The sequence below is a fragment of the Periplaneta americana genome, unplaced genomic scaffold (genome assembly GCF_040183065.1).
Source record: "Periplaneta americana isolate PAMFEO1 unplaced genomic scaffold, P.americana_PAMFEO1_priV1 scaffold_85, whole genome shotgun sequence".
NCBI lineage: Eukaryota > Metazoa > Arthropoda > Insecta > Blattodea > Blattidae > Periplaneta > Periplaneta americana.
Window position 1 is genome coordinate 428,838 of NW_027185566.1, and position 60,948 is coordinate 489,785.

Below are 60,948 nucleotides of genomic sequence, written 5' to 3' on the forward strand. Positions count from 1 at the left end.
TTATCATCAAACCTTTGTTGATTTTGAAGCATGAATTGTTCCATTGCTTGTGTTTTGTCTTGCACAACACTGTCAAAATTTTCCAATGTGTTTGTTTTGAAATTTTGTATAATTTGGATATTTTGGTTAAAGCGTTCCATAAGATCGTGTATTTTATCGGAACTTTCTCCCATCCATTGCTGGATAAAGTCGGAATTCTGTACGGTGATGTCCACCATTTTTCGATTACTTTCGTCCTGTAGATAAGACAATCCAGAGGCGAGTTCCCTCTCGAGCAACTGTAAAGTTTCTTTTAGTTTTTCTTCCAAGTGATGTTGCTTTTCTACCAGAGAGTCTTCAATATACTTGGAATTATTGTCGATCTGTGTTTGAACAGTTTGTGTTTTTTGTATTAGGTCAGAGAGATTTTGGTTAATTTCTGTGATCACATATTGGTCTTTTTTTACATCTTCTACTTTGTGGTTGAGTTCTCGAATAGTATGGTTTAAGTCTAAAGTTTTGGATTCTAAAATACTAAGATTATCTTGAGCATCTTGTAGAGTGTTAAATTGTGTTTGTACTTTTTCTAGATTGTTTTCCAGTAATCCATTAATAGAGTTGGCTTTACTCAGAGATGTTTCCGTTTGAGAAATTACTTTTTCTAAGGCTTCTTTTTTTGCTTCTACCTTACTTATAGCTTCTTTAAGCTGTGCATCCAGGTAAGATCTGACATAGGCAGTATTTTGCCCCTTTTTACTTTGATTTTTTGATACAACTAATACCAGTAGAACTCCCAGTAAAACGAGTATAGATATTAAAATTTCTACCGACATACTTCCCTTCCCTTACCCAAAACAACATGTTTCAAAAATATACCGAAACAACACACTAAAAAATTTTCTCTCAAAAAATACCTATTTAAGTGTACTCACATACAAATTAAATATACTATTGTTTTTCAAAAAATCCAATTTGGAGTAATTTTTCTAAACGCTTGTCTATCAGTTTGGTTTCTGATAATTTAGACAGCTCATCCAAATATTTAACAATGGCTACCTTTACATTATTTGCTACCATTTGAGGGTTTCGGTGAGCAGCTCCGATAGGTTCATCAATGACTTCATCAACAAGTTTGAGTTTGAGCAAATCTGCAGAAGTGATTTTTAGAGAATGGGCGGCACTTGCAGCCAGACTACTATCACGAAACAAAATAGCGGCGGCTCCTTCTGGAGAGATAACAGAATAGACAGCGTATTTTAACATGAGGTTAATATTGCCTACTCCCAGAGCTATGGCTCCACCACTTCCTCCTTCTCCTATACATATAGTAATGACGGGTACTCTGAGCTCACTCATTTTTTCTAAGTTAAAAGCAATGGCGGCTCCTTGTCCTTTTTCTTCTGCAACAATACCAGGGTCCGCTCCTGGTGTATCTATAAATGTGATAAGAGGTAAACCAAATTTATCTGCAATCCCCATAATTCTGTGAGCTTTTCTATAACCGTTAGGTGTAGGCATACCCCTATTATATTTTTTTAGGGCCTCATCTAGGGTTTTTCCTCGCTGTTGTCCAATTATCATGACTTTTTTACCTTGTATAGAGGCAAAACCACCTATAATGGATTTATCGTCGGCTTCTAGTTTATCTCCATGAATTTCTATAAATTCTTCAAATATCATGTCTTTATAATCCAAAAATTGAGGTCTTTCTAAATATCTAGCTATTTGGACAATATCCCAAGGCTTTAAGGAGGAATAAACATTTTCTAATTCTTTTTTGATTTGTAAAGAAAGATCTTGATACTGCGAGTTTTCTTCTGGATCTAAGCCTTTAGTGATAAGTTTTTGCTGTATTTCTTGACGCTGAGTTTCTAGGTCTATCACTTTCTTTTCTATAGAGAGTTTCATAATTCATCCTTTCTTTATATAGCATAAAACATGCTTAAATAAAATATGAATTTTTATCAAAAAAAAGAAAGTTTTTTTCTTATATTCTGGTTTTTGAATATATTTATATGAATTCAAAAGGATGCTCTATGTCGTTTAACACAAAAAAATGGTTACTGTTTTCGGTGAGTTTTACTATTACTGTGTGTTTGTTTTTTTTGTTTCAAATTTTTTTTTCGAGCCGAGCCAGTTATTTTCGAATAGATCTTAAAGGATCTCATAAACAAGTTTACAATAATGTCTTTTTCTATTCCAAAAGTGAGGATTCTATAAAAATTGAACGAGACACACGTGAGATTTTTACAGGTCTCCATAAAACTTTTTATGAAGAAAAAATATTGGATATAGTGAATCAATTACACTCAGATGAAACTATTTTTATAACTTCTTCCGAGTTTGAATTTTTGCGGACAGTTCTAAGTTTTTTTCAGGAAGAAAATTCTCTTCCTCGCTATACCCAACAAGAAAACTGTAATGCGGGTACAATTACGTTTATTGGCTGTATCCCATTTTTTAAACAGCTCTTGGAAGTGAGAGCTATAGATACAAAAACGGGTGAGAAGCATTTTACTCTGACCAAAAAGAAGAATTTTCAGTTTTCTCAAGAAGATTTTGATATTGTGGTTCAAAGTTATACTACTAAAATTTTGGAAGAATATCTAAAAAAGAACTCCGTAGAGTATTTTGCCGTTCATATTGGTGATATTTTCCTTGTTCAGGAAAAATATGTAAAAAATGGATGGGCAGTACAGTATTCCAAAATTCCTACCGATTTGTACTACATTTACAATCAGATGATTTATACGGGGGATAATTTTCGTACTCCAAATACTTTTGTTGTGCAAGATATTCCTTTTGCATCGGAAAATTTTCCTCTTTTGGAATTTTGGAATCAATACTGGACTAAAACTCATCCAGATAGTAAACCTCAGTTCTCTACTGCTGTAAAACATAGACCTATTGCTAAAAAAAACTTTGTTGAAAAAGACGATGAAGATGAGGAGGATGATTAATCTATTTTTAGCCCATCAATGAGCATAGCATCTCCATAACTAAAAAATCGGTAATCATTTTCCAAAGCATATTGGTAGATTTTTTTTGCATATGTTTCGCCTAAAATACTACAAATTAAAACAAACAGTGTCGATCTAGGTGTGTGAAAATTGGTGATTAAAGCATTAGCAGAACGAATTTGATAACCTGGTTTTATAAATAGATTGGTTTTTCCTCTACCTGGGTTAAATGTTTGTGTACTAGGGTTAAATGCACTTTCTAATGTTCTTAAAACGGTTGTTCCTACGGCAATGATGCGTTGCTGATTTTTTATGGCGATATTGAGTAAATTTCCAGTATGCTCTGGTATATTGTAAAATTCATCGTGCATCGGATGTTCTTCTATACAGTCGGTTTGAATGGGTTGAAAAGTTCCTAAAGAGACAAAGAGTTGTATAGGGACAATGCAAATACCTTTATTTTTTATCTGTGATAGTAGTTTCTTTGTAAAATGTAATCCAGCTGTTGGAGTGGCTCTGGAACCAAGTACTTTTGAAAAAACGGTTTGATAACTTTTCTCATCCAATCTGTCGTATTTTCTTTTTTTTAAGATATAGGGGGGAAGTGGATATTCCCCTTGTTGCTCTAGATCTTGTGGAGTTACAGAACTATTAAATTGGATGTAAATGAGACCTTGTTCGTCCTTATCTATAATTTTTGCCCATATTTCAGGGGTCAAAGTAAGGATATCTCCTATTTTTAACCGTTTACTCTTTTGTATTTTACAAATATGAATATCCTGTTGTTGTTGAACTATTAAAACTTCAAAAGTACGATTTTTTTTATTTTTTAAAAAGAAGCGAGATTTTTGGACTCGAGTATCATTAATTACAAGAATATCACGGGTAGTCAATAAGTCTAAAATATGATAAAAAAGGTAGTTTTTGTGAGTTTTATCAATATTTTGAATATATAGCATTTTAGAATGATCTCTTTTTTTGTTTGGATAAAGGGCAATCTTTTCATCAGGAATAACGAAGTCATAATTTGTGGTAGGATGTTTTTCATGCATAAATTTCCTCGCATAAAATATAAAAATTTATGTTAATTTAGTAAAATAATTGTTATCTTTAAATATAGTGAGAACTTTGGGAGTATTTGATGGAAGGTAAAAAGAGATCGGGATTTGTAGAGTGGGTTGTTTATGGACTTGCGGTAGTGTCGTTGGCTACTTTGATTTACCTATTTACAACACGAAATAACACCACTATTCTTTTGGAAGATTCTTCAACACAGTCTGTGCCAGGTGTCGTTATTGCTAAATCTTTTTCTAAAGAGCCAAAGGATAGTTCAACTCTAAATGTTCAAGCCAGTATTGCAAAAGAAGATTCTAAAACTCCTCAAGAGCTTTATGCAGGCTCAGTACCAATAAAAGAAATCCCTAAAACTTCTAAAAACTCTAGAGTAGTTCCAAAACAGCAGGGTGGTAACCATAAGAAAGTTTCTCGTACTCATAAAAAAAGCCAACAACAAGTGAGAATCCACAAAAGACGGAACAAAAAGAGGAATCTTTCTAAGCAAGAAGATCCTAATTATGTCTGTGTACCTCTAAAAGTATATCAAAAATTAACAAATACAAGAGGACTAAATAAGTACAAAAAACCTGTTAGAGTTGCGTATAAAAACTATAACTGGACGGTATTGAATCGTTTTCCGGAAAAACCAAGAAAAATACTGTACAAAATTGGAACTTATAAGGTTCGATCTGGGGATAATGTTTATACTATTGCCAAAAAATTTAATGTGAAGCCTATTAACATTATGGCAATTAACAAAAAAATGAGAAATCCCGATGTTCTTTTTGTAGGTCGTGTTCTTTTTATTCCTAATCATTAAAGCGAGTTTGGGAGACAAATATGAAGCGGTTATGGACTAGAATTTTATTTTTTCTTCTTCCCTTTAGTATTGTGTTTGCCCAAAATAATCCAGCAGCTATTTTTGACACGAATGGACTCAATCAATCTCAAAAGACAAGACAAAAAAAACAAGCACAAAAAAGATTTCAACTGAAATATTCCAGTGCTTATTATTATCAACTGGCCAATAAATTAAAAGAACAAGGTCAATTAAGACAAGCGGTTCAAAACTATGAGTATGCCATTTTATTAAATAATGAATGTGCAAATTGTTATAGATCTCTTGGAGAGATCTATTATTTTTTAAAACAGTACACAGAGTCTATTTCTTATCTTCAAACATCTCTTAGGTATAAGTTCGATTTTGAATTTGACAGAATTAAAGCTCAATACTTATTAGTCAGTGATTTCTTTAGGACAAATCAAAATTCAGAAGCGATAAAAATACTGAATCAACTATCGGGTGAGTATCAATCCAATATAGATAGACAAGCTATTAATGGACTGAATATGAGGTATGAATATTATGCACCAGCGTTCTTTTTACTCTCTTTGTATCATCGTAATCAAGGAGACGTGCAAGATAATATTATTATCTTACAAAAAGCTCTTCAGTTAGGGTTTAAAAAAGAGTACACAGACTATTTTTTTTATGAGTACTATCAATCCAAAGGACAAGATAGTATTGCTTGGGAATATTTAAAACAAGCAAAAGAAATTGACCCAAAAATAGAACAAAATATAAAAGTAGCTCCTTTTTTAAAAAATTATGATATCTATATGGATGTTATAAAATCCTAATTATTCTTGTTTTATTTGGTTTTTTTTCCCTTTTGGGTTAGAATTTAAGTTGTTAAAAAAGAGGTGTTTTTATGAAAAAATACTTATGCATAGTATGCGGCTGGGTATATGATCCAGCTTTGGGAGATCCAGATTCTGGGATCAAAGCTGGAACAGCTTTTGAAGATCTTCCAGAAGACTGGCTATGTCCTGTCTGCGGTGTTGACAAGACACAATTTCAAGTTATTGAAGACTAATAACAGAAATCGAAAGAGAGGGGTTTTGCTCCTCTCTTTTATTCCCTTTTTGGAGCATCAAATTCTACCAGTGTTGACAATTCCTGCTTTTAAAGAGTTTTTTGATATGTTGAGCTCCCCTTCATTAATTAATAGAGTTCCATCGGCTTGCATCTGAATTGGAAAATCACTCAGAGCTAAGAACGATTTTGTCTTGGCTGTATTATTGAATAAGTCATAAAATGCTTCTTTTGTGGCAATAACGGGGTTTTCTGCTAAAACACTAGAGATAATGTTAGCAACTAAGAGAACACTGGAGAAATAAAATTGAGATACCATTAATCCTTCTCCAGAAGTTTGATAGAACCGTTTGAAAGCTTCTATATTAATTCTTGTTTTAGGATTATCTTCTACTTTAGTTTCCACGGGAAAATATGCCAAGTAATAAATAGAACTCATTCCTTTTAATTTTTCAAATACAGTGGGATCTCCCCCTTCATCTCCTGCTAACATAGGAATAGATAATCCGAGCTCTTCCGTAAGAGACATAACAGTCCGTATATCATTGGCATAACCAGGGAAAAAGACAGCATCGTATTGTCCTGTTTTTAATGCATCTCTAATTTCATCCAACATAGTAGCCTGAGTTTCAGGGAAATTACCAATAATTTCGGTAACATCAATACTATTATTATGAACTTGATTTTTATTTAAAAAAGCTTGAGCATATTCTCCAGAATAGATGATAGAGGAGTCCTCTATGAGCAGAATCTTTTTTAAATTCATAGATCTTGCTAAATCCCATGTTTTAATACCAAAAAGGCTGTTAGATGGAGTGAGCTGATATAAGTTAGGATACCCCTGAGTAAATAGACTCTTAGAAGTAATAGGAAAAAATACAGGTACTCGACTTTGCAGACTAGCAGGAGAAACAGCTAAATTAATTCCAGTACTTTTAGAAGCTATCCATGCTGCTACCTGGGAACTATTATCTGAAAAAAGTGCCACATTTTTTTGCATTCCTTGAGGAGTGATATCATCAAATGTGATCGTTTTAACTTTGATTCTAAACGGGAATATCTTAGAACTATTAATAAAATCTACACCCGCATTAAAAGCCAAATCGGCATCTGTTTCTTTATTACCTTCTGAACGACGGGTATTATCGGCATATTTCATATACCCAATGGTTACTTCTTGCCTATTTTCACTAATAAAACCTAGTTTACTACTTTGACATGCGACACTAACCCATACTACGCAAATGGCAGTCAGAAAAAATCTCATAAACACTCCTTTTTATATCAGATATTCTTTTAATTTCTTTCTATACACTGTCGGATTATTTTACTTATCTTTTAGCATTAAAAATACTTGATTTTTATGGTTTTTTTGTGTATTTTTTTAGTCTTTGGAGGATTTATGACAGAAAACGAACTTCAGTTTTTATCTAATAGTACAAGAATTTCTTTGTCCAAGCAAAATGCACAGGAGCTTCTTACTCAAATGAACGAGATGTTCACTTTTATCAAGAGAATAGACCATATTGACTTGAGTCATGTTAAAGAATTCGAACACCCTCTTTTAACAGAAGCAAGATTAAGAGAAGATGAGGTAAAACCAAGTTATCCTGTCCATGAAATACTAAAAAATGCTCCAGAAGTTTATAATGATAGCATTGTTGTTCCTAAAGTAATTTAGTGAGTTATTTGGTATAGTTAAAAGGATGTTTGAGAATTGGTAGTTTGCGACTGGTGAGAGTTTGTGTTGGGGGTGCAATTTAAGGTTTCAAAGATTTTTGAATATCCTCTACAATTCTTTGAGCTGCTCCCATGGAACCGAACAGTTTTTCCACAATTTGCTTTTGTGTTTCTTTTTTTATGTGTTCTGCACCATTTTGGAAAGCTTCGACGGTATTTTTCATCTCTAAAAAATTATGGACAGGATAGACACCATCTAACATAATCTTTCCTACTTCATTAAAGTCTAGGTGATCCTTTCGTTCTAAAAAAACAACAGGTTTTTCCACAATCTGATATTCCAATAACCAACTAATTCCATCAATAACCAGCAGATCTGATGCTTGAAATAAAGCACCATAATGTCCTCCCTCAAAGATATGAGTATTTTCTAATTTATTCCATTGGTCTATAAAATATTTATACTTTCGTTTAAAAAATCGAGTCTTCGCATGGGCGATTTCATTTTTTAGTGCAGGGTGTGGTGCAAAAACGAATTCAATATTGGAGTTATGTTTTGCCCACTCTAGAAACAGAGTGGCGACAGATGGAAAAAGCCCAAATTTCATCCAATTATTTCCTGTACTGTGGTGAGCACACCAGATAATTCGGAAAGCTTTTTGAGATCTTTCTTGGTGAATAGGCCAAATAGGTTGTGCATTTTTAATTCTATCAAGTTTGGGGTGTCCTGTGACAACATACTGCTCTCCCTGTAGTGGGGAGAGATTTTTAGCTAAATTTTTGATTATGGGATTTGCACAAAAAACTTTCCAGCAAAGTCTGTGGTACATATTGTCTAAAATTAAACTTTGTCCATTTTTATCCAATTGAGAATCTTCTATTAAAGTCATGGCTTCATAGGGGACAAGACAGAGTTTATAATAACATAAATTTGCGTTGCTGAGCTGCGAAGGAACATCATTTTCCCATTGAGATTGCCTAAAAATAATGTCTGGATTTAGGGAATGGATTGTTTTAAGATATGTGTGTGCTTGATTTTTTTTAAACCGAATATGCTTTATATCCATAGCCGTCAATTTTTGGCTGATATACTCTTCTCCGTAAAATTCTTTAGCTCCAGGAAAAAATTTTGGAACAGAAATTACAATAGGTAAAAAATTAGGATTTTTTTCCATGGAAATGTAGACATCGATGATAGAATCAAAAGCTTCCAAATTATGGATAAGAAAAATACAAGTGACTTTTTCAATAGAATTCTTTGCTCTTTCTCGCATAAAAATGGAATCTCTATTTTCTACCATATCGGAGAGACAAAAAATAGCTTTCTTTATATTTTTCAAAAATACTTTCAACTTCACGAAATACCCCACAACACATTTTGTAAGATAAAATATGCACAAATTTTTTAGAAATTTCAAGTCCTATTAAGAGATATTATTTCTCATTAGTTCCTGTTGAATAATCTTCTAGATGATCCGCTTTAATATACCAGCTATCATTAATATTTAGTAAATGGATTTTTTTTATTTTATCTCCTACCAAAATAGTAACTACGGAAGATTTACTACTAGTTTGTATTTCGGAAATAGAATAATCAAAAGAACGTGAAGGAGCAATTGTTTCTTCCCAAACTAAAAAAGCTTTCAAAAAATCCTCATTATTGAGAGATAAAATTTTTTGTATGTCTTTACTATCTCCAGTTAAATCTTGTACTGTCTGCAAATACAATTTTAAATTTTCTTCTAAGGTTTTTCTTCCTGTAGGTTCTATAAGTTGGTAGATTTTCTTAGAATCTTTTTTCTGGAGTGATTCCAACCAAATATCCACAACTTCTCTAGGAGAAATATTACTGTTTATTTGAGTTTGCTGACAATTTAAAACGAAGAATATTAGCAATAAAGAGAGGGTTAATTTTTTCATTGGGATGTAACAATCCTTTTATTTTTTTTTATTTTGCATGAGCCGGATAACATCCTCTTGTTTAGAATTCTTGGCTATAAGATTATTTTCTCCAATAGTTACTTCCAAAACATTTTGGCGTAGATTTTTCATAGTCTCAGATGCCTCTAGTGGATGAGAAAGAAGTTGGAAAACCCTGGTAGCAGATAAGGAATGAGATGGTACAAACTTAGTTTTAAGCACTCTTCCTAAATTATCTAGGGCAGAAGTGAGCTGAGAATCTACAAAGACTTTATTGTACTTCCCTTTTGTAACCTGTAACATATCCAGAGAAGATGGACTTTCTTTACTAGAATTTGTTTCTAGAGAAAGTTGAGAACGATAAGCGGCATAATGATTTATTTTCATAAAAACCTCCAATTCCTTTATGGAATCCACATATGCTTTAGTTTCGACTAAATATAAAATACCTTAACGATTTATTTCTCTTAGTGTTTCAGAAAAAATTTCCTGATATAAATCATGATCTATATCATCATAAAATAGATGTACAATGTATTCTAATGGTTCGGTGGAAGATATACTTACAAATAAAGCTCCTTCTATAGTTGAAGGATTAATAAAAGAGTGTTGTAAAAGCATCTTAATAGGAGTTGTTTTTCCAGCTTCTTTGTAGACATAAAAATTTTCTTTATCTGAATCCATCAATTTGGGTATAGAAAAATTTTGTATAGGAAGCTGATATTCTAAATCTCTAGAAGTCTTACTAACACCTTGAATCTGAAGTGTATTTCCATTCTGGATACATTTGAGTGTATAGGCGATATCTGCAAATTTTTGAACAAGATTTTTCCAACTATTATCTGCGGAGTAAAAAGAACTATCTGGTATTGGCAAATCTTCCAATTTATTGGATAATCTTGGATTTTTTTCTTGTTCTACAACTTCTCCAATTAAAGCTCGTAGTTCTGGTAAGTCTCTTTTAGCTGGTGGAGATTTTGGGATAGTATCTTTTTTTACGACATTGTTATCTGTTGGTATATTTTCTTGAAAGTGAATTTGTTCATCCAAAAAAGCGGTTGTTTTGTGAAGATTATTTTTTCGGAACTTTAGCCCAACAATGAGTATGATAAGACCTGAAAAAAGCAGTAGTGAAATTGTAATAATATCTCTTGCAGATAGAGATCTTTCTTTTACGAGTGGATTATAATATAAATGATAATTTTTGTTTTTTTCTATTGTAGGAATAGATATTCTTTCCGTGTAGATCTTAGCTCCTTGCCAAAACATTTTAAAATTTCTTTCACTGTCCAAATATTCTTCACTTTTTTGCAGGAGAGTTTTATTTAGGATTATGTCTGAAGGCTCCAAGTTGATGTAGATATTTTTGCTGTCTAGAAAAATATTTTTTATCACAGGTAATTGATGACTTGGATAGGTAGAAATAAGATCCTTACGAATGCGTTTTAATATTTTTTGAGCAGACAAACCCAAGTATATTTTATTGTTGCCAGTAGATCTACAAATTAGAAAAATCTTTTCTTCTGGTATTCCGTAAAAAGAATCAATGCAAGGATAAGAAATATTTTCATCCGTTTTTTGATTAGTGAACAGTACACGGTTAGATTGTTTATCTTTAATAGTTAAATAGGAAACTAACGAATTAGGTTTCCGAATGATATTTTCTATAGAATCATGAGGAGATGTTGGTGATGTATTTTCTATGACAGTTGTTGTTGTATCAAAAACATTATTGACCTGCTCTTGGAGAATTGTTTTTATTTCGGTGTACAAAATAAATGTTTCAGAAAGATAGCGTTCTTCTTTAGCTTGATGAAAAAATAAATTACGATCCACAAATTCTAAAGTTCCCAAAGAAAAGAAACAAGCTGAAATAATAAGGATAGAAATATTCCATAAAGCACGTTTAAACATATATTTTATATCCTATTTGCCGAACCCAGTACATTGTTAATTTTATGCAATACCATTTTGTATACTGCTTCTCTTGCTTGTTTTAAGTAAAAGCGAGGATCAAATTCAGTCGGTTTCTCCATGAGAGCCTTACGGATGTAAGCGGTAACGGCGAGACGAATATCTGTATCTATATTAATTTTGCAGATTCCTTTTTGAGATGCCTCACGAAGCATTTCTTCAGGGACACCTTTGGCACTTCCGTCTAACTTTCCTCCGTATTGATTAATGATTTCTACATACTCAGAAAGCACAGTTGAAGCACCATGTAAAACTAGAGGGTAATTTTTTGGAAGAACTTGAGTGATTTTATCGAGTCTCTCCATGTCCAAATAAGGAGTTCCTTTAAATTTGTAAGCTCCATGACTTGTTCCAATAGCAATAGCTAAAGAATCACACTGTGTCTTTTCTACAAATTCTGCGGCTTGGTCTGGATCTGTAAATGTAGCGTCTTTTTCATTCACGCTAATATTATCTTCTATTCCCGCTAGTTTTCCTAACTCAGCTTCTACCACTACTCCACGAGCGTGAGCGTAATCGACAACTTTTCTTGTTAGCTTAATATTATCTTCAAAAGAATGCTTAGAAGCGTCAATCATAACAGAACTAAATCCGTCATCGATACAAGCCTTACAAATCTCAAAATCTTCCCCATGATCTAAATGAAGTACAATAGGAATATCTGGATTTTCTTCTACGGCTGCCTTAATAAGATGTTTTATATAAGCTGCTCCTGCGTACTTTCTTGCACCTAAAGAGACTTGAAGAATTGCGGGAGATTTGGATTCGTTTAAGGCTCTCATAATTCCTTGAATGATCTCCATATTATTAACATTAAAAGCACCAATAGCGTATCGTCCATAGGCTTTTTTGAATAATTCCTTTGAAGAGATAACAGCCATAATTCCTCCGTGATATATCGTTACATTCAAATATAACAAATTTTTTTATTATACAAGCATATCTTCTTCACCAGATCTTGCTATTACAATTTCGCCTTTTTCTTCTAGTTTCTTTATAACTCCTACAATTTTTTGTTGAACTTCTTCCACTTCCTTCATTCTTAAAGGACCCATAAACTCGATATCTTCTTTGAGTGTTTGTGAAGCTCTTTTAGACATATTTTTAAAGATTTTTTCTTGAACTTCAGGGTCTACTGCCTTTAATGCCCTAGCCAATTCTTGAACATCCACTTCACGCAAAAGTCTTTGAATCGATTTATCATCCAGTAAGACAATATCTTCGAAAATAAACATTTTCTTTTTGACTTCCTCGGCTAATTCTGGATCCTGTTCTTCTAAAGATTCCATAATAGATTTTTCTGTGGATCGATCTACATTATTCAGTATTTCTACAATAGAATCTACTCCACCAGCAGCGGTAAAATCTTCATTGGCAATGGTAGAAATCTTGCGTTCTAAAACTCTTTCCACTTCCCGTAAAATTTCGGGTGAAATTCTATCCATAGTGGCAATTCTTCTAGCTACATCTACTCTTTTATCTGAATCAATAGTGGCCAAAATAGTAGCCGCTTTTTTGGCATCTAAATAAGCCAAAACCAACGCAATTGTCTGCGGGTGTTCTTGCTGAATAAAGTTGGCTAAATGAGTAGGATCTGCTTTGCGAATAAAATCAAAAGGACGTACCTGTAAAGAAGAAGTGAGTTTATTGATAATGTCCAAAGCCGCTTGACTTCCTAAGGCTTTTTCTAAAACATCACGAGCATAATCTACCCCACCTGACGTTATAAAATCGTGTGCCATCATAAGTTCTTGGAATTCAACTAGAACTCTCTCTTTATCTGCTGGTTCCACCTTATTAATACGAGCAATTTCAAAAACTAGTTGTTCTATTTCCTCTTCTTTTAAGTACTTAAAAATATGAGCAGAAATATCAGGTCCAACAGAAACCACAAATATTGCGGCTTTTGTTTTTCCTGATAACTTTTTTTTAGTAGTTTGAACCGATCGTTTTTTATCTTCCATTCTTTATATCCTTACTATTCTTCTGAATTTAACCAAGCTCTCAGTAATTTTGCAGTATCTTCCGGTTTATCTTTAGCATAATTGATTGCTTGTTGCTGCATTTCATAAGTTGCTTTATCTTGTAGGTTCAAGCCGACGCCCTCAGAACTTAAAGAAGATAAACGCAAAGCCTCCTGTTCTCTAAGCATTTCTTCTTCTCTAATTCTTGCGCGACGATCCAACTCTCTACGAATAGCACGGTAAACAAAAAGTACTAGAATTAGAGATAATATACCTAACACTCCAAAAACAATAGCTTGTCTTTTTTGTTTTGCAAGAATCAAATTTTTGTCCTCTTGTTCAAATTCTTGGGATCTATCAAATTGAACACTATTGACAGAGACAGCATCTCCTCGGTTAGGATCAAAACCTATTAAGGATTTTACGCTCATTTCTACACTTCTAATAGAATCTTGAGAAATAGGTGTAAAATTTCTTTTAATACCACCATTTTGTAAAACATAATTGCCACTGGTATCTAGCTGTTTTTTCCATTCTCCATCTAAAAAGACAGAAACATTAACTTTACTTATTTTATAGGGTTGTCTGATAATTTCTTTTTCAGCTCGACTAAATTCTTGATTATTGATTACTTCTGTTTTTTCATAAGTATTATAACGATCCATCTTTTCTTTAAGTCCTGGAGGAACTTGATCTTCTATTCCCGCAGGACCTTCTGGGATATATCCTTGACCTTTAAAGGTTTCTTTGGTATTTTTTTGACTCACGGTTAAAGAATCTTTAACAACACTATCATCATAAGGAGTATTGGGGTTATCTGACTTAATAACAATAGGAACAATTAAATTCTCTTTACTTTTTTCCACATCCCAATTGAGTTCCAAATTGACTTTAACATCAAAACGAGATTCGGTAAAAACGGTTGCTAATTGTTTCTTTATCTCTTGATAAATCTTCATTCTTTCTTGTTCTTTAATTTGAAGGTGTTCTTTGGCTAGTTGTACGCCAGCATCTGCTGCGGAAACTTCCAATTGTTTGGTCAGTACATTTCCTTCACTATCCATAATCACAACATTTTCTGGTGAGAGTTGGTCTACTCCACGAGCAATTAAATCTCTCAATCCACGAATTTTATTTTTATTATGAGATATATCACTATCTGGAGTTAATGTGAGAACAATAGAGGCGGTGAGTGGATAAGTACTTCTATCATCTGCAAAATATTTTTCTTCTCCAAAAGAGATAACAACATCTGCATTTGTAATTCCCGTAACACTCTCTAAGTGTTTTTTTATGTTATCCGTAATAGCTCTACGAACATTGATTTTCCTCTCAAAATCTGTAGTAGTAAATGGTTGATTGTCAAAAAGCTCCCAACCTTTAGCTCCAGCAGGAATCAACCCATCAATACCGAGTTGTGTTTTTAGTTTCATTGCTGTTGGAGCATCTTTTACGAAAATTTGATCAGAGGATTTAGAATAAGGGACTTTCATTACATCCAAACTATGGGTAATTTTTTCCATATCTTTACCAGAGATCTTATAATCTACACCATAAAGAGGCTCTAAAGAAGGTCTAGAGGCAGTTTTTCCTACAAAAATGAATAAAACAATAATAGCAGCAAACAAACCCACAATTATCATTTTTTGAACTATGGTTAATTTAGATAAAACAGCTTTAATGTAGGCTGCCAATTTTTGAAATTTTTCTTTCATTCTCCCCTCCCAAGGAAAAAATCTATCTCAAGTTTGTTAATTCATTAAAGGCTGTTATCACCCTTGTACTAATAGATTTTGTAAAAGACAGAGCTAATTCTGCCTCTGTTTGAGCAATGGTAACATCATGTAGATTCACACTTTCTGGTGCCGTAACCATTTGCTGTTGTAAATGTTCTGAATTCACTTCCAAGTTGTTCACTTTGTCGAAAGCACTAATGAGTGCGGATGCAAAACTAGAAGTAGGATCATTTCCCTCTTTTTCTGGGATACTTCCACCAACATTGAAGTGCTTTAAATGAGTTGTATTTAAACCTAAAGAGTGATTATTACTGACCAGCATAGCTGCCTCCCGACTTTTAAAATATATGCATATTCTCTGATTATTTCCAATTTTTTTAACTGTTATTTTTTTGAATGATTGTCATTTAAGTATTTTTTATTTACTTTTTTTATTAAAAACACGAGTTATTTACTTGATTTTTATATATTTTCATAATTTTTATTTATTTCAAAATCTATTCAAGATTTGTCTATAGAAAAATTATATGTTACAAAGTAGTTATAAGCTATTAAATTTATCTTTCTTGAAAAAGGATTGTTTTGTGTTTGTTGATGTTTCTTTTAATTTACCTATGGATCGTGTTTGGACGTATAGTGTACCATTAGAACTGCAGGAACAAATATTTATTGGAGTTAAGGTTAGAGCCTCCTTTTTAAAACAGGATAATAAATTAGGGGTGGTTGTTCGTATCCATAATGAACTCCCTAATTTTGCTACTAAGGCTATCGATAAAGTGCTTACAGATAATATATTACTTCCTCCTTACATTTTTTTTATACGAGACAAAATTGCCGAGTACTATGGCTGTAGCTATAATGAAGCTCTTCACTTATTTGTGTTGGAAGCTAAAGAACCAAAACGGAAAGTACAACAAAAATCCAAGATACAATTTATAGATTGTAAACCAAGAAAATTTGAACTCAATGAAGAACAAAAAAAAGTTGTAGACCGTATAAAAAAAGATTCGCAAGATTTTTCTCAATTTATATCTGGATTAATCCATGGAGTGACAGGGAGTGGGAAAACAGAAGTTTACCAAACATTAATCCAACAGGTCATAAAAAAAGGGAAACAAGCTTTGCTTCTTTTACCAGAAATAGGTTTAACAACTCAGATTCATCAGAGATTTTTACAGGATTTTTCTTATACAGAATTGGCGTTTATTCATAGTAAAATGAGTCTTACTGAAAAAAAATATATGTTTGAAGAAATCAGTAATGGAACAAAAAAAGTAATTATTGGACCTAGAAGTGCACTTTTTAGTCCATTTTGTAGTTTAGGTCTCATTATTATGGATGAAGAACATGATTTTTCTTATAAATCTCAGCAGTCTCCTCGTTACCATACTAAACGAGTGGCATTTATTTTAGCTCAGCATTTGAATATACCATTTATCATGGGGTCTGCTACCCCTAGTATAGAAACTTATTTTGCCGCTCAACAAAAAAAGATTTACCTCTACAGGTTAACATACAGATACCATAAGACTCCTCTGCCTACAGTACAAATTGTGGATATGAATCAGGAAAAAAATTTTTTGAGTCCCCTCCTGATGCAAAAGATAGCCCAAGTTTATAAGAAACATAAACAATCCATCTTATTTATCAATAGACGAGGATTTTCTCCAGTCATTTATTGTCTTTCGTGTGGGTATATTTTTCGTTGTCCATCTTGTTCTATTACTCTCACCTACCATAAACAAAGAGGGATTTTGCTCTGTCATTATTGTGGATTTGAACAAAGAGTCTCAAATATTTGCCCAGAATGCCATAACGCTACATTAAAACCTAAGGGTTTGGGGACACAGCGGATAGAAGAGGAACTTCAAGAATTATTGCACAGTTATAAAATACTGCGTATGGATAAAGATACAACATCTAAAAAAGAAGCCTACGAACAAATTATTACCGATTTTCAAGAAGGAAAAGCTGATATTTTAATTGGAACACAGATGGTAACTAAGGGTTTGGATTTTCCTCTAGTGGAATTGGTTGGTATATTGTTTTGTGACATGTTACTCAATTTGCCAGATTTTAGAGGAAGTGAACATACCTTTACTTTGATTACCCAAGTTGCAGGAAGAGCTGGTAGAAAGACACAAGGTGAAGTTATATTACAAACTCGTTTTTCGGAACATTATGCAATAAAATCTGCCCTAAAACAAGATTATGAAGAATTTTTTTCCAAAGAGATTACCCTCAGGAAAGAGTATGACTACCCCCCTTTTAGTAAATTTATCAGAATTTTAGTTCGTTCTACCAGTTCCCAAAAAGCTCAAACAGTTATACAAAAATTGGCTCAACAAGTTCAATCCATGTTCCCAAATCTTTTTATTTTAGGACCTTCTATCTGTTTAATAGAAAAAATCAATAATCAATTTCGATATCATTTTTTACTGAAAGTGAAAGACCCTATTCCTTTTATAGCAAAAATAAAACCGTTAATCAAAGAATGGAACAACAAGGGCGATTATCATATTGAATGTGATGTAGATCCTATAACCTTACTGTAAGAATCCAAACAAGAATAACTAATAGAATCCATAATAGAATTTTTCTGATGAAAAATAGAACTTGTTTTTGAAATTTGAAGAGTGTTTTTTCAGTTTTTTTGTTCTCTTTTGACAAGTGGTCTTGAATAAACTGGAAGGTGAACAGTAAATTATCTCTTTGATGATCTGCAGGTATAAAAAAAATTTGAGGTAATAAAAATCTCAAAAATAAAATATTAATTTTAGAATTCCTCCAAATTTCCCATTCTTGTTCCAGATACTCTTTCAGATTGTAGTGATTACGATAGTGAGTTAAAATTTGAGTTTGATGGATAAAAAATATCAATTTTTTGGTGGGGTATGTATTGTAAAAATTTGTCATTTGGCTGTATAAAAGAGCACTGTCTAAGATTTGACGTTTATAAAAATAGATACTTAAAGTATGATATAGTTTTAGCCATTGAGGATTAGGTATTTTAACTAGGGGTAGAATATATTCACTGATAAACCAAGCCGTTTTTTGAGTACGAGAAAAAAATCGAACACGAATGAAGAGCAGTACCTCTTTAATAAATAGACTAGAAGGAAATAAGAAAAAAGCTTGGTAAAAAATTTTATTGAGTAGATGAAATTCCTTTTGTTCGAAAAAAAATTTTAAACACACCATATAAACTAGTGGATCTCTAGTTTGAAGGGAAACTTTTTGAATTAGGAGATTTCTTGCTTTTTCTTTTTCGTTCCTGCGTACAAAAAGGTTATATTTTCTAAACCAAGGGCTTGACATAAAAGTCCTAACATATTTATATGTACCAAAGATACTGATTTCTTTAAGAAAATCTATAAAAAGGAGGGAAATTTTATGGAACTAACAGAATCTTTAAAAGAACAACTCAAAGGGGCTCTCGCTGGTGCGAACAATCCTGTTGAAATCACTCTTTATACTGGTGATGAGCCGAGTACGGAGTCTCAAGAGATTTCTGCACTTCTTTCTAGTATTAATAGTGTTATACCTACCGTCAGCATTAAAGAGTTAACAACAGGAACTAGTCTAAAACGGTATCCTGCTATACAAATTTCATCTCCTGGTATTCAATCTAGTTATATTTATTATGGGTTACCTGGGGGATATGAATTTGCTTCTTTGGTGGAGGCTATTCGCACTATTGCTTCGGGAAGTATTGATTTAGCACCTGCATTGGTGGAAAAAATTAAATCTATCTCAAAGCCTATAGATTTAGAAATTTTTGTCACTCCTACTTGCGATAAATGTCCATCTATGGTTGTTGCTGGTTTTAGGGTAGCCAACATAAATCCGTTAATTAAAGTAGAAATTGTTGAAGCAACTTCTTTTAGACCTTATGCTCGAGGTAAAGGAGTTATGGGAGTGCCTAAAACAATTATCAATGATGGGGCTATTGATGGGTTAGATGGCGCTGTCCCTATTGAAACCTTTGTGGATAAACTTATTTCTGCGGTATAATTTTATAAAAAAAGTTGACTTTTTATCCTTACCTAGCTATATTTACCTAGGTAAGGTTTTTATAGTTTGTTTTATTGCTACAAACCTTTCTTTCCTAAAGTTCTTAGGAACCAATTTCCAAGTTTTACCAAATTAATCTAAGGAGCTTAAATTCGATGTCGACCAATCAAGAAGAAAAAAATTCTCATAATGAAGTTGAAAGAAATTCTCATGCTGACGAAGCTATGTCAGCAAGCACAATACCTAAAAAAGTAACTATTCATAAAAATTCTCAGCAAAAAAATAAACAGTACTCCAAAAATTCTTCCCAACATTCAGAAAATGTAAATGGGAATAATCATCAAAATTATTCTTCAGATGTTCAGAATTTTCCTGATATTTCGGTAGAAATAGCCAGTTTTTCTGACAAAACTTTTGAAGAATTAGAAGCCTTTTCTAAAGCAGTTGGCGTAAAATCTCACGGAAAAATGAATTATCAAGATTTAGTTTTGGCTATTGTCAAAGAGCAAATGGAAAAAAAGGGTTTTGAATTCATTATTGGTGTCTTAGAAGTTATGGAAAGTGGTTTTGGATTTTTAAGACAAAGTCAGTGGAACTATGCTAAGAGTCCTGGAGATGTCTATGTTTCTCCCGCTATGATTAAACAATCTCACTTAAAAAAAGGAGATACTATTGCAGGTTTTATTAAAGAACCTAAGAACGGAGAAAAAGCGGATAAATTTAAGGCTCTTACTAAAATTGTTAGTGTTAATTACCGTTGTGAGTTTGGACATAAAAAAAGAGTGAGTTTTGATTCTTTGGTACCTATTTATCCTAATGAAAGATTTAACTTAGAGACCGAAGTAAGTTCTATGTTATCTACCAGAATTTTAAATATGTTTTCTCCCATTGGTAAAGGACAGCGTTCTTTGATTGTTGCTCCTCCAAGAACGGGGAAAACGATTTTACTTCAAAATATTGCAAATGCTATTGTTGCTAATCATCCTGAAATATATCTTATTGTTTTGCTTATTGATGAGAGACCAGAAGAAGTTACCGATATGCAAAGATCTGTTCGTGGAGAAGTTATTAGTTCCACATTTGATGAAGAACCAGATAAGCATTGTCATGTGGCTGAAATTGTTTTAGAAAAAGCCAAAAGACTGGTGGAAGAAGGGTTGGATATTGTTATTCTCTTAGATAGTATTACTCGACTTGCTCGTGCTTATAACCAAAATATTCCTGCTAGTGGAAAGGTTCTTTCTGGAGGTGTGGATGCGAAGGCTCTGATTGGACCTAAAAAGTTTTTTGGGGCTGCTAGAAATATTGAGCATGGTGGTAGTTTAACTATTATTGGAACTTCTCTGATAGAGACGGGAAGCCGAATGGATGAAGTAATCTTTGAAGAATTTAAAGGGACAGGAAATATGGAGGTCAATTTAGACCGAAGCATGGCAGAGAGACGAATTTATCCTGCTATTGATATCTTTAAATCAGGAACAAGAAAAGAGGAATTACTTCTCCCTCCTTCTGAGTTGGAAGTAGCTTGGGCTATTAGAGAACAGCTTTCTTCTAGAAAAGCAGAATCTGGAGAGATTATGCGTTTAATGATAGAAAAACTTAAAGAATTTAAAACCAATAAGGCTTTTTTAAGTTCTTACAAATTTAGTGGTACCAAAAATTTATAATCATGCAACAGGAAAGGATTCCTTTTCATAAATCTCCTTTTTTACAGGAGGAGATTCATGTTATATTAAAAAGTTTAGTTGAAGATGAACTTTTTTCCGATTTTTATCATTCTGAATTTAGGAAGGCATTGATTCAAGCTAAACAGAGTGAAGATAGTTTTATTTTTAGTAGTTTTCTATCTGCATTTTCTGTGGGATTGGATTCTTTGGGAATTAAGCCGGGGGATACCCTTTTAGTGGGTGAATTTATTTCTGAACATTTATGTGAAATTCTTCGTATGAAAAATATTCATATTCAATATTGTTCTTGCCATCCAGATACATTGGGTATTTTACTAGAGGATCTCTCTGAAGAAAATTTACAAAATATCCAGGGAATATACTTAGAATATCCTATTGCTTATGATGGATCTTTAAAAATCTTGGAGACTTTTAAAATTCCCATATTACTTAATGATTCGTCATTTTGGGGTTTTGAGAGCCTTTTACATCGAGATATTGCCCGCCTATCACAAAACTTTAAAAGAAGATTTTTAGTCTGTTCTTCTTTAGAACAAGAAGATTTTATCCATTTAGGAGGTCGTGGAGGAGCTTTACATTTCTATTCTTCTTCAGTTGCTAAACCATTCTTTTATCCAGAATTTATCCCTACCCCTTTGTCTTGTTTAATAGGATTATTACAAATACAAAAAATTTCTATCTATTTAGAAAATTATAAAGCTATTTGGCAAAGTTATAAAAGTACTTTTAAAGTAAAAATATTAAATTTAGATTTTTCATTTAAAACTTTTCTTTTAAAGGAAAGAGATTTTTTAATTCTGATAAATTACTTTAAAAGCAATAATATAGAATTAAAAACTTTACTGGAGAAGTTTTCTATCAATATTTCTTCTAAAAAATCAAATTTTTTAAAATATTTGCTGGACACTACCGTATGTCTTCCTATATATCCTACTTTATCCAAGCAGAATGTTGAAAAAATTATTCATCTACTGAAACAAGTAGTTTGATTTATTATTTTGTATAATTAATTTTTGTCTAATGGATAAGAATAAGTTACCCAATCTTTTCTTTGTAAGAATGCTTTTTCAACAACATTGATATCAGTTGTCGATGCAGAATATTTGGGAGATATAGGGATAAATTTTAATCCCCTTAAGGAAAAATAAATCCCTCGAGTTTGTTTTTGTTGATAATGAATGACTTCTTTTGGTAGTTTTATCTGTATACACTGAAATTTGTTTTGAGTTGAGTCAATGGGAGCAACAAACACTCGAATTAGAAAAGCTTTTTTTATTCTATCTCTTAAGTTCAAGTAGATTTCTAGAGTGCTTGGTTTTAGGTTTTTTATATTTAGGTAGAGTGTATCGTCTTTATTCCACTGCCCAAAAGGGAAGAGAAGATGTTCTTGCCCCTTATTAATAAAACTCAGTGGAGTATATATGGGTTCTTGTGTCTGTACTTCTATGGGTCTAGATACAGCAAAATCATAGAAAAAAATATTTCCTATAGCTAAAGATGTGTCGGTTAATTTAGATAAATTGGCTTTAAATCGATGTCTAATCACTAGTTTTTCTAAGGTTCTCGTTTTTTTGGATAGACCTAAAGGAAGTATGTAAAGAGTATAAGTATTCTTTTTAAATCCCTCCACGGCAAGTTGACGAGTTTTACCAGCTTCTTTAATGATAAAATATAAAATATCTGGACTGTTTCCATCTCCACCTAGTACTATTCCTATGGAACGTGCATAATTTGGAATTTTTTCTCCGATAGGAATTTTCACAGAGGCTTTGGGCTGACTACCAAACCCTAAAGTAATTTGAAGAAACGTCTGATATGATGGTGATAAATATGGATGATAAAAAGGGGCTTCTTGAAATGTTTGATACTGAAAACTTTTTACATAGGAATTAGCTTGAGGGATTTTGTTATCCATAGTTATTTGGGCATAACTAGCATGACAAGCAGTATTTTTTATTTGTAAATCTACATCTTTAGAATCATAAATTCTTGCCATATAGGCATTTTGGTAATAAGGATGTTGAACATTGCTGTAACTGAAGTCTGTAATGCCAAAAACTAAACAAAATAAGTTTAACAATAAAAGTCTATTTTGCCTGAAGAATAGAGACATTTTGTCCTACTGCATTTCTAACAACATTAGAATTATTTATATCCGCTATCCACTTACCATCTACAATAAACATATATTCTTTTCTGCCTGGACGGTCAAAAGTAACATCTACATACCATACATTAGGATCTTCTTCTGTCTGTTTTAACAGATATCCATACAGATTCCAAGAATTGAAGTCCCCTGTCAATAAAACCTCTGATGGCATAGTTTGTCTCCCTGTTCTGTGATAAAAAAAGCGGTAAACAAGAGGATCTATTCGTGTCGGTCCACTTAGATTATCAAGATATTGGTTTTCAATAATAAAATAAGATACCTTACCCACAGTTGGTAATATATCTACATCGGTATTATCTGGGTCATAAGTCATAATCCCATCAGCAATAATACGGTAATAATATTTACCAGGTTTAATACTAGCACCAACTTTGGGAATATCTAAATTGAGTTTGTACAAACCTTCCACATAGGGGTCTTTAGCCATATGATACTGTTTTTTATAATTGTCAAAGCTAAATAACAAAATAACATCATTCACTTTAGGTAATTGAAAAGAAAAATCGTAGGACAATCCATTAAAAACTACTTTTGTGAAAGATAAAGAAGGAGTTATAAGTAGTACTAGTGTTAATATCCATTTTTTCATATTGCATCTCCCTAGATAAAATGTTCGGTATTTTTTTAAATCTTTTAAGGATATTAAAAAACATAACCCCTAAGGCTTTACTTTAAAAGTATTTAATTAAAAGTTATTTATTAGATTGAGAAAATTTAATATAGAATGTTTTAAAGTTTCTCCTCTAAGAGAAACTTCTTCTAGTTGTTCTTCTCGAGTAGCATGTTGTATAAATTGGTCCGGAATTCCTAAGGAAAAAACGGGAACTGTATTAGACATCCCTGCGATTTCCGAACGGATACTTTCTCCTATGCCTCCTATTAAACTATGTTCTTCCAAAGTAATAATAGGCTGTTTTATTTCTACGGCAGCTTTTATAAGAGATACATCCAATGGTTTAGCAAACAACATATTAACAATATTCATAGGTGGAAGCTGTTCTTTTATTATTAAAAGTTCTTGGATAATAGGTCCATAACTCATAATGGTAAACTGAGCTTGTGGTGTTTTTTCTAACCAATACCCTCTTCCTATTTGAATAGGAAAAAGAGGAACAGGATGAGGAGGAGCCTGAGCTTTAGGAATACGGATAACAACAGGAGAATTTTGATGATAACTCCACTCCAATAAAAGTTTAAATTCATCTTGGGAACTGGGAGAACAAAGTATTAATTTTGGAAAGGCTTTTAAATAAGCAATATCATAAATTCCATGATGAGTGGCACCATCTTCCCCTACTAGTCCAGCTCTGTCTAAGATAAAAACGGGAGCTAATTCTTGTAAACAAACATCTTGAAAAACTTGATCCATAGCCCTTTGAAAGAAAGTGGAATAGATAGCGATATAAGGTTTATAAGATTTTTTATAATTGAGAGAGCTGGAAAATGCAACGGCATGAGATTCTGCAATTCCTACATCAAAAAAATGAGAAGGATACTGTTCTGAAAATTTTTTGAGTCCAGTTCCTCCTGTCATTGCAGCTGTGGTAGCGGTGATATTTGTATATTTTTTTTGCAGTATTGGGAGCTCTGCTTCTAAAATTTGTGAATATGTAGGATAAGAAGAATGAATAGATTGTTTTTTGTAGGTTTTAGGTCCAATACCATGAGTTGCTTCTGGAGAAGCCTCGGAACTAGAATACCCTTTTCCTTTTGTAGTGAGAATATGTAAAAGCAGGGGTTTATCTATTTTTGCTTTGCGATTGATAATATTTTCAAATAAAGATTTCATCTCGATTATGTTATGTCCATCAATAGGTCCAATATAGCGAACTCCGAAATTTTCAAAATAATTGTTAAAAACTAAATTTTTAATTCTTACTAACATAGATCCAATAATGCGATTAGGAGTTTCTCCAAAAATTTTCAAAAATTTTTTGACTCTTTTTCGAGAGCGGTTATAAAAAGGATTGCTCATAATTCCTGTTAATAATTTAGAAAAAGCCCCCACTGCTTTAGAAATAGACATTTGATTATCGTTGAGAATGATGATAAACTTCTGTGCTTCTATGTCGTGTATGTGGTTGAGTGCCTCAAAACTAGTTCCATTAGCCATAGAAGCATCACCTACGATTACAATTGTAAAAGAATGATCATTGAGGTGTATTTTTGCTTTATGAAAACCTAAACCTGTAGAAATAGCTGTACCAGCATGTCCAACATGACTAATATCATAAGGACTTTCTTTATATTCTGTAAATCCAGAAATTCCATTTTTTGTTCGTAAGGAACGAAATTCATATAAACGATCTGATAATATTTTGTGTACATAGGCTTGATGACTCACATCAAAGACTAAAGAATCTCTTGGAAAATGAAAGCTTTGATAAAGAGCAATGGTCAGTTCCACAATTCCCAAATTGGAAGAAAGATGTCCACCATTATTTTCTACAACATCAACCAAATACTCTCTGATTAAAGAAGCCAATAGATTTGATTCTTTTGGTTTTAAGTTCTTAATTCGAGTGATATATTCTTTGAGTGTTTGTAGAGAGTTTTCTGGTAATGTCATTTTTTTAACCAGAATTTTTTCCATCTTTTTAGTAAACCACTCCTGAAAGCTCCAAAAAATGTTTTTTTTAACCTAATAGGGCGAGCATTTTTGAGAGCCTGTAAAAAAGAGTCTCTATTCATTTCAAAATGAGGAATTTCTACAACACAATTGAAAATTTCTGCATTGAAGTGTGCATCTGGTCCCCAAAGTTTTAAAAGTTGATGTTTTGTTGCAAAACTGTCAGATTCTTTGTTACCTTGTAGAGATCTCGAGTTAAAAGCTTCAATGATATCAATATCTTTTAGTATACTGATCAGGTCATTTTTATCCCGTATCCGTTCCTTTCTAACGCTGTCAAAAGGGTGAGGTACGTAAACTATTGCACCCTGTTTTTTTATTTGCATTACAGTTTCCTTCAGAGAAAGTCCTTTTGAGATAGGTTCTTTAAGAAAGAGCCCAATGACTTCTCCCTGCTGAGTGGCAATTTCTTCAGATGGAATCAGCAGTAATGGATAGTTTTTTTGACGAATATACTCCATAGCGACTGGATAAGAATCCATATTGTTGTGTTCTGTGATAGCTAAAACACTAATTCCTTGAGCAACACACCGATCTACAAGGTCGGTAACTTTTATAAGGGCATCATAGGAATAGTTTGTATGAAGGTGAAATATTGCTTTCATATTAGAACCTAATATGCCGAGAGGCGGAATCGAACCGCCGACACAAGGATTTTCAGTCCTTTGCTCTACCGACTGAGCTATCTCGGCATTTTTTCAAGATTGAACGAAGAAAATATAGTTAAAAACTGTCCATAAGTCAAATATTTTTCAGTTTTTGTGAGGCTAATGAGATTGTTTTAGGTATACCATTACGTCAGGACTAATATCTTTAATCCAATGGTAGTGAACTTGAGACGTAGTAATATTTTTTGCCACACGATAAAGTTGCATATATCTATCAACTTCTGGATATTCTGTTGGATCGGCATAATAGATAATAACTTCTGGCTGCCATTTTTCAAGTGATTTTAGAAAAAGGGCTTCGTCCATTTCTTTATATTGTAAAATAGGTTTATCTCTCATATCTTGGGTGAGATGAACTCCAGCCAAAGTAGCAATATTCAAGGCGGCTATTTTATTTTGAGCTATGCAAGGAATATCTGGTAGTTTTTTTTGTGTCAACCATTGGATAATAGGTTGTCCCCTAGAAGGGAAATAATTACTCACAATTCTATTGGCAAACGGAAAAATGAGAAAAATAGCCAAAAATCCAGCAAATACATTATGTATTTTGGGTTGCAAACAAAAGAATTGTTTTGTAATATAAGGCATAAATAATACAGGTACACTATAATTAATAGCAGCAATATAGCCAGTAGATTGGTAAAAGTATAGTGTGGAGGTAAGAATAAAATGGGAAAAGCCAACAACAAACATTTTATTTTCCAATTGATTGAGTTTTTTGTAATCCCTTTGAAAAATAAAAAGAAAGGCAAAAAATACAACATAGTAACTCATAGGAATAGTAATGAGTTTACTAAACCACACAGTTATATTAAATTTTCCTCCCCAATGAGATCCTTCTTGGGAATAAAAATACTCAGCCTTATCAAAACCGGAAGCCAAAGAATAGGAGTGTATCTTCCAGTACAGCAAAAGATAAATAAGCGCTAAAAATATATAATAAAGTAAAACTCTATAACGCTTTTTTAGTATTCCAAGCTGAGAAGAAAAAAACCAAGGGAAAATTAACATTATTGCAATGATCTGTTCTTTCCAATAAAAAGAGGCAGCTAAAAATAAAATACTTAAAATTTCAAATAGATATACTTTAGAAGGCTTTTGGTAACTTTGTATCAAAAAAAAGACCGCCCAAAAAAATAAAAAAATACCTCCTAGTTGTGCATTTCTTACTTTCCAAAGAGCAGTAAAGACAAAATAGGAAAAAAAAAGTGCCCCAAAAGATGATAATAATATAGAACCTTTATAAGAAAAATTTTGGACAAAATAAAATATAATAATCGATATAACCAAAATTAATGATAAAAATAGTGTAAATTTCATCCGAGAATCGTGATTTGTAGGCAGATGAAATATACTGTTAAAGGCTCCAAAACTCCAACTATAAAGTATATTAGGGTACGGAAAACTCACCGTTTCCACTTTTTCTGTACTTGTATTGAGTTGAGTATATGTTAAGTATCTATGGTAATTGTAGTTATCATAGGATGCTAGTGTATATTGTGATTCGTCCCACTCTTGATAGTCAAACACCAAACTAAAAATGGGAATGAGAGACAATATAAAAACTATTATTCCACATAGTATCCAATTTTTCTTATTATTCATGCTCTATCCTTGAATATTTGGTAAATAAATCCTCTCTTAAGAAAATCTGCAAATTATTGTTTTCCACATTTTTTACCATAAAAAATGTGTGCCCTAGAGAATCTACAATGGGTTTATCCCAACTGTATTGATCAAAGAAAGAATTCCATTCTATAGAATTTTTATTTTCTCTGCTATATAAGATAATACCAATTTCTTTAGTTGAAATATCTTTCAAAAATTTTTTTGGAGAAAAATTTGACAATAAATATCCTGTTGCAGCCTGTTCCGAAAAAGATAAAAAATTACCTGTACTAGGAAAATCATTACTGACCCAAGTATATGTATTGGGTAAATAGATCATATTATTGGAAGAATAGAGAGTTTTATGGAGTGTAGCCCAATCTGTTGTTGGAGTAGATACAATACTTTTCCCTAAGAATATGCACAGAACGGTAAAACAGATACTTAAAATACCAAAACCCCGTTTTATCATAATGGTGAAAGAATTCTTTCTGCTGTAATGGTAAAATTGAAAGAGTACATAAAAACTTATGAGAGGAACCAAATAAACAAGTACAGCAGAAATCTTACTTATACCATAGGGACTGTATACTACACTCATTATTAAAAAATAAATAAACGAAATAATAAAGATTCTATTAGGGATAGATGCCACATTACGGTACTGACCCGATTTGATAAAATACACCCACAAAACCATAAAAAAATAGGTTATTGGTAAGAAAAATAGCATTTTTAACCATCTTATAAATTCAAAATGTTGAAACCATAAAGTGATTTTTATTTGAGAAAAAAAATTTACTCCTTGAATTCCAGAATTTTTTGTCAAAAAAATCTGCCAACTAACCAGTATTATTGCAAAAAACAGTGCAATGTTTAAAAATTGAACTGTTTTTTGCATGTTCTGTTTTTTGTTGTTTGTAAATCTAAAAAATAAAGGGGCTACCAAAAAGAAAAACAAAGTCTGTTCCTTCCACAAAAAAGATAAACCCAAAAAATACCCCCCTATGAGTAATAATTTCAAATTTTTTCTTTCCTGTAGTTCGGATTTTAAAATTAAATAATACCCTATTCCAAAAAAACAAAGAGAGCCTAAATAACTTGTAGGAATTTTCCACAAAGAAGATAGGATCCACAACCAGATAATAATAAACGAACTTAACCCAAATATCAAAAATTGATCCACGGGAAAATACCGAGTTATCAGCGGATAAATTTTGAAAAGTAGAAAACCTAGAACAAAAAACCAAAATAATGAAAATATAGCTCTACTTTTTTGCGTATGTGGAATATGGAGTACATCACAAAATAAGCCAAAACTCCAAACATATAAAAGATTAGGAGTAATCTGAGTTTGTTTTTGCTTTTCCTGTTTTTGAGAATAAGCCGAATATGTCAAATAGGTTTGTTTTGAATAGATAAAAGAAGAAGAAAGTATCAGTGAATTTTCTTCTGCATTGGAGATATACATTCTCATCTGTAAAACAACAAAAAGTAATAGCAGTAAAAAACCAACAGTTAAGAATATTCTCTTCATACACTAAAAATCTTTTTCATGGTCATTTAATGGGCTATCCCTATGAGTTCAGAAATATGAGCTACCCCTTGTTTCACTAGATATTTTTGTAGTTGTTCTATAATCTCAACAGCACAATAAGGGTTTTTAAAAAAACCAGAGGCAATACCCACCATATTGGCACCTGCCATAAAAAATTCCAAAGCATCTTCCATAGAATCAATACCACCTACTCCAATAATAGGAAGATCCGTATATTTTCGAGCTGTATACACTATGGCTAAGGCAATACTCATTAGACTGGATCCTCCTAGTCCTCCTATTTGATTTCCTAAAATTGGTTTTTTAGTTTTTTTTGTGTCAATTCTCATAGCAGGTACGTTATTGATGAGAGTAAATCCAGAAATTCCGGCGTTTTCACTTTCTTTTATGACCCATTCTAAATCTACATTAAAAGGTCTGAGCTTGAGAAAAATTGGTTTTAGAGTTTGTTCTCGTACCGATTTGACGATCTGCACAATAGTGTGATTAGAAAAGTGAGCAGCTGGAGTATTTAAACAAGAAGCATTAATTTCTAATGCGGCAATACTGTCTAACTTGTCTAGAGTTTCTGCGAGTCTTTGGTACTCGTTTGTGTCCTGTCCTCCAATACTTGCAATCAAGGGAATTTGAAAGTTCTTTTCTAAGCTAATTTTCAGCGTTTTTGTAATATATTCTAGTCCAGGATTCTCCCAGCCTGTAGAATGAATGACTCCTGATTTTACCTCAGCAATACGGCTGGCTTTTAATGGGAGTGTTGGCTCCACCGTAATAGTTTGTAATGTGATAGCCCCTAGTAAATTGGGGTCAAAAATACTTTTATACTCCATTCCAAAACCAAAACAACCACTAGCAGCAACAACAGGATTAGAGAACTGAATTCCTGCAATATTTTGACTGAGCATATTATAGTTCCTCCAGTATTAAGTTTTGTGCGTCAAATACAGGACCAAAACCACAAACCTTTTGTGGTCCCATAGTGGTTACAATAGTACATGCTTGACAAGCCCTTAATGCACAGCCCATTCTAGCTTCTAAAGAAACTTGTGTCGGAATATCTATTTTTTGTGCCATATTCACAATTGCTTTTAGAACAACAGGCGGTCCACAGCAATAAATCATAGTAAAGGGTTCAATTTGTTTGATTATTTGTTCTGCTAATTGTATTGCATTTCCTTTTGTTCCTATAGCTCCAGTATCACAAGCATAATAGACATGGTCTAGTTTTCCAAAATATTTTGTATATTTTAAGGCAGCGGCATCTCTGCCAGAGAATAAACAATGAACTTCATTTTTCTCTTTAATAATATCATAAAGGTATTTTAGAGGCGAAATTCCCACTCCAGCCCCAATGAGAAGTACTTTTTGGTTTTCTATATTGGTTTTAAAGCCTCTTCCTTGTGGAGCAATAATATGAATGGAATCTCCAGCCTGAAGATGGGTTATGTATTCGGTTCCTCGTCCTAAAACTTGGTAATATAGTAGAATATTGCCTTTTTCTTTATCTACCCCGAAAATACTGATAGGTCTTTTTAAATAAAAAGAAGAATTATTTTGATTTACTGGGTGCGGCGTGACCATAACAAACTGTCCTGGTTTACTCTGTAGAGCCACTTCTGGATGATGAAGTGTCAAAAGATAATAAGGCTTTTCAACCTCAATATGAGAATCTACTAAAGCGGTAGTGTACATATTTCCCCCCTATGCATACAATAATACTATGAGAAAAAAAGAAAACAAACTCATTTTGACAAAAAAAATTGGAGACAAATAAAAAAGAAGAAAATGGGTCTAGTTTGACTTGAACAAACGACCTCACCCTTATCAGGGGTGCGCTCTAACCACCTGAGCTATAGACCCAAAACTACTCTAACAACAAGAGATGAATAAAAAAAAGAAGAAAATGGGTCTAGTTTGACTTGAACAAACGACCTCACCCTTATCAGGGGTGCGCTCTAACCACCTGAGCTATAGACCCAACCTACCCAACAAATTTACTGTATTTGGAGCTAAAAGGCAAATCTAATCTATAAGATTTCTCCGTATTCCGCCAGTTTATTGTAGAGTGTTTTTCTTTCAATACCTAGTCTTTCTGCCGTTTTTGACTTATTTCCCTGTTCTCTTTTTAAGGTCTCCAGTATATAAATTTTCTCAACCTCTTTTAAGCTCAGATTTTTAGCTAAAACAATTTCTGCATAATTTTCTGATGCTTTTAGGTATGGGGGTAAATCTTCTAGGGTAATGAGTTCATGAGTTGACAAAATAACCATACCTTCCAAAATATTTTTTAATTCTCTAATGTTACCTGGCCAGTAATACTGTTGAAAGGTTTTTAGAACTTCAGGCTGAATATTTTTAAGAGGCTTAGAATGAACTGAACAAATTTCTTTAAGAAAATGCTCCACTAGTAGTGGGATATCTTCTTTTCTTTCTCGTAAAGGAGGCATTTTTATATTCACTACATTCAGACGGTAATATAAATCTTCTCTGAACTCCCCCTTTTTTACCATAGATAGAAGATTACGGTGAGTAGCGGCAATAATTCTTACATCAATAGACATAGGCACCCCTCCCCCTACTCTTTCTATGACCTGTTCTTGGAGCACTCTAAGTAATTTTACTTGAGTAGCAGGAGAAATTTCTCCTATCTCATCCAAAAATATGGAACTTCCATTGGCAATTTCAAACCTTCCTTTTTTGGTTTGTAAAGCACCTGTAAAAGCTCCTTTCTCATAGCCAAAGAGTTCTGTTTCTAGGAGATTTTCATTAAATGCGGCGGGGTGAACCGTAATTAAGGGTTCATTTCTTCTATCAGAAAGTTCATGAATAGATCTTGCAACCAATTCTTTACCAGTTCCACTTTCTCCTTCTATGAGTACCGTGGCTTTAGTTTGTGCTACTTGACCTATAATTTTTATAATATTCATCATAACACTTGATTTTCCAACTAGTAGCCCTAAACTATTAGATGGAGAAATCCGCTCTTTTAAACCTCTGTTTTCTTTTTGTAAAAAAGCTTCTCTTAAGGCGTGCTGAATGGTAATTAATATTCTTTCTGGATCTAGTGGCTTAATAAAAAAATCAAATGCTCCTTGCTTAATACTTTCCACAGCATTTGTGATAGTCCCATGACCTGTGAGCATAATAATTTTTAGGTAACTTTTTATTTGAATAATTTTGGACAAAAACTCGTTTCCGTCCATAACTGGCATTCGCAGATCACATATAATAACATCGTAGTCTTGTTTCAACAACAATTCAAAACCTACTTTTCCATTTTCTGCCGTGTCCACTTCATGTTCTTCTAAAGACAAAATTTTTTTCAATCCGTCTCTAATATTAGGTTCATCGTCAATAATAAGAATTTTTCCTTGAAGTTTTTTCATTTTTGGTGTTTCCTTCTAAAAAAAGAAAGCGTATTGAACCCGTAGTTTCTTTCATCATAACAATCTAGTATTTGTGTGTCAAAATGGATCTGTCTTGGATGTTGTATAATGGCCATTCCGTCGGATTTTAGTATGGGACTTTGCTCAAGGACTCTTAAGAGTTGATACCAGTGAATAGTATCATAAGGAGGAGAAAAAAATAAAATATCCCAGTCTTCTTGGGTGTGATTTAAAAAATGCAGAACATCCCAATTTCTAATTTGTACAGAATTTTCTACCCCTAAATGAGCCGCATTTTTATATAAATATTCTACGGCTTTTTTATTGAGTTCTACAAACCCCACTTTATTTGCCCCTAAACTGATGGCTTCAAATCCAACAGCTCCTGTTCCTGCAAAACAATCAACAAAATTTTTGCCTACTAGTTGGGGTTTAATAATATTGAACAGAGCTGTTTTAACCTTACTTGTGGTTGGTCTTAATCCTGCTTTTTGCCCTAGCAGTTTTCTACCTTTGAGTGTTCCTGATTCGATATGCATAATTTGTCCGCCTAAAATTGTAAGTGAATGAGTGGAATATATTGGTGTAAAATACCAAAAATCATTAGAGAATAGAGATAACATAAAAAAAGTAAAAAACAACTGGCCAAAATATATGTGAATATAAAAGACCGTTCCCGAATAAAAGTAAAAAGAGCTTTATAAGTAATACCAGTTAAAATAGAAATACCAACAAACCCTAAAACAAAAAATAAAAGTTCTTTATGGGCAGGTAAAATATGAGCTCGGTAGTAATCGGGGAAGTTTTTAACATAAGATTTTTTAAACCATTGAAAGTACAAAGGATGTGTAATAAATTGAGTTGTATCGTTCAATTTTTCTTGAACAGAAGGCACATGTTTGACAATACTACTAGAATTGTTTAGATAGACAATGTCGTTAGGTAAAATCTTTATCAAAGAGTAAAAGTGAGAAGCAATTTTTACGTTGATTCCCCAAAGAATATCTGTTTGCGGATCCTTCATAAAAAATTGAACTTGAATAGGAAGTTTTTTATCTTTTACGGACACCTTAGGATACCCCTGTAAAGTGTTAAATTCACTTGGAATAAAATAAAAATCAAAGAGAGTAATTTTTGGTTTTTTATCCAGCCCTTCTAATAATTTTGGAGTATACTTCAATGTCCCTGGTATTAGTGCTAGTGTTTTTTCTGTATATTTGGGAGCAAATGAAATAAAATCCAAATGTTTTTTCATAATTTCTTCTTCCAATAAAGACAAGTCCGCTTTTATTTTGCCCAAATGAAGTACAATAGCCCTCAGTTCATCTGTTTCGGAGGAAGATTTTAACAAGGTAAGACGAGAATAAAAATCTTCATATTTTTCACTGTAAAACAAGTTCATCAAATTTTTTACCTGAGGATAACGATGTATAACTAGATTGACAAGATCGTTAAAGCCCCTTTCTTTTTGATTGACCCATTGCCTTAATAATTTTTTATAACTGGTATCAATGAGTTGAGATACAGAATTTTTGGCTTTATCAAACTGCAGTAGAGAAACATAAGTCATTGTTCTCACAAATGGAGTTCTGTCTTGCGAAGGGGGAGAAAGTTTTTGGATAGCGGACAAAAATATTTTTTGATGAGTTGGGGATAAAGGCTCCGTAGCAGGTGGTTTAATATTGTATATGGAAAGCACAATATAAAGGACAAAACCTAAGCCGTTAAAAAAAAGCAAAAATCTAAAAGGATTAACTCTGGATGAAGTATTAAAAAATACAGAAGCCAAAGTTGCAAAACAGTAAGAAACTAAAAATGCTTCTGCAAAAGAAAAACTCAAAAAAAAACGAAAACAGCTAAAAACACAAGCCTGTAAGAGTAGAAGCAAAAAGTTGTTTTTCATTACTAGACTCTAAACCGATTTAATTTTATGTAACTCAAAAGAAATATCATAGCAAAAAGAGATATATTCACAATCTGGTATTTAACCGCATTGTGTAAAAAAAATTGATAGTTGACATGAAACAAAGCTGGAAGAAGTAAAAAAGCAAAAAAAGCATAAGTACAGGCTATCAAAGGGATCTTAGAAGACAAAAGATACACGGTATAAATTAACACTAACAACACCATAAAAAACATAGCGTACAAGTTGTATTGTACCATACCTAAACTGGCTTTATAGATCCCCATAAAATAACTTTTGTACCAATGAATAGGATCTTTTGTAAAAGAAGCCCGTGTAGGTTTGAGTATGAGTTTTTTAATTTCGGCGGCGTGTTTAGGCTTGAGCTTGGCATTGGCTCTATTTTCTTTGCGTTTTTTTTCTAAACGAACCAATACCGACTGTTTTTTTGAAATTTTTGACTTTACTGTATTGGGATGTGATTTGGAAAGTTCTTTACTGTGGATGAACGAAACACCAAAGAGAAAAATATAGCTACACACTAAAACGGCAAGAGGTACAAAAAATAACCTTCCGAGACTGGAAATATAGGAGGAATACGGAAAAAATAATACGGCAAAGACGAGTAAGTTGAACAGAAAAAAAGAAAGAGAAAAATTTTTAATTAAAAAAATATTCCCCAAAGCCACAATAAACATAAATAAATAGCGCATTACTCCTCCAACCCCACCGTATTATAAGATACTCATAACTTATTTTTTTTCAAAACAAGAAGAAAAAATCCTCAAACTTTTTACTTAAATAAAACAATCACGCAGAAAAAAAGAATTTGTTTTTCTGTGTTTTTCTAGTAGATTTTATGTAGTGTCAATTTCATTTTTACAAAGGAAGGGAGAGGTTTATGAAACAAAATATTCATCCAAAATACTATAATGCCAAAGTTGCTTGTGTTACCTGTAATACAACTTATGATGTAGGCTCTACTGTGGAATCTATGACCACTGAGGTTTGTGGAAACTGCCACCCCTTTTACACTGGAAAATACAGACTGGTAGATACCACTGGACGAGTGGAAAAATTCAACAGAAAATATGCAAAATTTTTAACCCCTGCTTCTTCTAAAGCAGAAGAAACTGCCCCTGCCAAAGATTAAAGAGCTTTGGGTTTAAAATGATTATTGCTCTAGCAAACCAAAAAGGAGGAGTAGGAAAAACTACTTCTGCGGTTAATTTGTCTTCTGCTGTGGCTAAGGCTGGAAAAAAGGTTCTCTTGGTGGATATGGATGCACAAGGGAACGCTTGTAGCGGACTTGGGCTGAACAAAGAAGACGATGTGAAAGGAATTTACGAGGTTTTAATAGAAAACTACCCTCTTAAAAATACCATTGTTCGTACAGAATTTGGTGTGGATGTGGTTCCTGTAAATACCCATTTGGCTGGAGCAAATGTTTTACTCTTACAAGAGGGCGAAAATCGCGATAAAAAACTCAAAAATGCACTGGCTACTGTCCGAGATAACTACGACTTTATTTTTATTGACAGCCCTCCATCTTTGGATATTATGACTTTAAATTCTCTGGTGGCGGCGGATTCTGTGTTAATTCCGCTTCAATGTGAATACTATGCTTTGGAAGGTTTGGCACAACTCTTAAAAACCATCAGCTTGGTTCAAAAAAGCCTGAACCCCAACTTAAAAATTGAGGGCGTCTTGTTAACAATGTACGACAACCGCACAAACCTTTCTCATTTGGTTATGGAAGAAGCCAAAAGCTACTTTAACGAAAAAGTATACGACACGATCATTCCTCGTAATGTTAAACTCAGCGAGGCACCTAGCCACGGGCAACCCATAGATTTTTACGATATGCAATCCATTGGGGCAAAAACTTACCAAAAACTAGCTCAGGAACTCTTGACGAGACACCCGTAAGCTTCACTTTAAATTCTGCTCTTATCTAAGAGACAACCCCCAAAAAAGGGGATTATCATCTTTTATACAATTAAAACCTTCTCAAGATCAAGACTAATAGGTATTTCCAGCAGGTCTATAAGTGTTTAAAGGTTGAATTTTTTTATATTCTTTTTCTAAAGTAGATTTATGAAGTATAAAACAACTTCCTGATTCAGGGCAACGAACAGCTGCTCCAATAGACAAACCTTCTTTATTGTTAATCCAGTCGGCTTTTTTCACCTGTTCTAATTCTATTTCAGTATGAATTACTTGCATTTTTAGCGGTTCAAATGTTACCAAAATATCTGGTACAAAATAAACACCCCCAAAAATAACTTTTTTATCCTTTTGAGGAGCTATGCTGTTCATATGGTATTCCGTAGATTTAACTTCGTCGGCTGGAACAACAAAAAGACCCGTTGTACCAAAATCAATAACCCCACCTATTTCTGCCTTTTGAGCATCTAATATACCAGAGCTTTTAATTTTTTCTACTTGGTCAGATGTTTTAATATCCATAGCATAAATAGGATTTGCAAAACCGACACTATTGGGTACAAACTGGAACGGTGGTACTCCGTTATCCTTAAGGGAGGAAATAGTCATCAAACTGGGGATAAGAGTTACCACAATCCCTACAACAAAAGCCGAAAATATACTCAAAAAGTACTTATTTTTCATATTATTTTTTTTTTCTACTCCACTTTATTCAAGTCAGATAATTCTTTAACAACAAAAGCTGTTTTTATTTTTTCTTTAGGTATTGCGTAATATCCATCTTGAGATTTTGCAATTGCTGCCCCTAGTTCTAAAGAATTGTCATTTTTTAAAAATGGAGAATGTTTTGCTATTTCCAATCTTCGGGTAGAAGTAATTAATTCCACTCTTCTTGGATCTCTGAATCTCAGCATATTAGGTGTAAAAGTATAATCTCCAGATATAACATTAGTTTTGTGTGGTGTAATATTCTCAAATCTTACTCCTTGATTACCTAAAATAACAATTAACCCCTCTGACGGATTAACAGATATATAACTCCCTAGCTTTAGGTCTTTTTTATTCAGTATATCTGCTGTTTGTGCAACTTTTAGCCTTTCAGGAGTAGTAATTTTTTCCAACTCTGTTGGCTTTTTATCTTGGGCAATAACATTTGGAGTAAACCTCCACTCAGGTACTCCATTATTTTTGATTGCATTTGTATAAATGAGTGTTGGAATAAGAGTTATTACTACTCCCAGCAAAAAAATAAGAATATTAGTACGCAGTTTTTTTGTACTAAAAATATCGGACATTTTAGCATAAAGACTATTAATCATCTTTGCCCGATTATGTTCTTCTAAACCTTTTTGGGCATCTACCTGGAAGGTAGTTTCTACAATTTTATCAAATTGTTTTTTTAAAGTTTCTTTGTCCATATCACTTTGCAAATCTGTTAAAAATTTGGCAAAATGTCTGTCTCTTTCTTGAATAAGCTCTTCTCTAGTCATAATTTTTCTCCTCTAAACTACAAGATTTAAAAAACATATCTATTTTATAAATACAAGTCAAATTTTTTTTATAAAAAATTTATAGCTCTTTACAGATGGAAGAAAAACTTATTTAACAATAAAATTTTTTTAGAAAAACTTGTCTTAAACGCTTTTTGTTGTTATCTTTTATAGGTAATCCTTTGGGGGTGTAGCTCAGTTGGTTAGAGCGTCTGCCTGTCACGCAGAAGGCCGCGGATTCAAGTCCCGTCACTCCCGCCAAACTTCCTACTTATTTTATATGCAGTCTACAAACTACTGGTTTTTGTTCCTAAAGTGTAGCCCCAAAACATTTGTATCAAATTGTTGGAGTATGTTATCTAAAAGCGTAAGCAATCCTGTAACTTACATAAAACCAAAAAGCAAATACTTCTCTGACAATTTCTTTACTGTAAAATGGGATGCTTTTAGGAGTAAAAAAGAAAGAAGCGTTAGGAATACGCATCATAAACACCAAAAAGCGTATCCGCAACATATGATAAGGGCTACTAATAAATACAAAAGAGGCATTAGGGTGGAGTTTACCCAAATATTGGGCGTATTCAATAGTGAGATAACTTCGATCCCCTCTTTCATCCAGAATAATATGATTTTTTTTGACCCCATGCTGCATAGCGTATTTTCTCATAGCTCTAGGTTCACCAGGCGACATCTGATGGTAAGCAGCTCCAGAAAGAACCAGTTTTTTCACTTTTTTCTGTTTATAAAGCAGTATAGCATCGTCCATTCTATCTTTAAGCACCCCAGAAAGCTTGCCTTGGCTCCTAATAGCCGCCCCAAAAACAATGGCGTAATCTTTAGGAGATTGGCTACTCAGCTGGTCAGGCTGATTGTACCAATAAATATTGATAATAGGAATAGCAAAAAAAATAATTACCAGAAATACCATAATTTGTAGGAGTATTTTGTGTTTTCTTCTCATTTATATTATCTTCTCTTGTTTTACTCTGAAAGTATGGATAAATTTAACTCTAATGAACGAGAAATCCAATGCATATAAACCACTTTCAAGTAGAAAATTTTAAAATCCTAACTTCTGTTCGTGCTTCTTTTCATCCTAAAAGAAACTTCATACTCGGTCATAACGGCTTTGGCAAAACCACCCTGTTAGAGGCAATTTACACCCTGTTCACCTCGTATTCATTTTCTCGCCAGTCCGACAAAGAACTCCTAAGTCAAGAGAGCGATTATTATAACCTCAATGGCTCCGTACAAAAAGACAAAGTAGAGTACGATTTATTTGTGAGATACGAAAAAAAAATCAATAAAAAACGCTATTTGTTAGATGGAAAAAAAATTCCTCAATATAAAATCTTGCTGGAAAACTTCCCCATCGCTTTTTTTACCCCTTTCGATATTCAAAATATCTTAGGCGAACCACAGTATCGGCGTCTTTTTTTTGATAGAATGATCAGTTATTTAAATCCAAATTATTACCAATGGCTCAAAGAGTATCAAAAAATCCTCAAAGAAAAAAATCATTTACTCAAACAACAAGACTACCAGTTGCTAGACCTGTGGAACGATAGATTGTTAGGATTAGCCCATAAAATCATTCAAGAAAGGCTCAAGTATATTCAGCATTTTAACAATATTCATCAGCAAAAATACTTTGTTCAGCCAGAATTTTTGTCCTCCATCGTTTGGAAATACAAAGGAGCTTGTACCTTAGAAGATTTAAATTTATTAATGCAATCAAAACTTATGGATGAAAAAAGGCGTCAAATTTCGCTCTGGGGACCCCATAGAGACGACTTTTTAATACTGGATAGCATAACGGGCAAACAGGTCAGACAACGCTTCTCTCTGGGGCAAATTAAGTGGATGTCGTTTTATCTCAAACTTTTAGAAATCTACTTAATGAACCAAGAACTAGCAACTCTACCCCCATTTTTAGTGGATGATGCTTTTTCAGAGCTAGATAGCACCAATCAAGCAATTTTACTGGGGGTGCTTCAAGATCTTCCCAATCAAATATTTTCCACTTCTAGCCAAGATAATTTGGAATTTTTTAAAAAAGATGAAGAACAAGTCTTTTTCTTTAAAGAAAAAGGTCGACTTGTATCTAAAATAGAGTAAAAAATATTAAATTTTTTCCACTATATTTACGATACTAACAAAGAGTATATTTTAATCACCTTGGAGGGACTATGGCAAAAGTGGCAGAACCAGGTCAAAAACGCATCAAAAAACGGAAAATTCGTTCTATGAAGTTCTTCATCTTGGTAGCAGGGCTTATAGCAACTGCATTACTAGGATTAGGACTAGGAACATTATCCTTTTTTACATCCAAAACTCAAGAACAAAAACAATTATTTGACAGTTATAGTAAAAGATTACAACTTTATACAGATTCCCTTTACGCAAGATATAAAGAAATAAGTGCAAACTTAGAAATAGAATTTCAACAAAATAGTACCCATTTCTCTACTTTGCTCCCCAGAATATCCTACCGTTCCAGAAATGATGGTTTTGGTAGATTGGAAGATTTTGTTATGGACGACACTGCCAGTCTCCAAAAAAAATATACCGTAGACTTTTTTGCCGTATTAAACAGCAATATCGCTGTTTTTCAAAGAGGTTCTTCCAAAATAACAAGACAAAATGTAGAACTAATAGCCAATGATCCTAATGCCCTAAGTGGAAATACTTCTGGTTTTTTTAAAACTCACGACAACGAAGGAAAATTGATACAGGTAGGTTATGTAAAAACAGAACGATGGACTTATTTTGTACTCCTCAGATTTAAAACTGGTGCTAATACAGGAGTTAACGAATCAGCAGCCCTCTTTAATATAGAAAACAATCCTGATAACTATTTATTTGTTGTAGCAGCACAAGACTCACCAGTATCTCTGGACGATTTTAGAGATAGTAATTCCGCTATAAAAAGACAAACTTTACTTTTAGACCCCACAGATACAGGAAAACAAATCACTAATAGTGTCTATTCCAGTTTGGTTAAAACGGTTGACAACCCTATTAACACTTTGCAATCTAAATATGGTGCTAAAGATGTTAATGTAAAAGTTAGAAATATTGGATTTACAGAGCTGGATTATAGAAATTCGGATCGCTATATGTTTGTTAGTACTATCCCAGAAATGAACTGGATGGTCGTTTTATCCGTTACAAAAGCTACAATTAATAGAATTTTTCTCAAAACTGCCCTTACCCTTTCTTTACAGGGGGTCGTTTTAGTTCTTATTTTATTTACTATTCCTTTATTCATTTATGCTATCAGTATAGGAAATAGAATGGAAAAAATTAGTTATGGAATTCAGGATATTGCTGAAGGAGAAGGAGATTTGACTAAGCAATTGTCTATACCTGTAAAATACGAATTAGGGATGATGCAAGCTTACTTTAACAGATTTATTCAAAAATTGGCATCATTGATCAACAATGTTAAAGAAATGGTAGATGAAGGGGAAAAGCATTTGGTTTTAGATAAGCCTAAATTTTTGAGTTTAGCTGACGAATCTAAAAGAAATCTCACTTCTTTTAGGGAGATTGAAGAAGGATTGGTGACTATTTCTAATGCCGTAGGTCAAACAGATACTTCTATTCAGACAATGGTAAGAAATGTTGGATTTGTCAATGAAAAATTCCAACAACAAACTCAAGTTAGTAACGAGACAAATACAAACTTAGGAAAAGTTATGAACTTGTTGGAAGAACAAGGAAGTTTAAACATTCGAGCCAAAAATATTGTAAAAAACCTTCAAACTATTACTGATACCTCTTTTGATGCCAATACTCAACTCATTGTACAAGTTAAAAATATCGAAGAATCTTCTCAAACGATTTCCGAAGTTGTTGAAATTATTACCAATGTTGCCGAACAAACAAACCTATTGGCTATGAATGCCGCTATTGAAGCTGCTCATGCGGGAGAATATGGAAAAGGTTTTGCCGTTGTTGCCGAAGAAATTAGGAAACTAGCCGAAAATGCAACCTTTAATGCTAATCAGATTTCTAAATTGTTGAGTGACGTTACTCAACAAATTTCTGAAACTTCTCTACAAGGGGAATCCACATTGAAAAATCTGGAAAATATGAAAGTTATTGTAGGACAAACATTAGAAATTAATGATCGATTAAAAAATTCCAATGAGGCTCAAAAAGATTCCGCTACTGCTATGAGAGAATCTATGAGAGATTTTTTACAAGTATCAGAGCAAATTTCTAATAGTATTATTGAACAAGGTTCTTCTGCCGTAGAAGTTATAGGAAATGTAAAAAACCTCAATGAAACATCTTCTAGTGTCTTAAGGCTAACCACAGAACGTAGAGAGCAAGTAGAACGTAGTGATGCTACTATACAGAGTTTGACTGCAGATATTGACTTTTTGTTGTCATCTATTGAAAATATTAAAGTAACTCTATCTCACTTCAAAACGACTCCATCCACAGAAAAAGAAGTGGAAACCGTTGCGGGTAAATAATATAAAATTAAATTTTAACAGATCAGGAGGTTAAAATATATGGGTTTTTTTTCGGATAATAAGATGTCTCCAGAAGATATAGATCTTGCTCTCAACAAAATTACAAAAATGTATGCCACTTATACAGAAAAATATGGTACAAGGTTTTTCAATTATAACGAATTTAGAAACCGTTATTTGGATGCTCTCAAGAAAAAAATTAATATGACCATTTTTTTTAAGGCAGAAATTGATTACTTACAAAAACAGGAGTCAGCTGCACAGGAATATCTTTTGTTGTTGCGTGATGAACATGGTAACGAAACTGAAGGAGTTCTAGATAAAACAATCAATAACATTATTGCACAAACAGATGGATATCCTGAAATAGATGAAATGAATGACAGAGCTAATATAGAGATCAAAAGACTCGTGGGAGTTTGTCGTCTTATATACCCAGAACTTTCTAATTTAAATATTTACATACCCGTGGAAAAAAGCACTCTCTACCACCAAGCTAATAAATCTATTCAAGATGTAGTAAATGAACCTTATGGATTTCTCTATAAAAGTTATCTAGAAGCATTGAATAATGACTTTATGGCTCCTAGCCAATTGGATGCTATCGGTCAAAAATTAATCAAAGAACTAGGTATGTCTTTACAAACGGTTTTAGGTATACTCCGACTAACTGATCCAGTTAAAGCAGGACATATGGTAGAATATATCTCCAAAGTTATCGTCGATTTTAGACTGGATATCTTCAAACCCATTTCTCACTAAATTAAAATTCTCGTTCCCAGTTAAAACAGGGGTGGGCCCTTTTAAGCCCTACCCCTCATATTTTTTAAATACTAATGTACAGTTATGTCCACCAAATCCAAAAGAATTAGAGATGGCATGTTGAACATCATACTTAATAGCCGTATTAGGTACATAATCTAGGTCACATTCAGGATCAGGGTTTTTTAAGTTTACCGTAGGATGGATAACTCCCGTCATTAATGTTTTTATTACTGCAATAGCCTCAATTCCACCAGCAGCACCCAACAAGTGACCAGAAAGGGATTTTGTAGAATTGATTTTCAACTGATAGGCATAGTCTCCAAAAACTTTTTTAAGTGTTTTTGTTTCCGCTAAATCCCCTAATGGAGTACTCGTTCCATGCGCATTGACATACTGAATATCTTTTTGGGTGATTCCAGAAGTTCTCAAAGCCATTTCTACAGATAAAGCGGCTCCTTTACCCTCAGGGTGAGGAGCGGTAATATGATAAGCATCACCACTCATTCCGCCTCCTAGAATTTCTGCAAGAATAGGAACAGCTCTTTTTTTGGCAGAAGCAAGAGATTCAATGACTAATATCCCTGCTCCTTCTCCTAACACAAAACCATTACGGTTTTTATCCCAAGGTCTTGAAGCAGTGGCAGGATCTGGGTTGGTACTGAGTGCCTGAGCACTGGAAAAACCACCAAATGTCAATAAAGTAACCGTTCCCTCTGTTCCACCAGTAACTATCGCATCTGCCTCGCCTCTTCTGATACTATGGTAAGCATTTAAAATAGCATGATTACTAGTGGCACAAGCTGTAGCAACACTAAAATTAGGTCCCATATACCCATATTTAATAGAAATTAATCCAGCGGCCATATCCGTAATAACTCGAGGAATCAGAAAAGGAGAAACAACATCTTTTTCTAGAAGAGAAGTCATATTTTCCTCAAATCCTCTGATTCCTCCAATTCCAGAACCAACAACAACTCCAATTCTTTCTTTAGGAATCCCACTTTCTTCCAATTTTGCCTGTGTAATAGCTTCGTGAGAAGCGGCAATGGCATAATGGGAAAAGTCATCGTTCCTTCTGATAAGTTTTTTATCTAAAAAATCCTCTGCGTTGAAATTTTTTATTTCTCCAGCTACATGAACATTAAATCCATGACCTGCTGGGTCACATTTTGTAATCGGTCCAATCCCCGACCTCCCTTGAACAGCATTATCCCAAAAACTTTCTACTGTATTTCCCAAGGGGGTAATGGCTCCCATACCTGTAACAACAACTCTTTGATCATCTGATAATGACATATTTTCCTCCTATATCATTCCACCATCAACTACAATAGCCTGAGCTGTAATAAACCGAGACATATCCGAAGCTAAAAATAATGCTGTATTGGCAATATCTTCTGGTGTTCCTAATTTTTGTAACGGGATTTGTTTGATCATTTCTGTTCTGATATTTTCTGGAATAGCTTGAGTCATATCTGTATCTATAAATCCAGGAGCAATAGCATTAACACGGATATTTCGCTGAGCATATTCTCTAGCTAGAGTTTTAGTTAAAGCAATAACGGCTCCTTTACTTGCAGAATAATTAGCCTGACCTGCGTTTCCACGAATACCAATAATGGACGCCATATTGATAATATTACCATATCTTTGTTTCATCATAACACTAATAGCAGCCTGAGCACAGTTGTAAACTCCTTTGAGATTAATAGAAATCACATCATCCCAATCTTGTTCGGACATTCTAATAAATAGATTGTCTTTAGTAATACCAGCATTATTGACTAATACATCTATTTTTCCAAATTTTTCAACCGTTTTTGCTATAAGATTTTTGGCATCCTCATGTTCTTTAACATTACAGGTAACCCCAAACACTGTTCCAAAACCAGAAAGTTCCTGTGCCGTAGACTGAGTAATATCTTCTTTGGATCCACTCACAACAACTTTAGATCCACATGCAAGAAATGCCTTAGCAACTTCTTTTCCAATACCTCTTGTAGACCCAGTAACAACAACAACTTTGTCTTTTAAATCTTTCATACTAGCCTAGCTCCTTAGTTATATTTTTTATATCCTCTGGGGTTTGTACCCCTAAAACTCTCACATTCTTATCAATTTTTTTGACTAATCCTTGCAAAACCTTTCCAGGACCAACCTCCACAAAAGTATCCAGACCATCTAGTATCATATTTTTTATAGATTGTGTGAATAAAACTCCGCTATAAACTTGCTGTATAAGGGAGTTTTTCTCTTGTCCATAAATAATTTTTTGGGTACTGACATTGCTGTACAAAGGAATTTGTGAATCCGAAAATTGGATATGGCTAAGTGCTTGTTCCAGTTTGAGAGCCGCTTCTTTCATATACGGAGAATGAAAAGCCCCAGAAACAGGAAGCATAATCAATTTTCCAGCCTGTTCTTCAATAATCGTCTGAATTTCGCCAATACGAGATTTTAATCCAGAAATAACCACTTGACCTGGACAATTGTCATTGGCAACAAAAACCTCATTTTGCCCATATGTTTCCAAAATTTTCCCCAAATCAGGTATTGATAATCTTAGCACAGCAGCCATACCGTAATCTCCACGAGAAGACTCCGACATAAATATCCCTCTTTTTCGCACTAAATCAATGGCATCTTTAAAATCCAATCTTTGACTAGCAACATATGCAGAGTACTCCCCCAAAGAATGACCTATAACAGAAAAATTTTTAATTTGTAGTTCTTGGGTTAAAATAGACCATAATGCTACAGAATGAGTTAAAATAGCAGGTTGTGTGTTTTGTGTTTGTTTCAACTCTTCTTCAGGACCAAAAAACATAAGTTTAGACAGATCAAATTCAAGAATTTCATCTGCTTGAGTAAAGTATTTTTTGGCATCTGAACAAGTATCAAAAAGATCTCCACCCATTCCAACATACTGTGATCCTTGACCTGGAAACATAAATGCTATTTTCATATAGTTATACCCCCTAATATTTAATAACGACAGAACCCCAAGAAAGACCGGCTCCAAAAGCAGTTAACGCTAAAATATCTCCTCTTTGGATTGTACCATTACGAATAGCCATATCTAGAGCAATGCCTACGGTGGATCCAGACGTATTTCCATGTTCTGCAACAGTGTTCACTAGTTTATCCATGGGTAAGTCTAACTGTTTTACAACGGAATTCATAATTCGAATATTGGCTTGGTGAGGAATAACAAAATGAATATCAGATGGTTGAAGATGAGCATTTTGTATAGCTAGTAAAATACTCTCCGACATTTTACGAACCGCTAAACGGTAAATCTCTGGTCCATTCATTTTTATATAAGGATGATTCATGTCTTTATCTTGCGATAAATCATTCTCTACATACAAAAATTCATACGGTTCATAAGGATTACCGCCCCAATCAAATCCTAAAAAATGTTCTTCTTGGTGAGCGGACAAAACAAAAGCACTTGCACCATCTCCAAATAGAATACAAGTACCTCTATCATTATAGTTTAATATTCGAGACATAACATCTCCAGCAATAACCAAAATATGTTTAGCAATACCAGTACGGACAAACTGAGCTCCCATAATCATACCATAAAGATAAGAAGAACAGGCTATTTCAAAATCAAAAGCAGGAATTCCAATACGACAACCCAATTTTTTCTGAACAAAACACGCTGTGGCTGGAAATAACATATCAGGTGTGGAAGTACCAACCATAATCATATCAATATCTTCTGGTTGAAGACCCGCATCCAAAATGGCCTTTTTCCCAGCTTCTGTACACAAATCTGAAGTTAACTGCTGCTCGGCAGCAACACGACGCTCCTTGATTCCTGTCATTTTAGTAATCCACTCGTCATTTGTGTCTACCATTAATTCTAAATCTTGATTAGTAATTACTTTTTCTGGTAAATAATAACCAGTCCCTTGTAATTTTACTCCTACCATAATACCCTCATTTTTGAAATTGTTGTGCCCATTTAGCTTTCCTCTTCATATAAGCAGGAAGTTTTTCGGTGGTGCCTGTAAGTTGAGATGTTATTAGTTTTAAAGCACCCAATAACGCTTTATTAGATGTTCTACCATGTCCCAAAAAAACCATCTTTTTTAGCCCTAATAAGGGAGCTGCTCCTACTTGAGAATAATGAAAATTCTCCTTTAAGAAAGATAATATATTTTCCAAAGGATTAGTTGTATTTTCCAGTTTTTTTCTCTCGTGAGGATAATGATTTTGTAAAAATGTAAAGATATAACTTAAAAATCCTTCCCAAGATTTGAGTAATATATTTCCAGTATAAGCATCTGTAACAAATATATTGGTTTGGCTTTTAAAAATATCAAACCCTTCAACAAAACCTACATAATCCCTTGGAATAGATTTTTTTAAAAAACGATCCGTCCTTTTTAAAGTTAAAGGACCTTTGTATCTTTCTTTTCCTACATTTAAAAGACCTATAAGGGGCTTTATTTCTGGGAAAATTTTTCCGTAATACTCCTTTCCCAAATAAACTAATTCCAAAATCCTATCTTCATCAAAATCAAAAGAAGCTCCAGCGTCTAACAGAAGTGCAAAATCATTGGGTCTAGGCAATAATATACCCGCAGCAGGAAAAGAAACACCTCTTCTCAAGCCAATAATTTCTTTAGCAAGAACCAATAAAGCCCCACTATTTCCAGGAGAAAAAAAAGTTTCTATTTTCCCAGATTTTAAAGCATTTAGTCCTTGAACAAGAGCAGAATGGGGACGGTTAAAAACAAAAGAGCGAGATGGGACATCTTCCATCTTCACATCACCATCCGTGTAGATAAGCTCACAGCGATCTGGGAGATTAAAATAAGTCTGTAAAAAAATCTTCTGCGAAGCTCTCTCTACAAAAACAAGGAGTTGAACATTCTCATTCTCTTGTAAAAATAGCAGAATAGAAGAAAAAAGGGTAATAGAGTCTTTTTCAGCAGAAGACAAATCGACTCCAATCCTAATCAAAGAATTACCCTATTAAATAAATTTGTACTTATGACTAAATCGAGCCACGTCTAAAATGGTTTTGTCTTTATAAAAACCACATTTCAAACATACACGATGAGATTGTTTTGAAACACCACAACTAGGACATTTAGATAAATTTTTGAAAGTAATTTTCATATTAGCTGCTTTTCTCATCTTGCTTCTAGATTTAGATTTTTTATTCTTATGGACAGCCATAGCATCTCCCTTTTCTTAATCAAGTTTGGTAAAATATATGTATAATCTACAAAAAAACAAAGAATTTTTCATTTTTATCCGAAGGTGAATATTTAAGTTTTTATTTTTCCTCCTTTTTTAGTATATTTTCTGCCTAGAACATTGAGGAGCATGTGTATGTATCCATTTTTTGACCCCACTTTTATTATTCTTATTCCTGCTATAATTTTGGGATTATGGGCCCAATTGAGAGTCAGTAGTACTTTTCAACATTATAGTCAAGTCTCTTATTCTAAGGATAAAACTGCTGCGCAAGTGGCTAAAGAGATTCTTGGAAACTATGGACTTGCCAATGTGCGTGTAGAACGAGTAGCTGGGCATTTATCGGATCATTTTGATCCTAGGGACAATGTGGTACGCCTTTCTGATTCAGTTCACGATTCTACCTCTATTGCCGCTATTGGAGTTGCCGCTCATGAAGTAGGACACGCTATCCAACATGCCGAAAAATATAAACCTATTACCATTAGAAATGCCATTGTACCTGTGGTCAATATAGCCAATTATTCTTGGTTTTTCCTAGTTCTTATAGGAATGTTTATCAATAATATGCTTTTGGTAAAAATAGGTATTATTGCTTACGGTTTAATTGCTCTTTTTCAGCTCATCACTCTACCCGTAGAATTTGACGCCTCTTCTAGGGCTTTGAAAGTCTTAAAAAATAATTATTTTACTCAAGAAGAATATACAGGTGCTAAAAAAGTCCTTCAAGCCGCTGCCATGACCTATGTTGCCGCTTTAGTGGCTAGTTTGTCACAAATATTAAGGTTAGTTCTTATCTTTTCTGGTCGTAGAGAAGAATAAAACCTTTTGTATCCCTAAACAAGTCTCTCTTTTTTAAAAGAGAGACTTGAATTTAGGTCTTCGATCTACAAAGTCTTCGTCTAGATCTTCAAAATCTTTTGCTAAATCTTCATCAGGTGTTTTTTGAGGTGTTTCCTGTTTTATGGGTTGTTCTTCTTTTGTAGGTGTTTGTTCTAATTCTTTTTCTTTTTGAACCTTTTGAGTCGGCTCTGCTTTGGGTTGTTCCTGTTTAGGAGGAACATTTTTTTGAGGAGATAAATCATGAGAGCTAGTTGTATTCATATTAGTTGTATATTGGTTATTTGGATACCTTTGTTGTACCACTGTATTTCCAGATCCGTCATTTTTTTCTAGAAAAGTATTTGTATCTGTATTGTTAGAATCGTACTGTTTATGAGAAACAAAAGAGCGACTTTGATCTATATTAACATTCACTACAGGTTTTTCTGGGGTTTTTTCTGTATTTACAGAGTTTTTATTTGCAGAGGTGTTTGAATCTACATAACTAGGTACCATATACTGAGCATTAGGAGCCTGATGAAAAATATAACTAGGGCTATTTTCATCTAAACTGACTGGTGGTGTTGTTGGAATAACAACATGACTTTTTCTTGGATAAAAATACTCCAACCATTTTTGTGCTTCATTAGCATAATAACTGTATGGAAACTTCTGAACAAGGATATTAAAATAGGATGCAGATGCCTGAACATCCCTCAAACGATAGCTAATCAATGCCATCTGAAACAATGCAATAGGATCTTTATCCAAATATCCATTACTAACAACACGAGTATAATACTGAAGAGCCTGTCTATAGTTTTGCTCCTTTTGAGCTATATAACCCATCAAAAAATAAGAATCTTCAGAACTAAAGTCTAAAGGGAAAATATTGACCAGTGTAGACAGTATGTTTTTTGCTGATATATGATTTCCTACATTAGTCAACTTCATAGCAGATTTAAGCAATTGTTGTTTTATTTGTAAACCATAAGAAGAAAGCATTTTTTGAGGAATTAAATTATTTTTGAGTAGACTGAGCATAAAAGGAGCTGTTTCTTCTCTAGAAAGCAGTACTTCATAAAAGTTGTTAGAATCAATATAAAGTCCAGCCCGAGAAAAATAACTGTTAGATTCCGGATAATTATTCGCAGAAAAATAATAATAACCCAATTCTAAATAAATTTGTCTTTTCAAGCTTTCTGATGTGGTAATATTAGCCAATTGTCTGAGTGCTGCATCTATACCCACAACATAACCTAGTCCAGAATATCTGGTAGATTTTGCATATCCTAAAAGAACTCTAGAATAATAACGACTAGTATTGGGAATATCTCTCATCAATTCTTCAAAAACATCTCTACTTTTTTCTACAAGGTGTGTGTTGCCATTTTTTATACCTTCTAACAGGAGGCTAAAAGCATAATAAAGAGCACTTTTTTGACGAATTTCTATGGGAATGTTTTTCTGATAGTATAATGATTTGAACTGTTCAGCTGAGGAATAATAAGCCCCATTTTTAAAATGAGTCAATGCCAGAGAATAGCGTTCTTTTATATTACCCGTTTGTTGATTGATAGAATTTTGAATACTTTGAAATACCTTGCTAGAAGAAGTGTGTTGTGTTGTAAATAATGTCCAAGAGAGTACTACAGTAAGTAAGATAAATAAAACAAGCGGCAAGATCCAAAAGGGAACTCCCCTCTTAAAAAACCCAGATGAGATGTAGTAGTTCGTCTTCATATAAAAAACCTTTATCGTAAAGTCTATGAAAAGTTCGGTTTTTCTCTATTAAAAATTGAGTTATATCTCAAAAAGATTAAAAAATCAAACTAACATCTCTACAATAACTCTTTTACACATCTACAGGTGCTTTAAAAAAAAGAGTTGTTGTAATCAGGACAAAAAATAATAGAATACAATAAAGACGTTTCATAGTACCTCCCAAAAGAGATTTTAAATCCTACAAAATATACCTAAAATATTGAGGAGCAAAAAAACTAATTTAAGAATTCAAAATAATAAAATCCGAATTAAAACAGGCATTATAAATCACAAGTGTTAAAGCTAACAAGGCGGGTATTCCTCGTCTAAAAAAAATAGAAATTTTTTTAGTTGTTATACCACCCACAACAGCCGTAATAATAATACAGCTCAAAAAAAATACAATAATCTGAGTACTATAAAATGGGCTACAAATTCCCCAAATTAACCCAGCTGCCAAAACCCCATTATACAATCCTTGATTAGCCATAAGAACCTTATAAGAAGGTAATTTTATAATTTCTTCCTCCACTCCCAAGGTCTTTTTCATCAAGGAACTAGCGGAAAAAAATATCTCCATTATGAAAATAAAAATTTGCTCCAAAATAACAACAACAATAAAAGCTAACTCTAGTAGTAACATCTATGAACCTAAAACCTTTTATAAAAGATTGAACAACTATCACACCTAAAATTACCCAAAATTTTTGAAATTGGTTTCAAACACACAACCAGTTTATTTGGAGTAACACGAAAAGAACGGAAAGGGAGGGATTTGAACCCTCGATACTATTGCTAGTATGACTCGTTAGCAGTGAGTTGCCTTCAACCGGGCTCGGCCACCTTTCCAACACTATAAATTTAATGATTCTTTTATGAAGAGTCAACTATTTAGCTCAGAAAAATATTTTATTCGTTTTTATCCAAACAATTATTGATTTCGTTTCTCATTTTTTTATGAGTATCTTTTCCTTATGGATAATTTAGAACAGAATAAAGTAACACATACCTTTAAAGATAAAAAAAATTTTCATAAAAGAAAATTTTCTAATTCTCCTATAAATAAAGAGAATTCGACAGAAAGTGGAAGCAAAAATTTTTCACGTCAAGATTCATCCACTAAGAAATATTCCGCTACTTCGGATTTTACTTCTACACCAAATCATCACAGAAAACAAAAAACAAACTACAAAAATAAATCTAGGAACGAGGATAAAAAATATTATTCTAACAGGTTTAAGAGTTCTCCTCAAGATGAAAAACCACCTCACAAAAGACAGGAGATCTCTACAGAAGCCCCTGTAGTATTTGCTCATTGCAAAATATGTTCTGCTGGTATATCTAATGAGACCTACGCTATTAAAACAGGTGATGACAACTTTATACACTTTGAATGTGCCTTAAAAAAAGTTAAAGAAATAGGACAAAAAAATTTTTCTCATACAAGTAAATTAAAATATAGCTATATTGGCAGTAACACATTTGTTGTCTATTTAGAACAAGGAGGAAATCAATACTCATGGAAAATTTTACAGAAAATCAAACTGGAGGAGATTTTGCCTCCCGTAGAGAAGAAAACAACCGAAATAAAATAGGTGAAAAAATATTTGCTTCTAAGGAAATAGAGAAAAATTATAGTTTTAAAATTGGGCGAAAGATCATTCATGTTGGTTTTAGCTTTTTTGGTTTTGGGCTTTTATTTTTTCCTGCTCCTTGGGATCTATATGTAGTTATTATTTTGTATTTGTCTACCTTGTTAGCTTTTGTCGGCGACACTATTCGTATATTTGTCCCTGTCATCAATCAATTTATTTACAAGTATTTAGGAATGATTTTTATTCAAAGAGACAAAAATAGGTATTCTTCGGGGACTTATTATCTTATTGGAGCAACATTAGCCGCACTACTTTATCCACATAAGATTGCAGGTATGGCTATTATTTTTTTGGGTATAGGTGATTTTATGGCATCTTTAGGTGGCACCTATTTTAAAAGGTATATCCCTTTTCGGCTCCCTTGGAGTAATAAGACATTTATTGGATTAATTTTTTTTATTGTTTCCACAACCTTAATAGGGTATTTTGCAAATATTCCACTGTTTCCTTGTTTTATTGCTAGTTTAGCCGCAGGATTAACAGAAGTATACCTCATTGCTATTGACGATAACTTGACAATCCCAGTTATTGGTGGGTTAGTCCTCTATTTGTTTTTAGGAAGCTTTTAAATAATGAGTGGGCCCACTTGGACTTGAACCAAGAACCTACGGGTTATGAGTCCGTTGCTCTAACCGGTTGAGCTATAGGCCCCTACTGAACGAACCTAGTAAATTTAGTTACTTTTGTTGTTAAAAGCAAGTAAATACCACAAAAAAGGATGGAATATGGAAAATAATCCTTATTCACGGGCAGATCATTTTGCACAAAAGGCCAAAGAACAAGGATATAATGCACGAAGTGTTTATAAACTGATGGAAATAGATCAAAAATATCATTTTTTTAAATCTGGGCAGAAAATCTTGGATTTGGGAGCGACACCAGGTTCTTGGAGTCAATATGCCTTGCAAAAAGTAGGAAAAACAGGAAGGGTTATTGGAATTGATATTAAGGATATGAAGTCAGATTTAGGACCGAACTACCGTTTTATTCATGGAGATATTTTACAAAAAGCTCAAGAACTAAAAACACTGGGTCCATTTGATATTGTGATGAGCGATATGGCTCCTAACACAACTGGAGTTAAATCTCAAGATGTATTTTTGTCTCATGAACTTTCTTTTATGGCATTAGAAATTGCCAAAGCAACTTTACATTCTCAAGGCATCTTTATCTGTAAGGTTTTTCAAGGAGAGGATATTCAAGATTTTTATTTTGAGATAAAAAAATCTTTCAAAAAATTCAAAACGGTAAAACCTTCAGCCGTACGTAAAAATAGTAAAGAAGTTTATGTAACAGCTCAAATTTTAAAAAATATTACTTCTAAATGATTCTTGTGTTTTTGGGCAAAGCTTTGTATTTTTATCAAAAATGATCTCTCTCATATCTGTGTTGATAAAAATCACATTTGTCAATGTGGAATCAATAAATCTAACTCCTCTTAGATCACAACCATTAAAAGTTACATCTTCCATTTCTACAGATATAAACTGGGAAAAATTTAATTGGGTATGGAGAATTTCTACATTTTTTAATTGTCCATTTACCCATTCAGAATTGTCAAAAAAACTTTGTGCTAATTGAACATTTTTCCACAGACTTTCTTTAATAAAACCCTTAATAAACCACAATTTTTTGTACTGTCCCTCTTGAAAGGAACAAGAAAACCATTGGGAATAACTAAAATTGTTAAATAATAAATAAGAAGATAACAATTTTACCGAAATCCACTCCGAACGAGTAAAATCATTATTTTCTAGAGTTGTTTCTAAGATCTGACAAGAACGAAAAACAGATGAGATAAAATAGGATTGTTTAATCTCTGTTTCAACAATATCTTGGGAAAAAAATTGAATTTTTTCACCATAAATAAATTTCCAGTCGTTTTGCACCATTTGATTTTGTTTAAAAGAAGCTTCTCCTAAGTGGGTATATCGAAGATATACTTCTTTTAAAGAAGCTCCTTCCCATTCAGAATATCGAAAATCAGTATAATAAGCCTGTAAATAAGAAAGTTGATTATTTTTAAACAGTAAATTGCCAAAATACTCATAGTTTAAAGATAAATTTTCCAATTCTAGGAGTGCTACAGGCAATTTTTTATCTTTAGGTTGGTAGTATTGCTGAATTTTCAACCAAATTTCTAACAACTTCCCCTTTTCTCTAAAAGAAGAGTGAGAAATTTCTTTTACAAGACTAGGAAAAATAATATCTTCAACATCTTCTGGATTTAAGAGTTCCAATAAAAAAGTATGTTGTAGATAGGAAATATCTTTCATATTATTTCTCTTAAGTTCTGAAAGTAATTTGCTCTTAATAAAGTAAAAGCTAAAAATAGGATGTTTAAAATAAAAAGAATAATGAGAAAATTCTAAAAAAGGACAATTTTGAAGTTCTTCCAGTAAGAGGTCAAAATCCATAGGCTTATCTCGAAACTGCACTAAAACAAAATTTTCTATATAAGAAGGAGTTTGAGATACCTGAAAAAATGGATGACTTAGGGTATATTCAGCAATAAATTCTAGTAGTGTTTCTTTGCCAAGGTAAGTCAAGTATTTTTCAGACCAAAATTGTAGTATGATAGTTTCAAAAAATTTATCAACACTATCTATCGCCTGTATATCTTCTATTTTTAAAGTTTTAATAAGCTCCAAAATAACGGGATATTTTGCAAAATTACGTACAACTTCGTTGTATTCAATTGCTTTTTGAATTTTTGGATTTTCATGATTGTACTGTTTTATCTGTAACAGAGTAAGTGGTCTGAGTTGATAACGCTCTACGGAAATTTGAGATAAAAATTGTTCAAAATAATACTTTATCCCGACCTGCTTTTGGTATTGAAAAAATAGATAGTCTAAAGGAGTTGTGAGAATAATTTTTGCTCCAGCCTGGATATACTGTAAAAGACAATCCCATATTTCTTCCAAAATAGCAAAAGAGTTCAAACCAACCTGTTCTATAGAGTCTATAATAAGAATAATACGATGGTGTTTGAGTAGCAACTCAAAATTTTTTTTTGTTAGAGGAGCCAGCATATCAGGGTGAAAAATTTGATATTCTATAAATTTTTGCACAGTCATTTCTTTTTTTAAGTTAGACAATGAAATAAAAAAAGGAATCAGCCAATTGTCTGTACTAGAACTAATAGAACATCCTAATTCATAAGTAAAATACTGACTTAAAGTGGTCTTTCCTATCCCTTTTTCTCCTTCTAAAACAATTAAACCCTCCTTATTTTCTCTTAACCTTTTTATAAAATGGTTATATTCTACTCTAGAGTGGTTTTGATATAACCAAGGACTACTATAATGTTTAAAAACAAACTGCCGCTTTAAATAGTCTTGGTAATGTTCTGCAGGAAATAGTGAGAGCAGTAATGAAGGAAGATCTGTAGTGCCTAAATTGAGCTCCTGTGCTAATTTTTTTATCTCTTCTGAAGGAGGTGATGGAAGAATTAATAAATGATGCTGTGTATGTTTAAAAAAAGGATAAATCTCGATAAAAAGAGATTTTAGCATTTGCACCGAAAAATTTTTTTCTACCTGGATGGAAACTAAACAAGAAATATGAAATGATTCCAATAGGTAGGAATAAATATAAAGATTTTTCAGTAGTTTTTTTTCTTGAACAAAACCTTTGGATTGTAATATCTCCAAAAACCAGTTCTCTTCAATTTTTTTTGCCCAAGTCGACATACTTTAATACAAACCCTCATACTTTGCATTAAAAGATAATCATACTTAGGTTCAAAAAAAATACCTTTTATACACCAGCATTAGGTAATCCAGAACTCACAAAAAGCTTTTCCCTCTCTTTAAAAAGAAGATACAAGCGCAAAAAACTACAACACATAACAAAAACTAAAGACCATAACACTACTGGAATATATTGAACATTGGTCATTTCTTTTTGTTTATTTTTTTTACTATTCAAATAATTTTTTGTTGCATCTTGAGCTTGTTTTGCCACAATGTTATTTGTATCAATAATCTGTAATAACTTTCCAGTTGTCTTATCCGATTTTAATAAAGACATTAGTAACATCTCTGATTTTTGACGAATTACTTTAATAGATTCGTATTTTTTATATAGTTCTATAATAGAAGTTTTTTTGCTGGTAATTTTGTGAGAAACTTCATAAAAATAAAATAATGTACTTGCGGTAAAAATAAGAGAAGCCAAAGTCAAAAAATTGAATAATCCCAGTTTTTGAGTCGAGACTCTTTTTTTTTGTTTCTGATAGGGTGTCACACCAAAATTTTTACGGCGTAAATTGATTGTCTGTTGCTCTTTTTTAGAATTTTTAGGCTCCTTTGGGTTGATTTTAACAACTTTATGACGCTGAGTCTTATTTTTCTTATTAAAAAAAATAGATTGCAAATTCCATAATGATGGATTTTTACTTTTGCTAGAAATGCCTTTTTTCACATCCTGTTTTGGGCTTAGTCTCATGAATTTCCTCCTTGAAATTCCATAACACATTTTAAAAATATATCCCTATTACCATCGGAAAGAATCTTTTTTTTATAATAGAATAAACAGATTTTTTATCTTGGAGACTTAGATGAATCTTTTAAGATAGCTTCTTTTAGGATGTTTCTAATATACGCTAAATACTCACTATATTCTCTTTTTTTTACATAGAAAAGAACAACCATAATTAAAACAATGCATCCTATTAACGCAAAAAAAGCTCCAGAATTAAGAAATCTAATAATCAGTGTAATAAAATTTTTCAGATTCTCATTAAACAGAAAATAATTCATAGAAATTCCAACAAGAATAAAAAGAAAGGATGTAATTTCGGCGATGAGTGTAAAATAAGAGATATATTGTATCTTATTAGATCTCACAAAATAGTTTTTAAGCTCTTTTAAAATAGCCAATCCCATTAATGTTGGGTAAAGAGGTAACAGTTGAAAAATGAGAAAACTTAGAAAAACCTGATAAAACCACCCCAAATACACCAAAAACAAAGGATGAAAAGAATGATAATATAATGTTGTTAGTTCCATGGCAGTACAAAAAAGGAGAATTAAAAACAAATAGGCAAACAATTTACTGCTAGTGTGTTCTATCTCAAAACTAAAATGAAACTTTTTTATTTTGGTAGAACCCACGGGATAGTATGGCTGAGAAACCAAGAAATTAAAAATAGGCAGGAAAATCCCATAAGAAATAGGAAAAAAATTGAAAATACTGAACAATTCCTTTTTTAAAGGGATATCTTCCGTCAAAGAAAGAAACAAAACTTCCACAGCAGCAAAGACATACCCTACTAGAAAAAAACAAAAAAGTTTAATTATCAATTCATCTAACCACATCATGGAATGAATTTCGGAATTCGGTTATAGAAAACTTTACTAAATTGTTAAATCTTCTAATTCCAGTGTTTTTGCATTTTCTTGTATAAAGAACCGACGTGCCTCGGTATCTTTACCCATAAGAGTGGTAAAAATTGTTTCAGCCGCCACAACATCCTCCAATTCCACTTTAATAATTTTACGAGTATTTGGATCCATTGTTGTATCCCAAAGTTCATCAGGATCCATCTCCCCTAATCCTTTGTAACGGGAAACATCTGGTTTATTATTTGGAAATTCAGTAGCAATCACCTGATCCCGCTCTTCATCACTAAAGACATAAAATTTCTTTTTAGAATGTTGTATCTTGTAGAGTGGAGGCATTGCAATATACAAATGACCATTTTTTATGAGATCTGGCATAAAACGGTAGAAAAAAGTAAGAAGTAATGAGATAATATGTCCACCATCCACATCAGCATCGGCCATAATCACAACTTTATGATATCTCAGTTTTTCCAAGTTGAAACTATCTCCAAATCCTGCTCCAATAGCCTGAATAAGAGGGAGTATAGTATCGCTCTCTAAGAGTTTATTGGCTTTTAAACTTCTTGCTTCCCCACCTCCTCCAATGAGTTTTTCTACATTGGTGAGTTTTCCTCGTAGAGGTAAAATCGCTTGAAATTCCCGATTTCGTCCCTGTTTTGCACTTCCCCCAGCAGAATCTCCCTCAACAATAAATAATTCACATTTAGTTGGGTCTTTCTCAGAAACATCTGCAAGTTTACCTGGTAAACCCAAATTGCTTTCCAAAATGGACTTTCGTTTAACAGATTCCCTCGCCTTTTTTGCAGCTTCTCTCCCTTTATAAGCTAAAAGGCAACGACTCAAAATAACCTTACCATCTTCTTTATTCACTTCAAAATAACGGTAGAGCTGTTCATAAACTTCTTCTCTCACAAAAGTTTCAATATTGACATCTTTTTCTTCTGTTCCAGTCAGTTGATCTTTAGTTTGATTCTTGAAAAGAGGGTTCATTACTTTTAAATTTAAAACACCCGTCAAACCTTCTCTGACGTCCTCATTATTCAGACCATTAGGTGCTTCTTTTTCCATTTTGTAGTAGGCTATCATATCGTTCATAATTTTCAAAAGCCCTTTTCTAAAGCCTGTTAAGTGTACTCCACCCTCATCATTGCGGATATTGTTGGCATAAGAAAAAAATAAATCATTGCTCGAATCTGTATACTGAAAAACAATTTCCAACTCTATTTTTTCACGACGAGAACGAACTATCAAGGGAGTTTTAGGAAAAACATCTTTATTTTTATTAAAATCACTAATAAAACTCATCAGCCCATCATCAAATTTAAAACTGGCTGTTTTGAGATTTTCTTTGTTTCTCTCATCATAAAAATCAATCTTTAAACCTTGATTTAAAAAGGCAAGTTCTCTTAAACGAGAAATAATTCCATCGGCACTAATTTTTCCTTCAAACATATTATAGGAAGGTAAAAAAATTATCGTTGTACCTTGTTTTTCGGTTGGTCCTATTTTTTCCACTGGACCTGTAGGTAATCCCCTCTCATAGCGTTGTTTATAATGAAAGCCTTCTTTGTAAACATGGGCTTCACACCAATCAGAAAGTGCATTAACAACAGAAACCCCAACACCATGGAGTCCACCCGAAACTTTATAAGCAGAATTACCAAATTTTCCACCCGCATGAAGAGTGGTCATGATGAGTTCTAGAGCACTTACACCTTTTTTTTCATGTATATCCACTGGAATTCCACGACCGTTATCGGTAATTTCCACCGCATCTTGTCCATCTGGAGCATGATAAATTCGTACTTGGATATGATCGCAATACCCAGCTACAGCTTCATCTAAAGAGTTGTCAATAACTTCGAATAAAAGTTTATGAAGTCCTTTTTGGTCTGTATATCCAATATACATTCCTGGTCTTTTTCGTACAGCTTCCAACCCTTCTAAAACTTCTATATCTTTAGAAGTATACTTTTGCTCTTCACTCATATTCTCTCCCTAGTGGTTCGTATTCTCTACCTGTATATCTTTTAAAATTTCTTGTCCACAAAGTTGGTTAACCTGATTCAAAAGGCTCGTTTTTTTCATCATCAACTGAAAACTTTCCATAGAATTTTGAACCCTTAAGAGAAGCACGCCTTTATGAACCCCTAAAGCCAAAATATTTGCCAAGTGTTTATCTTGATTTTGTAATTCTAAAAAAACTTCCAAAGCCCTAATATCTAAAGCCTTACTTTGCAAACCATATTCTTTTTCAAAATCCCCTAAAAGATCTTGTATACTTTTCATATCCAATAAATATACAAATAAAACAAGGTTTATCCTAATTTTAGCATGAGCCATTATAACCTAAGAGAAAATAGAAATAAAGATGGTAATAACTGCCGTATTACAAAAATCTAAAAATAGACTCGCAACCAACGGCAAAACAATATAAGCTTTCTCCGAAGGGGCATTAGCTTTAGTAAAAGCATCCATATTAGCCATAGCATTAGGAGTGGCACCTAAACCAAATCCACAATGACCTACAGCCATAACAGCCGCATCATAGTTACGTCCCATGACTCTAAAAGTTATCAAATAAGCATACAAAAACACGAGTAATGTTTGAGCCAATAAAATAATAATAACTGGTAGTGCTAAAGAATAAAGATCCCAAAGTTTTAAAGACATAAGAGCCA

At 33.0% G+C, this 60,948-nt stretch overlaps 1 protein-coding gene and 5 non-coding genes across 6 annotated transcripts; 1 reads left to right on the forward strand and 5 right to left on the reverse strand.

Annotated features, from left to right (window-relative positions):
* Positions 1-26,265: 26,265 nt before the first annotated feature.
* On the reverse strand, positions 26,266-26,338 carry TRNAF-GAA (transfer RNA phenylalanine (anticodon GAA)). The gene has a single exon. It is a non-coding gene; the product is annotated as a tRNA-Phe (tRNA).
* A 4,925-nt stretch (positions 26,339-31,263) lies between these two features.
* TRNAI-GAU (transfer RNA isoleucine (anticodon GAU)) lies at positions 31,264-31,337 on the reverse strand. Its single transcript has one exon. It is a non-coding gene; the product is annotated as a tRNA-Ile (tRNA).
* Positions 31,338-31,381: 44 nt separating this feature from the next.
* Positions 31,382-31,455, reverse strand: TRNAI-GAU (transfer RNA isoleucine (anticodon GAU)). Its single transcript has one exon. It is a non-coding gene; the product is annotated as a tRNA-Ile (tRNA).
* Positions 31,456-38,387: 6,932 nt separating this feature from the next.
* Positions 38,388-38,461, forward strand: TRNAD-GUC (transfer RNA aspartic acid (anticodon GUC)). The gene has a single exon. It is a non-coding gene; the product is annotated as a tRNA-Asp (tRNA).
* Positions 38,462-44,760: 6,299 nt separating this feature from the next.
* Positions 44,761-45,498, reverse strand: LOC138694249 (3-oxoacyl-[acyl-carrier-protein] reductase FabG-like). The gene has a single exon (XM_069817780.1). It carries the CDS (start codon positions 45,496-45,498, stop codon positions 44,761-44,763), a length of 738 nt encoding a protein of 245 aa, XP_069673881.1.
* A 7,995-nt stretch (positions 45,499-53,493) lies between these two features.
* On the reverse strand, positions 53,494-53,567 carry TRNAM-CAU (transfer RNA methionine (anticodon CAU)). The gene has a single exon. It is a non-coding gene; the product is annotated as a tRNA-Met (tRNA).
* Positions 53,568-60,948: the final 7,381 nt, after the last annotated feature.

Coding starts and splice junctions, on each gene's coding strand:
- LOC138694249 (XM_069817780.1), bottom strand. CDS start 45,498: ATGAAAGATTTAAAAGACAAAGTTGTTGTTGTTACTGGGTCTACAAGA.